The sequence below is a fragment of the Dermacentor variabilis genome, unplaced genomic scaffold (genome assembly GCF_050947875.1).
Source record: "Dermacentor variabilis isolate Ectoservices unplaced genomic scaffold, ASM5094787v1 scaffold_55, whole genome shotgun sequence".
In the NCBI taxonomy this organism is placed as follows: domain Eukaryota; kingdom Metazoa; phylum Arthropoda; class Arachnida; order Ixodida; family Ixodidae; genus Dermacentor; species Dermacentor variabilis.
In genome coordinates, this window is record NW_027460753.1 from 3,202 (window position 1) to 75,290 (window position 72,089).

General features: G+C 44.1%; 3 protein-coding genes and 2 long non-coding RNA genes across 5 annotated transcripts; 3 read left to right on the top strand and 2 right to left on the bottom strand.

Annotated features, from left to right (window-relative positions):
• Positions 1 to 16,591: 16,591 nt before the first annotated feature.
• Positions 16,592 to 30,316, top strand: LOC142569067 (uncharacterized). Its single transcript, XR_012825632.1, has 3 exons — positions 16,592 to 17,151; positions 28,523 to 28,543; positions 30,142 to 30,316. It is a non-coding gene; the product is annotated as an uncharacterized LOC142569067 (long non-coding RNA).
• LOC142569066 (uncharacterized) lies at positions 25,017 to 35,904 on the bottom strand. Its single transcript, XM_075678576.1, has 4 exons — positions 35,775 to 35,904; positions 33,937 to 34,056; positions 31,219 to 31,479; positions 25,017 to 26,940 (listed from the first exon to the last, which is right to left on the bottom strand). The coding sequence occupies exons 1-4, from the start codon at positions 35,902 to 35,904 to the stop codon at positions 26,159 to 26,161; spliced, it is 1,293 nt and encodes a 430-aa protein (XP_075534691.1). The 3' UTR covers positions 25,017 to 26,158.
• Positions 35,905 to 37,693: 1,789 nt separating this feature from the next.
• LOC142569073 (uncharacterized) lies at positions 37,694 to 39,325 on the top strand. Its single transcript, XM_075678580.1, has 3 exons — positions 37,694 to 38,036; positions 38,160 to 38,248; positions 39,275 to 39,325. Exons 1-3 carry the CDS (start codon positions 37,853 to 37,855, stop codon positions 39,323 to 39,325), a joined length of 324 nt encoding a protein of 107 aa, XP_075534695.1. The 5' UTR covers positions 37,694 to 37,852.
• Positions 39,326 to 45,925: 6,600 nt separating this feature from the next.
• Positions 45,926 to 50,755, bottom strand: LOC142569071 (uncharacterized). Its single transcript, XR_012825633.1, has 3 exons — positions 50,629 to 50,755; positions 47,801 to 47,878; positions 45,926 to 46,015 (listed from the first exon to the last, which is right to left on the bottom strand). It is a non-coding gene; the product is annotated as an uncharacterized LOC142569071 (long non-coding RNA).
• Positions 50,756 to 51,845: 1,090 nt separating this feature from the next.
• Positions 51,846 to 62,910, top strand: LOC142569068 (uncharacterized). The gene is made up of 6 exons (XM_075678577.1): positions 51,846 to 51,983; positions 54,734 to 54,811; positions 56,597 to 56,698; positions 57,493 to 57,540; positions 62,250 to 62,318; positions 62,906 to 62,910. The coding sequence occupies exons 1-6, from the start codon at positions 51,851 to 51,853 to the stop codon at positions 62,908 to 62,910; spliced, it is 435 nt and encodes a 144-aa protein (XP_075534692.1). The 5' UTR covers positions 51,846 to 51,850.
• Positions 62,911 to 72,089: the final 9,179 nt, after the last annotated feature.

Genomic DNA, 72,089 nt, shown 5'->3' on the forward strand with positions numbered 1-72,089 from the left:
ATATGCATGCAAATGGTGCTTTTGGCAGAATGCGCACGTGGATTTCTACCAAACGACGTGAAAAGCATGCCGATGCTGCTCTTTTTAGCACCCGCACATGGATTTGTGCCAAAACGCGTTTTAAGCATGCACATGCATCTTTTGGTAGACGGGACGCAGTGTTCTGCAAAGCCACACGATATGCATGCAAATGGTGCTTTTGGCAGAACGCGCACGTGGATTTCTACCAAACGACGTGAAAAGCATGCCGATGCTGCTCTTTTTAGCACCCGCACATGGATTTTTGCCAAAACGCGTTTTAAGCATGCATATGCATCTTTTGGTAGACGCGGACGCAGTTTTCTGCAAAACCACACGATATGCATGCAAATGGTGCTTTTGGCAGAACGCGCACGTGGATTTCTACCAAACGACGTGAAAAGCATGCCGATGCTGCTCTTTTTAGTACCCGCACATGGATTTGTGCCAAAACGCGTTTTAAACATGCACATGCATCTTTTGGTAGACGCGGACGCAGTTTTCCGCAAAACCACACGATATGCATGCAAATGGTGCTTTTGGCCGAACGCGCACGTGGATTTCTACCAAACGACGTGAAAAGCATGCCGATGCTGCTCTTTTTAGCACCCGCACATGGATTTGTGCCAAAACGAGTTTTAAGCATGCACATGCATCTTTTGGTAGACGCGGACGCAGTTTTCTGCAAAACCACACGATATGCATGCAAATGGCGCTTTTGGCAGAACGCGCACGTGGATTTCTACCAAACGACGTGAAAAGCATGCCGATGCTCCTCTTTTTAGCACCCGCACATGGATTTGTGCCAAAACGCGTTTTAAGCATGCACATGCATCTTTTGGTAGACGCGGACGCAGTTTTCTGCAAAACCACATGATATGCATGCAAATGGTGCTTTTGGCAGAACGCGCACGTGGATTTCTACCAAACGACGTGAAAAGCATGCCGATGCTGCTCTTTTTAGCACCCGCACATGGATTTGTGCCAAAACGCGTTTTAAGCATGCACATGCATCTTTTGGTAGACGCGGACGCAGTTTTCTGCAAAACGACACGATATGCATGCGAATGGTGCTTTTGGCAGAACGCGCACATGGATTTCTACCAAACGACGTGAAAAGCATGCCGATGCTGCTCTTTTTAGCACCCGCACATGGATTTGTGCCAAAACGCGTTTTAAGCATGCACATGCATCTTTTGGTAGACGCGGACGCAGTTTTCTGCAAAACCACACGATATGCATGCAAATGGTGCTTTTGGCCGAACGCGCACATGGATTTCTACCAAACGACGTGAAAAGCATGCCGATGCTGCTCTTTTAGCACCCGCACATGGATTTGTGCCAAAACGAGTTTTAAGCATGCACATGCATCTTTTGGTAGACGCGGACGCAGTTTTCTGCAAAACCACACGATATGCATGCAAATGGCGCTTTTGGCAGAACGCGCACGTGGATTTCTACCAACGACGTGAAAAGCATGCCGATGCTGCTCTTTTTAGCACCCGCACATGGATTTGTGCCAAAACGCGTTTTAAGCATGCACATGCATCTTTTGGTAGACGCGGACGCAGTTTTCTGCAAAACCACACGATATGCATGCAAATGGTGTTTTTGGCCGAACGCGCAGGTGGATTTCTACCAAACGACGTGAAAAGCATGCCGATGCTGCTCTTTTTAGCACCCGCACATGGATTTATGCCAAAACGAGTTTTAAGCATCCACATGCATCTTTTGGTAGACGCGGACGCAGTTTTCTGCAAAACCACACGATATGCATGCAAATGGCGCTTTTGGCAGAACGCGCACGTGGATTTCAACCAAACGACGCGAAAAGCATGCCGATGCTGCTCTTTTTAGCACCCGCACATGGATTTGTGCCGAAACGCGTTTTAAGCATGCACATGCATCTTTTGGTAGACGCGGACGCAGTTTTCTGCAAAACCACACGATATACATGCAAATGGTGCTTTTGGCAGAACGCGCACGTGGATTTCTACCAAACGACGTGAAATGCATGCCGATGCTGCTCTTTTTAGCACCCGCACATGGATTTGTGCCAAAACGCGTGTTAAGCGTGCACATGCATCTTTTGGTAGACGCGGACGCAGTTTTCTGCAAAACCACACGATATGCATGCAAATGGTGCTTTTGGAAGAACGCGCACGTGGATTTCTACCAAACGACGTGAAAAGCATGCCGATGATGCTCTTTTTAGCACCCGCACATGGATTTGTGCCAAAACGCGTTTTAAGCATGCACATGCATCTTTTGGTAGACGCGGACGCAGTTTTCTGCAAAACCACACAATATGCATGCAAATGGTGCTTTTGGCAGAATGCGCACGTGGATTTCTACCAAACGACGTGAAAAGCATGCCGATGCTGCTCTTTTTAGCACCCGCACATGGATTTGTGCCAAAACGCGTTTTAAGCATGCACATGCATCTTTTGGTAGACGGGACGCAGTGTTCTGCAAAACCACACGATATGCATGCAAATGGTGCTTTTGGCAGAACGCGCACGTGGATTTCTACCAAACGACGTGAAAAGCATGCCGATGCTGCTCTTTTTAGCACCCGCACATGGATTTGTGCCAAAACGCGTTTTAAGCATGCACATGCATCTTTTGGTGGACGCGGACGCAGTTTTCTGCAAAACCACACGATATGCATGCAAATGGTGCTTTTGGCAGAACGCGCACGTGGATTTCTACCAAACGACGTGAAAAGCATGCCGATGCTGCTCTTTTTAGCACCCGCACATGGATTTGTGCCAAAACGCGTTTTAAGCATGCACATGCATCTTTTGGTAGACGCGGACGCAGTTTTCTGCAAAACAACACAATATGCATGCAAATTGTGCTTTTGGCAGAACGCGCACGTGTATTTCTACCAAACGACGTGAAAAGCATGCCGATGCTGCTCTTTTTAGCACCCGCACATGGATTTGTGCCAAAACGCGTTTTAAGCATGCACATGCATCTTTTGGTAGACGCGGACGCAGTTTTCTGCAAAACCACACGATATGCATGCAAATGGTGCTTTTGGCAGAACGCGCACGTGGATTTCTACCAAACGATGTGAAAAGCATGCCGATGCTGCTCTTTTTAGCACCCGCGCATGGATTTGTGCCAAAACGCGTTTTAAGCATGCACATGCATCTTTTGGTAGACGCGGACGCAGTTTTCTGCAAAACCACACAATATGCATGCAAATGGTGCTTTTGGCAGAATGCGCACGTGGATTTCTACCAAACGACGTGAAAAGCATGCCGATGCTGCTCTTTTTAGCACCCGCACATGGATTTGTGCCAAAACGCGTTTTAAGCATGCACATGCATTTTTTGGTAGACGGGACGCAGTGTTCTGCAAAACCACACGATATGCATGCAAATGGTGCTTTTGGCAGAACGCGCACGTGGATTTCTACCAAACGACGTGAAAAGCATGCCGATGCTGCTCTTTTTAGCACCCGCACATGGATTTTTGCCAAAACGCGTTTTAAGCATGCATATGCATCTTTTGGTAGACGCGGACGCAGTTTTCTGCAAAACCACACTATATGCATGCAAATGGTGCTTTTGGCAGAACGCGCACGTGGATTTCTACCAAACGACGTGAAAAGCATGCCGATGCTGCTCTTTTTAGTACCCGCACATGGATTTGTGCCAAAACGCGTTTTAAACATGCACATGCATCTTTTGGTAGACGCGGACGCAGTTTTCTGCAAAACCACACGATATGCATGCAAATGGTGCTTTTGGCCGAACGCGCACGTGGATTTCTACCAAACGACGTGAAAAGCATGCCGATGCTGCTCTTTTTAGCACCCGCACATGGATTTGTGCCAAAACGAGTTTTAAGCATGCACATGCATCTTTTGGTAGACGCGGACGCAGTTTTCTGCAAAACCACACGATATGCATGCAAATGGCGCTTTTGGCAGAACGCGCACGTGGATTTCTACCAAACGACGTGAAAAGCATGCCGATGCTCCTCTTTTTAGCACCCGCACATGGATTTGTGCCAAAACGCGTTTTAAGCATGCACATGCATCTTTTGGTAGACGCGGACGCAGTTTTCTGCAAAACCACACGATATGCATGCAAATGGTGCTTTTGGCAGAACGCGCACGTGGATTTCTACCAAACGACGTGAAAAGCATGCCGATGCTGCTCTTTTTAGCACCCGCACATGGATTTGTGCCAAAACGCGTTTTAAGCATGCACATGCATCTTTTGGTAGACGCGGACGCAGTTTTCTGCAAAACGACACGATATGCATGCGAATGGTGCTTTTGGCAGAACGCGCACATGGATTTCTACCAAACGACGTGAAAAGCATGCCGATGCTGCTCTTTTTAGCACCCGCACATGGATTTGTGCCAAAACGCGTTTTAAGCATGCACATGCATCTTTTGGTAGACGCGGACGCAGTTTTCTGCAAAACCACACGATATGCATGCAAATGGTGCTTTTGGCCGAACGCGCACATGGATTTCTACCAAACGACGTGAAAAGCATGCCGATGCTGCTCTTTTAGCACCCGCACATGGATTTGTGCCAAAACGAGTTTTAAGCATGCACATGCATCTTTTGGTAGACGCGGACGCAGTTTTCTGCAAAACCACACGATATGCATGCAAATGGCGCTTTTGGCAGAACGCGCACGTGGATTTCTACCAACGACGTGAAAAGCATGCCGATGCTGCTCTTTTTAGCACCCGCACATGGATTTGTGCCAAAACGCGTTTTAAGCATGCACATGCATCTTTTGGTAGACGCGGACGCAGTTTTCTGCAAAACCACACGATATGCATGCAAATGGTGCTTTTGGCCGAACGCGCAGGTGGATTTCTACCAAACGACGTGAAAAGCATGCCGATGCTGCTCTTTTTAGCACCCGCACATGGATTTATGCCAAAACGAGTTTTAAGCATGCACATGCATCTTTTGGTAGACGCGGACGCAGTTTTCTGCAAAACCACACGATATGCATGCAAATGGCGCTTTTGGCAGAACGCGCACGTGGATTTCTACCAAACGACGTGAAAAGCATGCCGATGCTGCTCTTTTTAGCACCCGCACATGGATTTGTGCCGAAACGCGTTTTAAGCATGCACATGCATCTTTTGGTAGACGCGGACGCAGTTTTCTGCAAAACCACACGATATACATGCAAATGGTGCTTTTGGCAGAACGCGCACGTGGATTTCTACCAAACGACGTGAAAAGCATGCCGATGCTGCTCTTTTTAGCACCCGCACATGGATTTGTGCCAAAACGCGTTTTAAGCATGCACATGCATCTTTTGGTAGACGCGGACGCAGTTTTCTGCAAAACCACACGATATGCATGCGAATGGTGCTTTTGGCAGAACGCGCACGTGGATTTCTACCAAACGACGTGAAAAGCATGCCGATGCTGCTGTTTTTAGCACCCGCACATGGATTTGTGCCAAAACGCGTTTTAAGCATGCACATGCATCTTTTCGTAGACGCGGACGCAGTTTTCTGCAAAACCACACGATATGCATGCAAATGGTGCTTTTGGTAGAACGCGCACGTGGATTTCTACCAAACGACGTGAAAAGCATGCCGATGCTGCTCTTTTTAGCACCCGCACATGGATTTGTGCCAAAACGCGTTTTAAGCATGCACATGCATCTTTTGGTAGACGCGGACGCAGTTTTCTGGAAAACCACACGATATGAATGCGAATGGTGCTTTTGGCAGAACGCGCACGTGGATTTCTTCCAAACGACGTGAAAAGCATGCCGATGCTGCTCTTTTTAGCACCCGCACATGGATTTGTGCCAAAACGCGTTTTAAGCATGCACATGCATCTTTTGGTAGACGCGGACGCAGTTTTCTGCAAAACCTCACGATATGCATGCAAATGGTGCTTTTGGCAGAACGCGCACGTGGATTTCTACCAAACGACGTGAAAAACATGCCGATGCTGCTCTTTTTAGCACCCGCACATGGATTTGTGCCAAAACGCGTTTTAAGCATGCACATGCATCTTTTGGTAGACGCGGACGCAGTTTTCTGCAAAACCACACGATATGCATGCAAATGGTGCTTTTGGCAGAACGCGCACGTGGATTTCTACCAAACGACGTGAAAAGCATGCCGATGCTGCTCTTTTTAGCACCCGCACATGGATTTGTGCCAAAACGCGTTTTAAGCATGCACATGCATCTTTTGGTAGACGCGGACGCAGTTTTCTGCAAAACCACACGATATGCATGCAAATGGTGCTTTTGGCAGAACGCGCACGTGGATTTCTAGCAAACGACGTGAAAAGCATGCCGATGCTGCTCTTTTTAGCAACCGCACATGGATTTGTGCCAAAACGCGTTTTAAGCATGCTCATGCATCTTTTGGTAGACGCGGACGCAGTTTTATGCAAACCCACACGATATGCATGCAAATGGTGCCTTTGGCAGAACGCGCACGTGGATTTCTACCAAAAGACGTGAAAAGCATGCCGATGCTGCTCTTTTTAGCACCCGCACATGGATTTGTGTTAAAACGCGTGTTAAGCATGCACATGCATCTTTTGGTAGAAGCGGACGCAGTTTTCTGCAAAACCACACGATATGCATGCAAATGGTGCTTTTGGCAGAACGCGCACGTGGATTTCTACCAAACAACGTGAAAAGCATGCCGATGATGCTCTTTTTAGCACCCGCACATGGATTTGTGCCAAAACGCGTTTTAAGCATGCACATGCATCTTTTGATAGACGCGGACGCAGTTTTCTGCAAAACCACACAATATGCATGCAAATGGTGCTTTTGGCCGAATGCGCACGTGGATTTCTACCAAACGACGTGAAAAGCATGCCGATGCTGCTCTTTTTAGCACCCGCACATGGATTTGTGCCAAAACGCGTTTTAAGCATGCACATGCATCTTTTGGTAGACGCGGACGCAGTTTTCTGCAAAACCACACGATATGCATGCAAATGGTGCTTTTGGCAGAACGCGCACGTGGATTTCTACCAAACGACGTGAAAAGCATGCCGATGCTGCTCTTTTTAGCACCCGCACATGGATTTGTGCCAAAACGCGTTTTAAGCATGCACATGCACATGGTAGACGCGGACGCAGTTTTCTGAAAAACCACACGATATGCATGCAAATGTTGCTTTTGGCAGAACGCGCACGTGGATTTCTACCAAACGACGTGAAAAGCATGCCGATGCTGCTCTTTTTAGCACCCGCACATGGATTTGTGCCATAACGCGTTTTAAGCATGCACATCCATCTTTTTGTAGACGCGGACGCAGTTTTATGCAAACCCACACGATATGCATGCAAATGGTGCTTTTGGCAGAACGCGCACGTGGATTTCTACCAAACGACGTGAAAAGCATGCCGATGCTGCTCTTTTTAGCACCCGCACATGGATTTGTGCCAAAACGCGTTTTAAGCATGCACATGCATCTTTTGGTAGACGCGGACGCAGTTTTCTGCAAAACCACACGATATGCATGCAAATGGTGCTTTTGGCAGAACGCGCACGTGGATTTCTACCAAACGACGTGAAAAGCATGCCGATGCTGCTCTTTTTAGCACCCGCACATGGATTTGTGCCAAAACGCGTTTTAAGCATGCACATGCATCTTTTGGTAGACGCGGACGCAGTTTTCTGGAAAACCACACGATATGCATGCAAATGGTGCTTTTGGCAGAACGCGCACGTGGATTTCTACCAAACGACGTGAAAAGCATGCCGATGCTGCTCTTTTTAGCAGCCGCACATGTATTTGTGCCAAAACGCGTTTTAAGCTTGCACATGCATCTTTTGGTAGACGCGGACGCAGTTTTCTGGAAAACCACACGATATGCATGCGAATGGTGCTTTTGGCAGAACGCGCACGTGGATTTCTACCAAACGACGTGAAAAGCATGCCGATGTTGCTCTTTTTAGCACCCGCACATGAATTTGTGCCAAAACGCGTTTTAAGCATGCACATGCATCTTTTGGTAGACGCGGACGCAGTTTTCTGAAAAACCACACGATATGCATGCAAATGGTGCTTTTGGCAGAACGCGCGCGTGGATTTCTACCAAACGACGTGAAAAACATGCCGATGCTGCTCTTTTTAGCACCCGCACATGGATTTGTGCCAAAACGCGTTTTAAGCATGCACATGCATCTTTTGGTAGACGCGGACGCAGTTTTCTGCAAAACCACACGTCATGCATGCAAATGGTGCTTTTGGCAAAACGCGCACGTGGATTTCTACCAAACGACGTGAAAAGCATGCCGATGCTGCTCTTTTTAGCACCCGCACATGGATTTGTGCCAAAACGCGTTTTAAGCATGCACATGCATCTTTTGGTAGACGCGGACGCAGTTTTCTGCAAAACCACACGATATGCATGCAAATGGTGCTTTTGGCAGAACGCGCACGTGGATTTCTAGCAAACGACGTGAAAAGCATGCCGATGCTGCTCTTTTTAGCACCCGCACATGGATTTGTGCCAAAACGCGTTTTAAGCATGCACATGCATCTTTTGGTAGACGCGGACGCAGTTTTCTGCAAAACCACACGATATGTATGCAAATTATGCTTTTGGCAGAACGCGCACGTGGATTTCTATCAAAAGACGTGAAAAGCATGCCGATGCTGCTCTTTTTAGCACCCGCACGTGGATTTGTGCCAAAACGCGTTTTAAGCATGCACATGCATCTTTTGGTAGACGCGGACGCCGTTTTCTGCAAAACCAGACGATATGCATGCAAATGGTGCTTTTGGCAGAACGCGCACGTGGATTTCTAGCAAACGACGTGAAAAGCATGCCAATGCTGCTCTTTTTAGCACCCGCACATGGATTTGTGCCAAAACGCGTGTTAAGCATGCACATGCATCTTTTGGTAGACGCGGACGCAGTTTTCAGCAAAACCACACGATATGCATGCAAATGGTGCTTTTGGCAGAACGCGCACGTGGATTTCTACCAAACGACGTGAAAAGCATGCCGATGATGCTCTTTTTAGCACCCGCACATGGATTTGTGCCAAAACGCGTTTTAAGCATGAACATGCATCTTTTGGTAGACGCGGACGCAGTTTTATGCAAAACCACACAATATGCATGCAAATGGTGCTTTTGGCAGAACGCGCACGTGGATTTCTACCAAACGACATAAAAACCATGCCGATGCTGCTCTTTTTAGCACCCGCACATGGATTTGTGCCAAAACGCGTTTTAAGCATGCACATGCATCTTTTGGTAGACGCGGACGCAGTTTTCTGCAAAACCACACGATATGCATGCAAATGGTGCTTTTGGCAGAACGCGCACGTGTATTTCTACCAAACGACGTGAAAAGCATGCCGATGCTGCTCTTTTTAGCACCCACACATGGATTTGTGCCAAAACGCGTTTTAAGCATGCACATGCACATGGTAGACGCGGACGCAGTTTTCTGCAAAACCACACGATATGCATGCAAATGGTGCTTTTGGCAGAACGCGCACGTGGATTTCTACCAAACGACGTGAAAAGCATGCCGTTGCTGCTCTTTTTAGCACCCGCACATGGATTTGTGCCAAAACGCGTTTTAAGCATGCACATGCATCTTTTGGTAGACGCGGACGCAGTTTTCTGCAAAACCACACGATATGCATGCAAATGGTGCTTTTGGCAGAACGCGCACGTGGATTTCTACCAAACGACGTGAAAAGCATGCCGATGCTGCTCTTTTTAGCACCCGCACATGGATTTGTGCCAAAACGCGTTTTAAGCATGCACATGCATCTTTTGGTAGACGCGGACGCAGTTTTATGCAAACCCACACGATATGCATGCAAATGGTGCTTTTGGCAGAACGCGCACGTGGATTTTTACCAAACGACGTGAAAAGCATGCCGATGCTGCTCTTTTTAGCACCCGCACATGGATTTGTGCCAAAACGCGTTTTAAGCATGCACATGCATCTTTTGGTAGACGCGGACGCAGTTTTCTGCAAAACCACACGATATGCATGCAAATGGTGCTTTTGGCAGAACGCGCGCGTGGATTTCTACCAAACGACGTGAAAACATGCCGATGCTGCTCTTTTTAGCACCCGCACATAGATTTGTGCCAAAACGCGTTTTAAGCATGCACATGCATCTTTTGGTAGACGCGGACGCAGTTTTCTGCAAAACCACACGATATGCATGCAAATGGTGCTTTTGGCACAACGCGCACGTGGATTTCTACCAAACGACGTGAAAAGCATGCCGATACTGCTCTTTTTAGCACCCTCACATGGATTTGTGCCAAAACGCGTTTTAAGCATGCACATGCATCTTTTGGTAGACGCGGACGCAGTTTTCTGCAAAACCACACGATATGCATGCAAATGGTGCTTTTGGCAGAACGCGCACGTGGATTTCTACCAAGCGACGTGAAAAGCATGCCGATGCTGCTCTTTTTAGCACCCGCACATGGATTTGTGCCAAAACGCGTTTTAAGCATGCACATGTATCTTTTGGTAGACGCGGACGCAGTTTTCTGCAAAACCACACGATATGCATGCTAATGGTGCTTTTGGCAGAACGCGCACGTGGATTTCTACCAAACGACGTGAAAAGCATGCCGATGCTGCTCTTTTTAGCACCCGCACATGGATTTGTGCCAAAACGCGTTTTAAACATGCACATGCATCTTTTGGTAGACGCGGACGCCGTTTTCTGCAAAACCAGACGATATGCATGCAAATGGTGCTTTTGGCAGAACGCGCACGTGGATTTCTACCAAACGACATGAAAAGCGTGCCGATGCTGCTCTTTTTAGCACCCGCACATGGATTTGTGCCAAAACGCGTGTTAAGCATGCACATGCATCTTTTGGTAGACGCGGACGCAGTTTTCTGCAAAACCACACGATATGCATGCAAATGGTGCTTTTGGCAGAACGGGCACGTGGATTTCTACCAAACGACGTGAAAAGCATGCCGATGATGCTCTTTTTAGCACCCGCACATGGATTTGTGCCAAAACGCGTTTTAAGCATGCACATGCATCTTTTGGTAGACGCGGACGCAGTTTTCTGCAAAACCACAAAATATGCATGCAAATGGTGCTTTTGGCAGAATGCGCACGTGGATTTCTACCAAACGACGTGAAAAGCATGCCGATGCTGCTCTTTTTAGCACGCGCACATGGATTTGTGCCAAAACGCGTTTTAAGCATGCACATGCATCTTTTGGTAGACGCGGACGCAGTTTTCTGCAAAACCACACGATATGCATGCAAATGGTGCTTTTGGCAGAACGCGCACGTGGATTTCTACCAAACGACGTGAAAAGCATGCCGATGCTGCTCTTTTTAGCACCCGCACATGGATTTGCGCCAAAACGCGTTTTAAGCATGCACATGCATCTTTTGGTAGACGCGGACGCAGTTTTCAGCAAAACCACACGATATGCATGCAAATGGTGCTTTTGGCAGAACGGGCACGTGGATTTCTACCAAACGACGTGAAAAGCATGCCGATGCTGCTCTTTTTAGCACCCGCACATGGATTTGTGCCAAAACGCGTTTTAAGCACGCACATGCATCTTTTGGTAGACGCGGACGCAGTTTTTTGCAAAACCACAAGATATGCATGCAAATTGTGCTTTTGGCAGAACGCGCACGTGGATTTCTGTCAAACGACGTGAAAAGCATGCCGATGCTGCTCTTTTTAGCACCCGCACATGGATTTGTGCCAAAACGCGTTTTAAGCATGCACATGGATCTTTTGGTAGACGCGGACGCAGTTTTCTGCAAAACCACACGATATGCATCCAAATGGTGCTTTTGGCAGAACGCGCACGTGGATTTCTACCAAACGACGTGAAAAAGATGCCGATGCTGCTCTTTTTAGCACCCGCACATGGATTTGTGCCAAAACGCGTTTTAAGCATGCACATGCATCTTTTGGTAGACGCGGACGCAGTTTTCTGCAAAACCACACGATATGCATGCAAATGGTGCTTTTTGCAGAACGCGCACGTGGATTTCTACCAAACGACGTGAAAAGCATGCCGATGCTGCTCTTTTTAGCACCCGCACATGGATTTGTGCCAAAACGCGTTTTAAGCATGCACATGCATCTTTTGGTAGACGCGGACGCAATTTTCTGCAAAACCACACGATATGCATGCAAATGGTGCTTTTGGCAGAACGCGCACGTGGATTTCTACCAAACGACGTGAAAAGCATGCCGATGCTGCTCTTTTTAGCACCCGCACATAGATGTGTGCCAAAACGCGTTTTAAGCATGCACATGCATCTTTTGGTAGACGCGGACGCAGTTTTCTGCAAAACCACGCGATATGCATGCAAATGGTGTTTTTGGCAGAACGCGCACGTGGATTTCTACCAAACGACATGAAAAGCATGCCGATGCTGCTCTTTTTAGCACCAGCACATGGATTTGTGCCAAAACGCGTTTTAAGCATGCACATGCATCTTTTGGTAGACGCGGACGCAGTTTTCTGCAAAACCACACGATATGCATGCAAATGGTGCTTTTGGCAGAACGCGCACGTGTATTTCTACCAAACGACGTGAAAAGCATGCCGATGCTGCTCTTTTTAGCACCCGCACATGGATTTGTGCCAAAACGCGTTTTAAGCATGCACATGCACATGGTAGACGCGGACGCTGTTTTCTGCAAAACCACACGATATGCATGAAAATGGTGCTTTTGGCAGAACGCGCACGTGGATTTCTACCAAACGACGTGAAAAGCATGCCGATGCTGCTCTTTTTAGCACCCGCACATGGATTTGTGCCAAAACGCGTTTTAAGCATGCACATGCATCTTTTGGTAGACGCGGACGCAGTTTTATGCAAACCCACACGATATGCATGCAAATGGTGCTTTTGGCAGAACGCGCACGTGGATTTCTACCAACCAAACGACGTGAAAAGCATGCCGATGCTGCTCTTTTTAGCACCCGCACATAGATTTGTGCCAAAACGCGTTTTAAGCATGCACATGCATCTTTTGGTAGACGCGGACGCAGTTTTCTGCAAAACCACGCGATATGCATGCAAATGGTGCTTTTGGCAGAACGCGCACGTGGATTTCTACCAAACGACGTGAAAAGCATGCCGATGCTGCTCTTTTTAGCACCCGCACATGGATTTGTGCCAAAACGCGTTTTAAGCATGCACATGCATCCTTTGGTAGACGCGGACGCAGTTTTCTGCAAAACCACACGATATGCATGCAAATGGTGCTTTTGGCAGAACGCGCACGTGTATTTCTACCAAACGACGTGAAAAGCATGCCGATGCTGCTCTTTTTAGCACCCGCACATGGATTTGTGCCAAAACGCGTTTTAAGCATGCACATGCACATGGTAGACGCGGACGCTGTTTTCTGCAAAACCACACGATATGCATGAAAATGGTGCTTTTGGCAGAACGCGCACGTGGATTTCTACCAAACGACGTGAAAAGCATGCCGATGCTGCTCTTTTTAGCACCCGCACATGGATTTGTGCCAAAACGCGTTTTAAGCATGCACATGCATCTTTTGGTAGACGCGGACGCAGTTTTATGCAAACCCACACGATATGCATGCAAATGGTGCTTTTGGCAGAACGCGCACGTGGATTTCTACCAACCAAACGACGTGAAAAGCATGCCGATGCTGCTCTTTTTAGCACCCGCACATGGATTTGTGCCAAAACGCGTTTTAAGCATGCACATGCATCTTTTGGTAGACGCGGACGCAGTTTTCTGCAAAACCACACGATATGCATGCAAATGGTGCTTTTGGCAGAACGCGCACGTGGATTTCTACCAAAAGACGTGAAAAGCATGCCGATGCTGCTCTTTTTAGCACCCGCACATGGATTTGCGCCAAAACGCGTTTTAAGCATGCACATGCATCTTTTGGTAGACGCGGACGCAGTTTTCTGCAAAACCACACGATATGCATGCAAATTGTGCTTTTGGCAGAACGCGCACGTGGATTTCTACCAAACGACGTGAAAAAGATGCCGATGCTGCTCTTTTTAGCACCCGCACATGGATTTGTGCCAAAAGGCGTTTTAAGCATGCACATGCATCTTTTGGTAGACGCGGACGCAGTTTTCTGCAAAACCACACGATATGCATGCAAATGGTGCTTTTTGCAGAACGCGCACGTGGATTTCTACCAAACGACGTGAAAAGCATGCCGATGCTGCTCTTTTTAGCACCCGCACATAGATTTGTGCCAAAACGCGTTTTAAGCATGCACATGCATCTTTTGGTAGACGCGGACGCAGTTTTCTGCAAAACCACGCGATATGCATGCAAATGGTGCTTTTGGCAGAACGCGCACGTGGATTTCTACCAAACGACGTGAAAAGCATGCCGATGCTGCTCTTTTTAGCACCCGCACATGGATTTGTGCCAAAACGCGTTTTAAGCATGCACATGCATCTTTTGGTAGACGCGGACGCAGTTTTCTGCAAAACCACACGATATGCATGCAAATGGTGCTTTTGGCAGAACGCGCACGTGTATTTCTACCAAACGACGTGAAAAGCATGCCGATGCTGCTCTTTTTAGCACCCGCACATGGATTTGTGCCAAAACGCGTTTTAAGCATGCACATGCACATGGTAGACGCGGACGCTGTTTTCTGCAAAACCACACGATATGCATGAAAATGGTGCTTTTGGCAGAACGCGCACGTGGATTTCTACCAAACGACGTGAAAAGCATGCCGATGCTGCTCTTTTTAGCACCCGCACATGGATTTGTGCCAAAACGCGTTTTAAGCATGCACATGCATCTTTTGGTAGACGCGGACGCAGTTTTATGCAAACCCACACGATATGCATGCAAATGGTGCTTTTGGCAGAACGCGCACGTGGATTTCTACCAACCAAACGACGTGAAAAGCATGCCGATGCTGCTCTTTTTAGCACCCGCACATGGATTTGTGCCAAAACGCGTTTTAAGCATGCACATGCATCTTTTGGTAGACGCGGACGCAGTTTTCTGCAAAACCACACGATATGCATGCAAATGGTGCTTTTGGCAGAACGCGCACGTGGATTTCTACCAAACGACGTGAAAAGCATGCCGATGCTGCTCTTTTTAGCACCCGCACATGGATTTGCGCCAAAACGCGTTTTAAGCATGCACATGCATCTTTTGGTAGACGCGGACGCAGTTTTCTGCAAAACCACACGATATGCATGCAAATTGTGCTTTTGGCAGAACGCGCACGTGGATTTCTACCAAACGACGTGAAAAAGATGCCGATGCTGCTCTTTTTAGCACCCGCACATGGATTTGTGCCAAAAGGCGTTTTAAGCATGCACATGCATCTTTTGGTAGACGCGGACGCAGTTTTCTGCAAAACCACACGATATGCATGCAAATGGTGCTTTTTGCAGAACGCGCACGTGGATTTCTACCAAACGACGTGAAAAGCATGCCGATGCTGCTCTTTTTAGCACCCGCACATGGATTTGTGCCAAAACGCGTTTTAAGCATGCACATGCATCTTTTGGTAGACGCGGACGCCCTTTTCTGCAAAACCACACGATATGCATGCAAATGGTGCTTTTGGCAGAACGCGCACGTGGATTTCTACCAAACGACGTGAAAAGCATGCCGATGCTGCTCTTTTTAGCACCCGCACATAGATTTGTGCCAAAACGCGTTTTAAGCATGCACATGCATCTTTTGGTAGACGCGGACGCAGTTTTCTGCAAAACCACGTGATATGCATGCAAATGGTGCTTTTGGCAGAACGCGCACGTGGATTTCTACCAAACGACGTGAAAAGCATGCCGATGCTGCTCTTTTTAGCACCCGCACATGGATTTGTGCCAAAACGCGTTTTGAGCATGCACATGCATCTTTTGGTAGACGCGGACGCAGTTTCCTGAAAAACCACACGATATGCATGCAAATGGTGCTTTTGGCAGAACGCGCACGTGTATTTCTACCAAACGACGTGAAAAGCATGCCGATGCTGCTCTTTTTAGCACCCGCACATGGATTTGTGCCAAAACGCGTTTTAAGCATGCACATGCACATGGTAGACGCGGACGCTGTTTTCTGCAAAACCACACGATATGCATGAAAATTGTGCTTTTGGCAGAACGCGCACGTGGATTTCTACCAAACGACGTGAAAAGCATGCCGATGCTGCTCTTTTTAGCACCCGCACATGAATTTGTGCCAAAACGCGTTTTAAGCATGCACATGCATCTTTTGGTAGACGCGGACGCAGTTTTATGCAAACCCACACGATATGCATGCAAATGGTGCTTTTGGCAGAACGCGCACGTGGATTTCTACCAACCAAACGACGTGAAAAGCATGCCGATGCTGCTCTTTTTAGCACCCGCACATGGATTTGTGCCAAAACGCGTTTTAAGCATGCACATGCATCTTTTCAGTTTTCTGCAAAACCACACGATATGCATGCAAATTGTGCTTTTGGCCGAACGCGCACGTGGATTTCTACCAAACGACGTGAAAAGCATGCCGATGCTGCTCTTTTTAGCACCCGCACATGGATTTGTGCCAAAACGCGTTTTAAGCATGCACATCCCTATTGCAAAAACCAGCGCCTCCCAGTGCCTTTCCAGTGCGTTTTCTGCACTGGGAACGCTGTAAATGCGCTGGAAGCGACGATATTTCACTGGGTGGCACACGCTGTGACGCTGGGAGTGCTGATTTGCACTGGGTCTGTGCTGGGCCAACGCTGGCATCGCTGTATTTCACTGGTGCCAGTGCGCAGCGCACTGGATACACAAGTTGTAGGCGGCACGCTGGGACGCTGGGCGCTGGAGCCAGTGCGAAATGCGCTGGGGGCACCGAAAAAGGTCTGCAGTCGCTGGTACACTGGCACGCTGTGCGCTGGGGCGCTGGGGCCAGTCCGCTGGAGAGGCATGCACTGGTTGTTGGACGCTGGGAAGGTGGCGCACTGGGCCGCGCTTCAGCGCTGGGAGCTGCAACGGCTGCGAGGCCTGACGACATGGAACGCTTCGCGACTGTGATGTGTTGTGAACGGAGGACGACTTCGTAAGCGTGTATACATGTGCGCGAATAAATGTACGGTGAGAAAAAGATGGATAACCTCACGTTGAAAGTTCCTTCGACGATCGGGGAGATATATGCAGGTGAGCGCGTATACAGCAGTTGCTATCGGAAATCGGAGCTCTGGCTCTACGGGCGAATCTAGTTTGTTGCTACATTATCGCAGAACCATTAATGTCTATATCGAACCGCGTTCCGTATAAAAGCAGCTGCATTGTCAAAGCACGGCTGATCGATCCGTTTTGATCGAGCTGCCGTAATCACCACGCCAACTCGACTTGATGCGCGTACGCGCTCACCCTAAACACGCTCGTACGATGCGCAGAAATGACATTTTCGAGGCTATAGCGTAGCCTGTGCACGAAAGCAGATATTGTGAAACTTCGCGGATCTTGTGCCTGCCGCTGACATAGTGTTTTGTTCGCAGAAGAAGTGTATATATATTACAAAGCTTACGCTCAGCCATCGCGGATCGCGCTACCGTAAAGAATTGATATCCGATAATCACTAGAGGTGCGGTATGTTTCCTTTCCACTTATACAAGAGTCCCGAGCGCATATTTAACTACGGGCTGGTAATTCCGAGATCTGCCGGCCGGCGGGTGCAAACCACGCGAACGTTAAAACTTGGACATTTACGGCAGACCAAAGTGAAACTGCATGCTGATCGATCGAGCTAGCTTCATGGTAACTTAATCTGTGACAGATTTCTTTCTCGGCGCAGCACGGTCGCCTTCAGAAATTTTTAGGATACTAGGTCATCAGTCCTATATCGGGGAAAACAGCTACATCACGTACTCCAGCTAATGAATCAATATAATTAATTGCTCGTGAAGTCATTTGACCGTTCCCATAAACGAGCTGCTGAAAGCAGTTTTGCAATGCTGTGCCGACAGACGTTGTGAATAAGCCCAATGTGTCGCTGACTTTACAGAAAACTGTATCAGTTTTTTTTTTTAATTTTTGGGCTAACGATTTCCACTGCATTATTATTCCATAACATATGTACAGCAATATATTTGCATACCTGCACTGCATATGCCACACTGTTTAAAGGAGCTAGCTGGTATTACAAGCTGTGCTGTCATTACTTTGAAATAAAGTGGTTTTATATTAAGGGGCCTGTCAATGTGGTTCATAACTTGTTTATACTAAATCGAATCTCATGAAAACACAGGAGTCCGCACATATTCTTTAATTCTTTGGATTGTGTTGAGTTCGCTTGACGCATCCTATTACTTTTTACGTCATCACAACAATGCCTATGAAATCAACGGAAAGAAGTCGGGTACATAAACACACCAGTAAATATTGCAGAAATGTCCATAAAGCAAAACTTGCTGCATAGATAAAATAAACATTGAGCATATCTGCATTCAAATTACATTATTTTCAGCTTGCTAACTTGCATGCTGTGATTAAGGCAGTGTATCAATTGGTTAATGTAAATTTAAACTGTGAAAGAACGCATAACTTGTTGAAATAAGTTAGTCACCTTCTACAGCAGCATATGCGCTGACATTACCAATTACAAGTCAATTAAGTTCATGAAGTTCATGTATGTCAAGAAAAGGAGGCTGGGCCGTTTAGGAAGATTGAGCAGAGGATTGCCGGACCTCACAAATCCTGTATTACATCTGCAGCGTAGCTGCATGAGCTAATCTTCCAGTCAATATAGGCCTTGAGGTAGGTCAACACAGCTGATGTGAACAGGACTAACAGCTCGACCATGTTCTGCAGCAGTGGCATATATCTAAGATGTGGTATATGGGCTAGGTGGTGAATGTAATGAATGCCTGGTGGATATCGGTGCCTCACGCCATCCATATTTGAGTCCACTGATAGTTATTTCATTACTTTCATTATAGAGTAATTCATATATGAGTCTAAAATTGTCGTTTTCCTCACTTATTGCTCAGGCTGTCTCTGCAGGCTTTAGACAAATGATTGTGTGACATATTGTTTGGCTCAACAAGATAGTTAATTCATTGTATCTCATAGATACACCAGTTTCTTTCGCTGATTTTTCTACACGTTGTGTTGCAGTCACGTATTAAACACTGCATCACTGAAAGCTCATTTGGTTGTTTAAAGGTACTCTTCTTTTTCACCATAGTACTGAAATATATAATAATTTAGATGGTTTATTTTAATTGCTTGGAAACTCACCCGAGGTGGTCTTTGCTCAAAAAATTGTGAACTTCATTGATTTTTATTTGCTCAGCCATTTGTTGATTACCTACATTTTTCTTTTCGTAAGTGTTTTCTTGTAACTGAGTGGTTTTTCATTTCACTTCTTATATGTACCCACTCCCACTATGTCTCATTTCTGAGACGCCAGTATATGTAAATAGTATGCATGTACAAAATAGTATGCATACTTCAGGTTACTTAGGGAAGCACAGCACTATAGGCGATATAACAAAAGCCACTGTCACCTTCACCCATACTCCAAATCATTGCTTCAGTTTCACCAACCACAATCATAAATGTCGGCCTGAGTACCCCAAAAGTACACAGTGGGCTAGGAAGGATGCCACAGTTGGAATCTCGGCCTGGAGCTCTTTGGTGTTCATCTAAATCAGGGTCGGAGTATTTTTGCAGTTTGCGCCAGTGCACAACACCCAATAATCAAAGCTGTGAGCTCATGCTTTTATATAAACCTAATGCCTCGAGTCCCAAGTCAGCACAGCGGGTAGACACAGCACCATGTATAGTGCACAAGCTTTCAAGAGATATAGAGACAGCGGGCTTCCAGTATACATGAACTTTCGATTACTGTCAAAGAATCAGTTGTTCTAATTCGCTACTGACAAAATATCAGCTGTAGACTACTACGGTTATGCTTGTGGTTGATCTGGACCTGTAATATAAAGGTTCTAGCCATTCATCTGCGGAAGATTGTTAATCAGCTATAGTGCAGACAGTTTGCTACATTTTTCTCTGTATTCATGTCTATTTTGCAAGTTTCCTGTTACGTTACGAGTAATGCAAGACTTGTTGCAGCAGCTTGGTATTTAGGACCACTAGCATGAAGTGATCAGTGCGATGGAAACCTGTCAGCCAGGGTAGGCTGGAGTTTTGTAACAGACACAGTGCATAGAAAATACTACAGAAAGGGTAGAACACAGTTTATTATGCATATATGCTGCAGTGATTTGCCATATAGGATACAGGGTCAGTTGGTAACATTTGTATTCATGAGAAATAAATAATTGAGTGGAAAAAACTAACTGAAATATGTCAGAGGTAAGTGGAGTGACACATCATCTTCCTCGGGTAAAAATAAAAGCTACTGTATTACATTATACAGTGACTAGATATATACATGTAAAAGAACCTTCCAGAATATTTCTTGCACAGTGGTACAATATAACAGCCTTATACATTGCTAATGGTGATGCATCATTATAATACAAAACAAGTACAACCACAAGTGAGCCTGTGCTTAGCCCCTTACATACTTTCTATGCCATCGTAATCCCTTCGGCAGCACCGTGCCATTCTACCTCCCGGATTGGCTTCCTCATATTTCACCCATGGAGCCCATAGGGGCATTGCCAGCCCAGAATACCTAAGCCACACACAAGCAGTGGCCGGCTTGCAGAAAAGATGAAAAGTTATGTGTGCGTGTCTGCAACTATTCTAAAACATGACAAAATGTACTTGCCTGGACGAAGCAGTGGCCAAGTATAAAGCACCAGCTGCTGCATGCAGAGCCGAAAGACACTTTCATCTGTGACACTGACTATGGACATACGCTTCCCGGGAAAAGTACAGATGAGGCTGTCCTCACATATTTGTTGTTGTGCTTAGTACTAAAACTTTAAGAACGTTTTAGAAATCCAGTAGCTTGCTTTTCACAGACAACTGCACTGGTCGAGAGCTTCATGCACCACGTGCTATTGATTCGGTTAGCTTGTTTTGTGCATCGTCACTGACGGCCAATAGATTATGATGTGGCTGTATTTCAACTGCTATGTAATGTATGCATTGTCCACTGTATACTGCATCCTGAAGGCTCACAGAGCATGTAATTCTTGGAAGCTCGATCAGCATCATTTTGATTATAAATGCGAGATCGCGACTTTAAGAGCATTACTTTGGCGTAGATGGTGCTGAAGTGCTGCAACAGTGTGAAGTATTCAAGTATTAAATGGTTGATTATCATGAGAAGTTGTTAGAAGCATTGCCAAGTTTTTTCGCTCTCTGTTCACTAAATTTGCCTTGAATGTTATGACCAAGGCTGACAATTGATGCCAAATTTTTGCAGTGAAGCCACTGCTACGGATGGTCCACAATATTTAGCTGCTAATGATGGCAATAAATGTATTTGTGCTGTACTTTTCAAGTTCCATATTACTTTGTCACAAGGCTAGCATGCAATACCTCTTCAATATAGAACGAAAGTGCACGGAAGCACCTTAGAATAAACGAACAGTTTCTTATGCTTGTTTATTTATTGTATGCATATTATTTACTGCTGACACAATTTTTGGCAGACTGTTTGTGCCAGTGAAAATGTTACTGGCACTTAGATTTATAAAGCAATAGAATCTGTGCAGATAAAAGGGCCAGCTACAGGACATGCCACTGTATAATGTCGTCTCTTCTATTCTGGGCAGGCACCCTGTATTCTTGGCATGGATGGGCTGGCATGAAAGTATATAGGAAACTAAGGCCTGCACTACAAGCAAAACCTGAACATCCAGACAATGTACAGGCTACATAGAAATTAACTTATAACATGTTTATAAAAACAACCTTTTCCCCTTTACCACGATTTTTTCACTGTAACGTATATTGGCTGCAGACCAGCAACAAAGCACTACTGGTCCATGCTCACACACAAACTTAATGTAAAATTTTTTTATTAAATTCAAGAATAATGCTGCAAACTACTCTGCACATGACTGAAAAAAAATTGTCCGAGCTCTACGAGTCTCATCAGTCATGCACAGCTTTGCCCCAGACAATAAATAGTTATGACATCCTGGTTGACAGCGCACATAAGTGTACCATTTTGTGTAGCCTGTGAGCCATCGGAGGCTTTCAGTGACCCATTGTATGACGTGTCAAGTGAAAGGTTGGAGAACGTGCACCTAGAAGAAGCCAACTTTGCATCACTGTGTTGTCCCCCTCGTTTACATTAGTAGTGGTGGTAGTAGGCAGTGCATTCACTGCTAGCCGCGTGTTCACTTTACGTAACAAATGAAGTTTAAAGCAGAGTCCACTGAGTGCTTGTGTGCATGACACTACATCTCGTAAGTGGTTTGCAGCACTGTAGCAGATAAGAAGTGTATACAGGCAATATCTTTGCGTGGGCTTAACTGTCTGATAACCGGCGTGATTAGATTTATTTGTGCTTGACACGATACATTGCAGCGATATACAAGATATTAGACTCTTTGCACATGCACGTCGAATTACTGTGCCAGCTATTGCTGGTAACATTAATAGCCACCCTAACCTCGATTACACAGCAACATGGCAGCACCCCATGTTAACCAGACTGCCCACTTTGATCCTAATTCGAGCTCGTTACTGGCTCCCCACCCTGACTGCAACAAATAAATGATAAAATCTACCATCACTTGGTCTCATTTCACGCTGAGGACAAAGCATTAGGTATATTTGGTCATTACTATTGAGATCAGCTGTTTGTTTTGATGCTGCTAGGACTACAGAGGCAGTGCAAAGCAGTAAACGTGGTTCGATTTCAATTTAGCAGGTGCTGCCACAGGATTAGAGTTGGTGATGCATTGACGATGCAGAATGCTACGAAGGCCTAATTGTTAACTGCATCAATAATTTACTACTCCGCTCTAGTATGGTACGTACATGTTGACGGTGGCTAGTAAACGCCAACTAGATGCCGAGCAGATGGTACGACATGTGTGAACATTTATCAGGGCATTCGATCTTACTAGAACTGGCTAAGGAGGCTGTATTAAAGTGCTCAGAAAGCGTATTGATGAAGCGAAGCCCTGCTGTGGCATTCATGGGAAAGTAGCCTACAGTTACAACACAAAAACATTTGTTGCATCACTCCACTAACATTGGAGGATGTATTGAAAGGATGGCAAGCAGATGCTAAGGAGATGACGTGGCATGGATGAACACATCTTGAAGGGCGTTCAGCCTTCTTATTCGCTGAGGAGCCCTGCAGCTTCCCCAGTGCTGCAAGGAATTACTGAGATGGAGTATAGTTGAGCATTCTTTTCAAGTAGAACGCCACCAACCCGTGGTGGCGACTGAAAGCAAAGTATGTGTGAAGCGGGTCACCCGGACTGGCGGACTAGGACTGAACATGGCACAAAATAAATGCAACTGTCGTACCTCTGTTCAAAGTGAGCCTTGCCAATTATTTCACCATTGGCAACATGACACTGAGTGTGCATAATTTTTTTGTAACCCATGTGCATGTGGATCTCACTGCCTCATTAAGTTTTCACACAGAGAGAAATTGTCTTCCATGTGACACGCTTACTCATTAGTTCCTAACTATGCGCTAGTGTTCATACAATCCTTTGTGCCGAAACTCAAGACACTTCAGCCGCTGACACTCAAACGCCACGAAAGTACTCTACAAGAAACAGGCTGACCAGCGCCAAGCTATCAGCAGGATCATCACCTAAGTCGCTAAGCTGCTTCAAAAAACTGCCAGTCCTTTTCAGCTTGAACATTTACATGCTTCAAGAAATCAGAAAAGCCCGAGACAGTTAATCACAGTCAAAAATAAAATATACATTCAAGAGCTGAAAGCTGTGCAAGCTTCTTGCGTGACTTATAATGAAAGGATCTGCAACACAAAATCAAGAATTACATGAACTTCAAAATTAACCATTTAGCATTAAAAAAAAAACAGGAACATCATCAGTGACCGGAGATATTACCGACCATGACAGACAGCTTCTTACTACTCCATTGATCATAACGACCACCTGTAGCTATCAAACTACCAAAAGCTACAAAATGCTGAATTCGATGGAGACCCCTCGTGGCAATGTTATGGAACTGGTTTGAACTGAATGTTCACACCAGTGTCCTATTTTGAGCATCCGAATTCTAACACCTGATGAGCTGCTTCATAAATAGAGCTGCGCTGCCATCAAAGGGCTGTGTTTTAGCGACAAGCTAAAGCATCGTGGTGCAGACTGTCACTGAGAAATTCAGTAAAGATGTAATAATTGAAAGGCACGCATTGTGCTTGCTTGGCATGCACCCAATGCACAGCTTCTGTAGCATCAAGAGAGAAAGGACGCTTTACAATAAGTAAAGCGGGAGCCTGAAGTCTAGAACCATTGGGAGTGTTGCCAAGCACTTACGACACGCTACTACTGCTTCACAAGAAGATATCAAGCAAGCTCTGCCTTCAGTACTTCAGAAAGATAACCAAATCGGGATATGCAGATTACCTTCTCGAGTTCTTGAAATTTTGCAGGCAATGCTAGAAACCAGGGAAAGTCCAACTAGCACACCACTAAACACCAAGCACAGATGTCCAACAGAAGCATCGCGATTTTGGAGAATTTTATGCAAAAAGTGCTAAAGTACTGCATCAGTGCTAAAGAGTAGTGAACCATGAAACCCCATGCACCTGTCGCACGGCAGCGAGGGCTCTTGCTCTTAACTATGAGACTTCTGTTACCGTTAAATAAGAAAAAGAAAGTACTACAGAGTAACGAGCACTGCCACAAGTGCTCAAGAATAAAGCAGTGGGACTGCAGGAAAAGTGGCTCGAGGGCTCCAAGTACTCAACCTAACGTATCACAGGCATCTGTGACTAGAACAAGTAACTGGTGCGACTTCCTTCAGATAATGATGTTGCACCTCCCAAGTCAACCATGCAATAACTGTTTCAAGTTGCAGAAACATGGGGGAGCAAACCACATGTTGCTTCAAACAGCATAAGCTTGGGCAGAAGGGCAAAGTAAATGGCCCTTCTGTTCTGTTCGGCAATTGCAGCAGAAGGACCTTCATGCTGAACTGTTCTGCCAACTTTACTAAAAGGGAAAGCAAGATTTCACTATTTACAATTTTGGCAGCTACAAGCTAATCGCCAAGAGAGTGTCAGTAAGTAAAATTGTGGCTGCATAACATGTACGATGCCAGAGTGCATTTCAAAGCACTCTAAATTTGCGTGCTCTGCAAGGACTTCCTACTGCTACCACATGACTCTACAGCCAGCCTCATGGAAAAGCAGGGGCTCCGACTTGCTGACTACGCATGAGCTGAACTTTGCTTTGGCATTGGGAGTCGGGCCACTGCTCAAGCTGATCATTACTGTGATGTGAAGAGCAGCAATGACAGGCACATAAATTACCGGCTCGTGGCGGTCGAAGACATTCTCAGCTGTACATTACAGGTAACAGCACTTGCATTGTTTGCTGTGACTTATTTCACCACTACAGGAGCGATACAGGTGTCCATAAGCTTTGAACACGACAAGCTCTACCAAAAGCCGAAGTCGTCATGAGAGCTCAGTCATTTGGTGATAAAGAACAGAGAAGAAATAGCCCATCTGAGCATTCGATAACTTTGGAGTGTTAAAGGGACACTGAAGATAAACATGAACAATTTTGAATAATACTATATGTTTTTAGCCCTCTTTCTTCTTAAATTTTGTGGTGACTAGAACAAAAAATGAAGCTCAGAGTTCCATTGTTTTCAAGTTCATGGCATTCTTTAACATTTAGGCCAAGTAGGCTCAGTGAAAGTTCCTGAAACTTGCCATATTCATTCTGGCTCCTTTAGAACACAATGTAGTTCATTTTTACCCATAAATAATTAACTAGGCCCTAGCAGACGCCATACAAATCTATGACATCACACTGAGCTGGTGTGAGAACTTTAAGGCGGCAGTGCTACTCATTTTTCCTTTTTGTGCCTTTTTCCACTTGCCAAGCCTCTTGCAGTAAGGGTGGCATTTTTGGTATCGTATAAGGGTAATTTACTAATGAAAGTGAAATCATTTTTTCTTTTTCATGTCCCATTATATTCCATTAATAAATAAAGTGGCACACACGTCTCCAGAATGCAGTTCAATAATCCAGAAAACAGTAATATGTCTGGTGCATCACTCTGTTCTTCAGTCTCTTTCAATCATGTTAGGCATAGGGCACAAAAATGCTTTGCGTGTGTTGCTGAATTCTAGGTACACACAGCTTTTTAAAATGTTTGATGGCCTGAGAACTTTTGGTGGAGCCTTTGCTGACAGAAAACATGGCCGGATGTGCTGCGGAAAGCGTTGGTCATCCAGGAAAAGGACTTCTCGGCACAGCAGCAAGCAAGTGTGACCTGCCCTCAACAACACACGAACCATTTTCTCTATGCGGAAGAAGCCTTCTGATGTTTGCACAAATGTGCTGTCGCTTTTAGTTGGCCTTTTGTACAGTGTGCTGTGGTACATCTGTTTCTTAAATACAAGCCTCTCGTAGCACTCAATACTACTGCCACCATAGCCAGTATCATTGAGTGCTTGCATTTCGGAAGCACTGAATGTAGCATGCTTGTTCAGGCCAAGAAACGTTGCACCACCTTCTTCAACTGCATTCTGGATATGTGGGTGTCCAAGGAAACTATCACAAACTGCCCTGTCCTCTTCCGAGATATTTGCAGTGGCAATGAAGTGCTCTAGATATTGCCCCATAACCACACGCTCAACAATCTGATGGGGCAGGCCATGAGCAGCGGTCACCGACTTTACAAGATGCCCATTCCCACTCTCAAATGAAAAGGCAGAATGGGCCCACAGTGGCCCCAAATGTCGAACACTCTCTGCAAGGTGGTAGAGCTGGTGCACATTAAACGTCGCTGCTGTCACACCATATAGTGCCTCACAGCGTGCTGCAAACATTGACAGAAGGCGCTCTGAAAAGAATAAAATGGAGCAATCAGAACAGTGAATTTTTGTAATGTATAAAAAGCTTGAGGGTCTAATCACATTTGGTGCAGTTGAGCTTATATTTTGAGTGGAATTACAAGCATCTCCAAAAGGCAGCACCTTAGCGAGCATTTAAAATAAAACTTAGTTAAGGGACCAGGGAAGTCATTTAATATGGTGTCATTTTTGATGTGAAAGCATCAAATGGGCCAATGTGCGAAAAAAGCAGCGCCTGTAGCAGCGAAACATCACTTAAGTTGCCACTGGCTGCAACGCGACATCACGAGCAGGTGAAATGGTTACCTGCTGCTGTGTTAGCGCGCCAGGTGTTGTGCGAGGATTATGGCTTTGTAAGCCGGCACACAGTTTGTATCTCTCTCTCTCTCTCAACCCCACTGGGCTTAGCTGCTGCGCGCACCTGCCAGCTTTGGTGGCCTTTGCTAGTGCCTCAGTCTCTTGTCGCTTCCACCACGTACATAGCAAATAATAAATAAATAAATGCACTTCATTTCTCAGCAATATCGTCCAAATGATTCCGGTCTACAGCCAACATGCTAAAGTAGAAACTGTAGAAAAAAAAAGTAACCCGCACCAACTTAATTGAAAACTCAATAATAAATACCTCGCAGAAAAAATTAAAAGATTACTCGCAGCACGAAGCTCGAATGACTGCAGTTGGTACAAGTTGTGACATTAATTATTTTGCATTCGCAACTTGTAACAAGCGCTTAGGTGTCCTTGGATTTTTGTTGCAACTCCTCTCCACTTCCCCATAAGCAACAAGGTCCTGTGCCACTGCAAGGAAAGTGTACCACTAATGGCTCAGCAGAGACCTCAGCACAAGAGTATTGGGCAGTGTCATCAGCCTTTCTTTTTTTTTTCAAGTGAAGAAATGTGTAAATGCAAAAATTACTACGTGTTACAACACATGCACTTGTGTTTCTATATTTGTGCTGACACATCACTGTTGTGCAGAGACCTACTTTGAGGCATCCTAAGGACCACATGGCCTGCCAAAATGAAGCATTCATTAATATACGCTACTTATCACAAATGGTTTAGTAGTGTGTAATCATCATGCTCTTTCTCTGTCACAACTTTCACTTTCCTTACTCTCTTCTAGCATATTGCTTTAACATTTTAACATTGCATCAGATGCGGCTACATGGTTGATATACAAAATGTGATGATGTTAAATGGACACTAAAGATGAACACTAAATCTGTGTAGACCGACAAGGCACGCTTTCAAACTATTTTCGTTAATTGCACACTAAAAGTTGATTAAACAAGAAAAATAAGGCCAAACCTTTTTTTTTTTTAATTTCACATTGAACCCCAAGCACCAGAACATCAGTGTGATGTAACAGATCTCAAAGTGTTTTCTATTGTACATTGCATCACACTAAAAGTTCTCGAAACTTGCAAATTTCAGTCTTTGCCTCTGTTGCAATACGATGTAGCCCAATAAACTAGGCCTGAACAGACACTGAAAATCATTGACATCACGGCAAGCTGAAGTGAGAACTTAAGGTGGCGTTGCCATGTCTTTCCTTTTGCATCATGCTAGATTACCAAGTTTCCTCCTATGGTAAGAATGGCTTTTCATGTTATACAAATAAGGGTTATTTGCTAACACAGCTTAACTTACTTTCCTCTTTAGTGTCCGATACCCCCGTGGTTGCTTAGTGGCTATGGTGTCGGGTTGCTAAGAATCAAATCAAGGGATCGAATCCCAGCCACGGCTGCCACATTTCAATACAAGAACACCCATGCACTTACATTTAGGTGCACATTAAAGAACACCAGGTGGTCAAATTTATTCGAGTCCCTCATTATGGCATGCCTTGTAATCAGATCATGATTTTGGCACGTTAAATCCCATAATTTATATATTTTATCTTTAGTGTCTGTTTATCACTAATACCAAAATGCTAAATTATGCCTTTTACATTTTCTAGAAGTTGTGTGGAGAGGTGCTCCAGAGAAACGGCATAATGATGTATAATTGCAGAAAAAGTAAGAGTGCTTGTTAGTTTTAGGTATGAGCATGGCCTCAACCCAACCTAATAGTCCCCTAGAGCTACGTTTCAATGAAATGTAGAGCAAAAACTGACACCACAGACCTTTAAGTGCACTGACACCAGTTAAATTAAATGTGAGTGCACATAAGAGTGTTGCAATCTTTCTAATATATGTGCTTGGCTCACAAAATGGTGAAAATCTTTGCATGCAACAAGAATTTTCTATAGCTGGCAAAATAGATGTCGGGAAGTCTTGTGGCTTCCAGAATAGAAGCCTCTGTCCTCTAGGAGCATGTCCATATAAAACTGTGATTACAAGTTGTGCACCCTTGAGAATGTTTTTGATCTTTCCCTCATGCTATTACCCCTTTACAATTATGCAGGCAACACTTTCTTTTTACGACCTCCAGGGGGAAGGCACATTTTCCTTCCAGCTCAGCTAGAAGAAACACGTGCAAGGAAAAACATATATGCACACTCCACACGCTAAGAAAATTCGGAAGCGAAGCTTTCAAGAGCCAGCAAGGGAAAATGCCATATTATGACGATGAGACACACTGCAGATTTCAGTTATGAATGCATCCCTCAGCCACCATGGCCGACCTTGCAGAGCAAGCAGAAGTTTTATACGGCATTAAAACATGTTAAATTGCAAGATGCAACATGCTTGACCTTGTAGAAATGCACCACTATGTGATAAGCGCAGCTAATTTTGGTAAAGAATGTGTCCCATAAGTTCTATCTGGTTTACACAAGGGAAATTCTTAAGGGTGTTTTATTATGTCTTTTCAGGTATGCATCCGAGGCTTAAAGGTTAGAGCATCAGGCTTCTGTGTTGGGGGAACTAGGTTTAAACTATCCATCGGATGTGTAATTTTATATATTATTCACTCTTAGGCATGTGTCAAGGCCATGTACACAGCCAGATAGAAACACACAAACCGCAAAGTGGGTAGAATAGCCAAAGAAAGCTGGTAGAGCATGGCAGGTATTCAATCTTGTGGACCTCTCAATACACCCCTACTGCATTGCACGGCATCACAATAAATAAGGTCGTAGAGCATGAACATTTATTTTTACTTTTTGGTGCACTATTTTCATTTTCGAACCATTTTAAATCCTGCTTATCAGCAGCAGCGGCGGCCTGTTTTTATGTTTACTGCAGGATGGAGGCCTCCCCCAAGTAATCTCCAATTACCAAGTTGTGCATGTGAATTTTGTGATGTCATCATACCACACGTAATACTCCGCCGTCCTCAATTGCGCTTCCATTTCCTTGGCATCCATTCTGTGACTCTACTAGACCACCAGTTATCTGCCCTACATTAATGGTTTGTCCAGCTTCATTTTTTCCTCTTAATGTAAACTAAAATATTGGCTACCCCTGCTTGCTCTCTAATCTACACACTGTCTTCCTGTCTCTTAATGTTATGCCTAACATTTTTTGTTTCATCACTCATTATTATAACCTGCTTATTGAAAATTTTGCCAAGACAAAACTCAATCTTAATGCACCCAAGTTGAATGCACATAAGCCGTTTTACACCAAGAAACTTTCACATTTGGTGGGCCAAATAATGCAATTTACTAAAGATGCATAAGTAATTGCAAAGTAAAGACATACAGACACATATGATTACATAAGCTCTAATCTGTGCATGGACAAAGCTTGGTGTTGAAGTGCACATAGTTGCATCTATACACACCCCTTTCAGTCCATGTTTCTCATACTGTGTCACTAATCCTTTATCAGTAACTGTTGAAGTAGGCTAGCTTTCCACAATAATAAAATTTAGGAGAGGGGGCTTACATGATTTTACAAATTGCAGTGTGGAGGTGTAGATCATACATTTTAGACTGCAATAAATAATACCCAAAACAAAGGTGAGCGAAGCCAGTTGCTTTCAAGAATGAACTTCAGATTTTTGTCTATAATGTTATCTTGGGTAACAGATTCACACGTATATGTACTTGTTGCCAAAATTCCACATTTTAAGTACATTTCAACAGCATTTGCAGTACAAGTGAAAAGAACAGATGTTTACGGAGGTGAGCCTTGTTTTCTGTTTAACCTGAGTACTTCCGCAATTTCTAGTTATTAGTTATTGAATATGACTGATAAATCAACAAACAACCAATACTTACTGCGCCACTCCCAACACATAATTTCTGAACAAAGATTACAAGCAATTATAGTGAGCTATGACGTGGATACTTAACCTACATTTGTGCAGTACTTTACCTGCATGGTCTATCTGCTGAGTAGATATCTCTTCTCTAAGCAGAATATGTACAGCCTCTGACAGCTTTACGAGGTGACGCCAGTACTCATGGGGGATCAGGCCATCAAGGCATGGCAGGGCGTAGAAAAGAAGCCAGTGCTTCCATTCTGAAGCCTTCCAATGAGCCCTGTCATCGATGCGACGGGGTAGACGTGTGATGCAGTGAGGAGGTTGAATGCTTAACAAGCGGTTATTAACTTCTCTCACAGATGATGGGCTGCCTGCAGACATAAAAACGGCACAATGATTAATTATACAGAGCATTTTAAGTGACCAAGATGTCTCTCCAATACAGTAAAATTAAACCCGAAGAATGAAATCCATGGCACGTCAGTCAGAGTAACATATGCTTAAAGCATGCAAGTTACTGAAATGGCAAAAAAGAAGTACTTCCAGTCATATCTAGACTCAATTACATTGGTTTTGGTCTGATTTGTGAAGGTGTGTGCACTGGTGAGCAGAGCTCTTCATTGTTGTATTTGGTGCGTCAACTATACGAAACTTTGCAGCGTATCAGGCAGCACTTCCTTATCAATACATTTAATGTAATCTGTACGCACTTAACGTGGCATGAAGCACTAAGAGCATAGCAATGCTTCCTCCTCACAGCCACCTCATCACATTTTTTTTACATATTTTAAATAAGCATGCAGATTGCATACAGTGTACTGTGATGATGCCAAAAATTAATAAACAACCTCGTGCTACTCTCCGTGGGCTTTTCCAGTCACCTCACACATGCTACTCACCTAATACTATTCTTCTAATATGTGCCATAATACAGCAATAGTTAAAAGGGTCGCTGAAATTATTTTTGTCATAACCAAGTGATTTATACGGTGGTCACACCTTTTAAAGCAACCTCACAAATTTTGTAACAACACACAGCACCAAGAGAGGTACAAGCAATTATAGATTCAACATGTACGCTGTAGTGCAAACACATGGCGAGAGAAAAGACTGGAATATGGTACAGTGTGTGCCCCCTTTCCACTAGACTGGACACGATGCAATACCAACTAACCCATCAGTCTATACCTTTAAAGATTACTCTCCACGAAAGCTACAGCCTTCATCCTCTAAACCTATTCCACACTTGTGCTTACATTCAGCGTAAAATTGTGTGGTTAACATCATAAAGCTGCACACGTGCTGCGAGGGTTAGTGTTGTGGAGAGCTCAGAATTTAGACTACCTGAGGTTCTGTAGCATGTACTTTGGCTTTTCCAAAGCACAGCACCATTGAAACATGGTTACCATGGCTACGATTGAACCTATGACTGCCTGTTGAGCAGCTGAGTGTCATAGCCACTGTGTTATTAGGGCATTTCTGTCTTGTAACCTACTAGGCACTGTATAACATAGCTTTGCAAGCGTTCTCTACTTCTAGTCCATTTTAACATGTGTGTTGAATTATCTCTTGCTTATGGCACACAATTAACACTTTTTGTAATTGCTGACATGTCGGGAGTCTCTCGTAAAGATCAGCTATGGCGCTTGTGTGCCTTTATGGGGGACAGCTCCCAGCCTGTATCTCCTGCACAAATAGTTCGCAACTGATCCACCTTAGTGTTTGAGGCACAGGCAAGCCACAGTGCAGCAGGAACATGTAACGGTTATACCTTTCTTGCTGCACAAGACGCTGCTGTACCCAATTAGTTTCTACAAAACCTAGTCTCGTAATTGTTCCTTACAACTAACACAGGATAGTCCATCAGCCACCGGTAACTACTTTCAGCGTCTGTTGCTTTATTTATCACTCCCTCCCCTCTGTCCATATCCTTCAACAGGTCTTGACCTTCCCTCCAAAGCACACACTTGCAGAAATGTGCAAATAACAGCTGATGCTTGGTCCTAGTTCTTAGCCATGTGCATGCTGATGATTTGAGCAAATGTCTGTGTTATAGCCTTCCATGTTTTTTTTTTCTTTGTTTTTTTTTTGCTTGCAAAAGTGATAACTAAGCATTACAATATGCTAGTGTTGCATATATGCACTGCTACATTGCAGTTGTTGCAGATGCTGCTACGCAAGAAGCAATTAATATACACACTTAAGTGGCATCATCAAGCCATTCAAGCAAGATGAACAGAGATAGATGAAAAGTATACATAGCAAAGTCACTGAAATCAGCACATCTACAATCTTCATAATCTGTGTACACTAGAACATGACCCTCCCTCCCCCCCCCCCCCCCCATTAACAGTCCCTAGAAACTTCCCTACTGGATAAGAACAATTTGTATGCTGCAGTTACGTAATTCAGTATTAAAAACCATAATATGTAAAAGCACAAGCTATATTACTGCAGAAGTAACTGCTCATCGTCATTAATCATTCTATGCTACATTATCACTTAAGAATGCCACAGAACACATTTGTTTACAAATGGCACTCTTTTCGCAAATTACAATCTTTTATTCACTTTTCTATCATCATACTCATTTGTTTTCTGCCTGTCTTGATAACGTTGCTTCTCTGTTCACCATTCATACATCTGATTTATATAGTTGGTTGATTAAACCTGCTGCATTCTGCTTTGGTTTGTTTAATCATTCAACATGTCCTCTATCAAACTCCTTGCCTCACAGAAGCACCTTCTGTAAGTGTTTGCTACAGTTGAAGCCTTGCTTGAATATTGCAAGTATAAGAAGCATGAAACAAAGTTTGAAATATACATACCGACGTAATACCGTTCAGAACAGTTAGTTGTACTGAACAAGGCCTCGCTTATCTGCCTTGTGACTCCTAGCAGAACACAGTGCATGTATTCGACGCTGACTCCCTTGACAAGGTTGAAACCTGAAAAATTACATTCAAAACACACACACTTACTGATTGAAGTCACCCGACGATAATGCTCCTACCAGAAAGAAACCAGGCAAGTGCCCTGCACCATAGGTCTCAGCCTGATATCAGGTGTTAGGCTGTATACAGAGTACTACCTCCCTGCTGCCTGCACTATGATAAATATGGAGCAGGGAAGAGCTACCTGCTTAAAGAGCTCCTAAACAACCATGAGCTCGAAAATTGAGTTACATAGTGGCTGATGAGCACTAGTCCATTATGAACATCATCAGCCTATTTTTTTGTCCACTGCAAGACGAAGGATCTCCTATTACCCCTGTCTCGCACTAGCTGATTCAAACTTGCACCTGCAAATTTTTTAATTTCATCATATCACCTCATTTTCTGCCATCGTTGACAGCGCTTCCCTTCCCATAGCACCCATTCTGTAACTCTAGTGTTCACTGGTGATCTACACTACGCATTACTTGGTCTGCCCAACTCCATCTTTTTCTCTTAATGTTAGCTATGATATTGGAAACCCCCTTTGCTCTCTGATTCACACCGCTCTCTCCCTGTCTCTTAACATTTCGCCCAACATTTATTGTTCCATTGCTCTTTGTGCAGACGGTAACTTGTTCTCGAGCTTCTTGGTTGACCTACAAGTTTCTGCCCCATATGTTAGCACCGGTAGAATGCTATGATTGTACCCTTTTCTTTTCAACAACAGTGTTAAGCTCCTAGTCAGGATTTGGTAATGCCTGTCGTAAGCACTCTGACCCATTTTTATTCTTTTGTAAGCTTCGTTCTCATGGTAAGAGTCTCCTGTGAGTAATTGACCTAGGTAAACATACTCCCGTACAAACTCTAGAGGCTGACGAGCGATCATGAATTCTTGTTTTCTTGCCAGGCTATTAAACACTGCATTTTTCTTCTGCATACAAAACTTTAACCACACTCTTGCACTTGCTCAGTTAAGGTCCTCAATCATTTGTTGCAATTGATCTCCACTGTTGCTGGAATATGAACACGTGGCGGCAAGAATACTTTTAAAGTGGCGCAGTAATAGCAAAGCTACAGGCGTTTGAACAATGAAAATGCAACTACTACTGTTTCTTGCTCTCTTTTGCTACTCTCCCCATTTGCACTATCTGCCCCTTGTCACATACTCACCAACACTACGCAGTCTAGTGAAAGCTACATCTCGAATCTGCAGGCCAGAAAAAAAGGGTCCTCCATTGTCCACCCCTAATCATCATCAGCGTGAAACTTACTGAATAGAAGCTTCATAAAAGGTTCGGTTGAGCACAGTGGGCAAGCATCCCTCCATTCTCAGAATACACAGTCAGCTCTTGCCAAGTTGGCACTGTCGTTCCTCGACTACTGACCAATCAAGAGTTTTTAGCCCTGCCGACACCACCTGGAGCACCCTGTTGATGCGTGGTGGTGATGCACAAAGGCAGCAGCGGATAGGGCAGGAGAGCAGTACAGGATTGTTTTTTGAATTAGTGGCGTTTCCTGCAGCACATAGGGCTGCAGCATTCACTGGTGGTTATGGTCACAGCATTCTCCAAGCGACGAGCATATTTGTTTAAAAGTGTAAAAAAATGTTAGACGTTTATGGGCTCTTTAAGGCTTCATAAGCTGGTTTCCCTTCCTTCTTAAGACTGTTACAGCTGGTTGTTTAACACACCACCACATAAAAGCATAAAAGAATGCCGCTGCATGCTTACCTTTAAGGCTCATTAAAGCTGATGGGCCCTTGAAACCATTCACTGTGTTTTCTGTGATGTATGCAATATGCATGTCTCTGATTACTTGACTATGTGTCCTTTCCTCAGCCGGTTGGTCAATGTAGCGCATGCCACCTGAAAATAATGAAATGGAAAGCTTGCTTGTACACTTTTACAAAGGCACTGCACTACATAAACTATATATGGTGACAACCAAAATATTAACAAGTTTTGCCCACAAAACCACACTGTGCCTGCAGGCTATGCATCCACAATCCAAAATGTAGTTGCAGAGAGACACCACACTTTCCAATTATGAAAATGTACCTGACATTGCTACGTTATCTGGTGCAAACTACAAATTTAAAGGAACTTGTACGTACATGCACACAGTTTATGACAAAAACTGTTATGATGTAGAGTTCAGAAGTTAGAGAGGGCAGGGCATTACTACTAATTTAAGTGACTGTGACTTAACAGTAGGGAATGATGACATTTGTTATTTTTTAAACCATACAATTGTATTTGTTTATAGTAAAATGTTAAAAAGAATCACTTCATTGCTTTTCAACTTCTTGATTTTTATGAGCCTGCTGCTGTGGGTTTTCTTCACCACCCTGTGTTTTCTTGTTTTCTACAATCGTAACATTGGCGACTGCGCCAGCTATGGCGGCAGCCTCAACCAAGTGACACCTGATTGCGAGTCTTTGCAAAGCATGCTGGTGTGCTTGCCACCAATACAGTCACAGTACTTCAAGATGCACCAGAGTGCAACTGTTTTCAGCAACAACATAATGCAATTTGCCTTTAGCGGCTACATGAAGCCGCAGCATCGTAAGGCTTATGTAAGCTGCTTATGTAATGCAGGTGTGTGAACACAAACATTATCACAAAGACTCTTGGCAGCTGTCCATATTTATTTGTTGCAAACTTGTTCATATAGGGTTGCCAACTGTCGATGAGTGGACAAAGTTGGAATGGAAGGGAAGCGCCATTCTATTATTAAGCAGAAAAAATCAAAGTTGGGACATTTGGTTATCGAAACTGGATCAAGTCACAACTTGGGACATTTACTCAGAAATAGAGACTGTCTCGCTGAATTCAGGACGGTTGGCTACAGAATACTTGCTTCTACCATAACAAGAAACCATCACCTCTAACAAGCTCATAACAGTATGTCCTTAATGTAAAAAGAAAAAAGAAAGTAGTACTGTTGTCTTTTTTCTTTTCGTGTTAAAAATTAGGTTGGTATGATCTTGTTACCTGCATGGATAAAAAAACTGCAAAAATGTGGTAACAGGGACGACAGATGCTTGTCCTCATCGAAAAATTAGAGCGAAATCGAAAAATTATGATAACAAATTTTTCCACGGCGTTTTCCACATCATTACTACCTTTATTCTACGCTACTACTTCATGATTAGAGCCGGTAAGCTTTCCATTGCACTAAAAAAGTGGTTACCATGAAAATTAGTTGTGCAGTCGCTTTAACGATTAGGCCGGGCACTGAAAAACATTTTCGTAGATGTAAATTAATGACACCTGCTTAAGCCTTTTGTAAACGAGTATATATAATGATATAAACAAGCCGTTTATTTGTAGCGCAGCATACAGACGCACTTTCGTCCCCGTGTGGTGTACTCATCGGTCGTGGACGAAGCACGAGAATAAAACTGATGAAAAAAAAAACTTAAATTTCGGTGGCTACGCTTGTCACTTTATACGAGAAATAAACATCTGCAACACCCACCTTACCATCGTAAAGAGCAAAATCATTAACATCGGGGAAAAAAAAAACTCGTTACTGGCGCCATCTAAACTTATCTACCACCATGGGCGGCCGTGTCCTTTAGACTAGGTCTGTATGTATGGTAGGGCTTTGTAATAGACGCTGTAGTGAGACATTTTGCATAGGTGATCTGTGATTTTACAAGTAGCTGTTTTATTATGTCTATATTACATTTATAGTAAACTATAATTATATCCGCGGGAACCATTGTTGGTGCTGATAGTTTGTCGGTCGTGAACGAGCATTCCTCGTGTGTCTCGAAACTCCGCCTGCACGACGATCGGAGACAATGTTTGCATGTGTACAGTACACAGAAGATAAGGAGCGGGCAGCGCTGCCTGTGGCTCTTATAAGAGATTTCGAGCCACAAAGCACAACTGATTTCAAAAAGGACGACGTTGTCATGGCGTATTGGGCGGACGAAGATGGAAGAGGCGAGAACTTTTACCCGGCCAACGTCACTGCACTCGCGGGTAAGCCGACGCGTCGCCGCCGCAGGCCATTTGCACCTAGAGTAGGGGTCTAAAGACGTGGCCCACCATGCTGTTCTTATAGTTTGCCTTCTTTCATTTGAGTTCTGTTTTAATCATTGTCAGACACCCTTGAGGACCTTCTGTGCAAATTGAAGAACTCGCGACACTCATTTCCCAGAGTGATATTGGGAAAGCTGCACAAAGGCAACTTGGTAAGATTTTTTTTCAATTATATTTTACAATGTGCTGTGTGAACGCGTACATTAGTTTTGGTTGGTTATGCCAGTGGTAAAACAACACCTAATGGAATATATATATATATGACTTGAGTGCATCTTGCACATTAAGCTTTTTCGGTTTTTAGCTATATTTGATTCATGTGTGGTTCATTGTACCATCCTCACTATTGCATGGTTTGCCTCTTCGCAGATGTGAATGCTGTGGTAAAAGAAATACCCCTGCACTGCAGTGTGGTACAGTCACAGTGCATAGTTGCAGATAGTGATTGCTCAGGTCATGCTTGCTGGCCAGTCTTTGCACAAACAGTTTAGTAACAAGGCTATGATTTTGGCTGCTACCTGGCTCCTTGGGAATGTGCATGAGACCTCTCTACCACACATGCACATGCATTGTGTGGCAGAAAGGTCTTTGTTTCTTTCTCTTCAAAGTTTGGTTACACATGAATATTGCAATTATCAGGTTGAGGCACCGAAGAATGTGCACACATTGTACTCCTCCTATCTTATTCACGCTGCATATACCTTAAGGGCTTCTATGTCATTTGTGCGGAATTCCTGGTAACTACATCCCACTAGTCTTTCTTCCTGGTTGGCTGGCTGCCTGGTCTTGGTCTGTCAGGTCGCACATGTTGCATAATGGGGTTGATGGGTCACCGTATCTGCTCTTGTGAGGTTGACAGTGACCAAGTGACCACCTGAGCTTCAGTGTTTCACTGAAGATATGCTGTGCACCCACTCTCTTTGCATGATTGGCACAGTTGTAGTCTTGTTTTTTTTCACACATACTTTGGGGACCATATGGGAATGAAATAGGCCCTTAGTTTTCTATATCATCAACCTACTGGGTTTCTTACGAGCGTTACTTTGCTCCTCAGTTAAAGCTTACATAGCAAAACAGGTGCAGCTGCTGTAGTTTATTGCTGAGTTATCAAAGTTCAGTTCAGCAGTAAAATAAATACTGCACTGCAGCACGATCTTGTGGTACTTTGTGTTGTTCAGGAGAACTTTTCAAGGGATGAAAGATTGGTGTATCGTGCTGTGGCCCGCTAGTATAATTATACACTGAAAACGTTCAAAAGCACTGCTTTGGACCACAAATAATTTGCTAGTGAGGTGTGCACCTGCGCATATTATTGTTCATGATTATTATTATTATTACTGTTATAATAATAATTATTACTATTAGCACCCACAATTAGCTGCAAAATTGAGAGCAGAAGTGCAGCTTGGCAGACCATTACTGCTTACTTTAAGCATACCATTTGCATCAAGCCATCGCTTTAGCCTTCTTAGTGAAACTTGAGTATTTATTGTGATGTACTCTTGGCGTCAAATAAGACGTGAAGATTGGAGCGCATGGCCAAACCATAATGGAAGGCGTAGTGCGCACCATCCAGTCATCACCATTGACAGGAGTGCAGATCCTGTTGACAGCACTGCACAAGGATGCTCTCTCTGTGCTGCAATATTTTCGTTTGTGTTCTGGTTCTCTTTTACTTGAATGCAAGAAAACAAAAATAAAAAGCAATGGAAGCTGGAATATTGCAGTATAGGGCGAGCATTATCACAGTGCAACGTAACTGTATGTCCTATCGGTGTCAATTGAAATGTGAACAGCAGCGTCATCTTTTCTTGCTTTCAAATGAAAGAGAACCAAAACAGAAACATAAATATTGCATCATAGGTGGAGCATCATTGTGCAGTGCGGTCAAACTGGATGTGTATGCGTGTCACTGGTGCTGACTGGATGGTACACAATATACCTTCAATTATGCTTTGGTTACGCGCTTCACTGTTTGCGTTTCATTTGATGATAGTATGTTCATAGGGGGTTCTAGCTTCCTTTTCTGCATTCAGTGGCTTGTGCAGTTGTCTACTTGTGCTATTAATTTGTTCTTATTTAGTTTTCCTAAGTGTTGCAATGCTGTTGGTGATAACGCCCTGAATATAAGGCCCCAGATTTTATACATTTGTAAAAATGCTGCATAATTGTGAGGCATATAGCGCGTTAAAAAGACAAGGACAAAAGTGAGACGTGATACACACAGGCGCTTTTTAACGCGCTATATGCCTCACGATGTCTTACCAACAAGCCCAAATCACTGCTTTACTGCATAATTGTATGATACGTAATTGCAAAAACATGGCTTTGGAGGCCATGATGTGGTGCTTTATTGACCTTGTAGAGTGTAGCAGTAGAACTGTTTCAAAATGTGCAGCTGCTACCTTAATGATGGCAAGTGCTTTTGCAATGCATAGAAAGAGGCCTGGATGAAATCAAAAGTTAAGTGACATCTAGCCTGGTCAGGGCAATGTTTAAGTCAAACCCAAACATAACAAAAGGGGAAGAGGAAATAAAAGCTGGCCAGCTATGATTAGTGCCACACTGAAAACCTTATTGCACTACATGTGCCATTTTCTTATTTATTTATCCACCTAAAAGCGCAGTTAATTTCCCTCGTGATTTCTTCAGCTTTACCATCTCTATGGGGCTGCTAAAAAAAAGTCAGTTCCCCTGTTTCCTCTCATTCAACCACACACACTTTTGTTGCAGTGGTCAGTGTTGGCTGCTGGGAGAGTCTCTGCAGATATGAAGATAAGAAATAGATCCCGATGCCTGCATAAATGTTCTTGAGGAGATGTGTTGAGTTTTATCTTGCATGCCTTTTTTATGGTTAAGGCTGATAAGGGCTCTCCAAGAGAGAAGAGAGGAAAAGGAAGCGAGAAGCTGCCAGGAAGGAACTTGGCAACATACTTAAGGCATTCAAGCAGTCGGAGAACTCGGAACTGGTAAGCAATATTTATTTGAGCCCAGCTACCCATTATTGCTGTCAACATTCAAACCTGATGGCGATGCTGAAACAATATTTTGGTTAAAGCTTAAAGTAGCAGTTTACCTTGCTGCTTCATTATCATGTCTGTGATGTAATGAACGGGCTGTGATTGTGCCTTTTACTTTGTTATTAATAGTCTTTTCTTTCTGCACATTTTCATTCAATATACAGGTCTCTGTAATTTGGCCTTCTGGCAGCACAACATGGCATTATTTTCAACTGGACACGACTAGCATACACGAGACTGCACACATAAAAAAAGAGTAGTATGCAATATTTAATGTTACTTTCACCTGCTCATCACTAAACCATACAAGGGATTGTTAAAACTAGAAATATTCACTAAATGCCACTTGCATTAGCATGTGCAAATAAAGAATTGTATGTGGTGTGCAGAGGTAATGGCAACACCTTTGTGGGAAAATAAGAATAAAAATATGCATCACTTGCAATGCACAAATGGTGCCAAAGTACGTCATAAGATAAACTGTTGCCTTGATTTCCTTGGCTAGTACAAAATCCTACTTGGTGCTTTATAGGTGGTCATGCATGGAAAACTTGCATTATCATAATCAAGACAACCTGCCATTGCAAGATGTCATTATTACCATAATTTTACCTGACTGGTATATACTGGTATTTTTAGTGTGTGGCTTCCTTTGTGACCTCAGAAGTGACACACTGCATTGAAAAGTAATTGCAGTAAAACAAGTTGTGAGGCTAGTTGGTGCATAGCTGTAAAAAAATGAAGCACCAACGGTAACTGCACACTAAGAAGGAAAGGTAAGACAGGACAAGGCGCTTCCTGTCTTTTTGTTCCTTATTAGTGTGCCGCTACCGTTGGCGCTTCATTTTTTGAAAAGTAATGCCACAACATGTGGATGGGTGAGATTTTACGCACCGTCTGCCTGCAATGTGTGGAAGATGTCCTATCGCGGGTGTCACGCGGTGCACCTGGAGCTTGAAGGCAAGGGGGCAGATTTCATCCGTGAGCATCGTGCCAGATCCTTGACAGTGACAGCAGAACTCATCCGCATCAAAGCTATCGAGTTCACTCGAGAATCCGGACTGTCCAAGGAACAATTCAAAGGCTCCATTTATTGGGTTCGTCGCTTCACGCGACGCAAGGAATTCGCACTTCGACGGTGCACATCCATCTGCCAGAAGATGCGGAGGCATATGAGGACAAGCTGGTGGAATTCCAGCAGTATGTTATCTGTCTCTGGCAGCAGCATAGGGACAGATCGGCAACGCTGATGAAACGCCAGTGCGGTTCGACATGCCGTCGTCCACCACAATGTGCAAACACGGCGCGAAGGAAGTCAAGCTTCTTTCAACGAGGAATGAGCATTCGCGCTTCACGGTGATGCTCGTGTGTGATGCAGACGGCAGAAAGCTGCCCCCATACATAATCTTCAAGAGGAAGACGCTCCCGAAAGAGGTTTTCCCACGGGATGTTGTCATTTGTGTGAGCGAAAAGGGCTATATGGACGAGGCCCTCATGATCAATTGGATCAAGACCCTCTGGAATCGGCGACCCGGTGCACTCCTGTGGTGTCCGAGCATGCTCGTCTTGGTTGCCTTTCGAAAGCACTTGATCACAGGTGTGAAGCAGGCACTCCGCGACGGGAGGACAGAGTTCGCCGTCCTTCCGGGAGGTATGACATCAGCACTTCAGCCAATGGACGTCGTGCTTAACATGCCCTTTAAAGACCGTGTTCGTGAACAGTATAATCAGTAGATGGCCGGCGCCAACGCGACGACCCCAACCAGCCGGCTCTCGCCACTGTGGCCACATGAGTGTTGCAGGCTTGGCGCTCGCTGCCCGACGATACGGTGGTGCGGGCATTGAAGAGGTGTTGCATTAGCAACTCCTTGGATGGCACCAAGGAAGACATGTTGTGGGTCGCAGCCAGTGAGAAGCAGTCTTCAGACGAGAGTTCAGACAGCTCGAATGAATAAGCAGATGACTGGTCTGACGGCGCCAGTAAATAAACGAAGTCTTGTGCCTTATAGTTTTTATGTTGACTTCTTCGCTTCAATGCAAGGGGGTCGACCAATATTTCGCCCTAACCTATATTCCACATAATACGGTAATCAGCCTCCCTGAGAATTGATTTTAGCAAGGTGCTTGGCTAATATGGCAATTTAAGGCAGTCCGAGCACTATAATTCCCCTGCAACAGATCTCCGCGCTCGCACCAGCCTTCAACACATACGAGCTATTCCGCATTATCTACGCATACTCAAGCTGCACGCAGCTTGAGTATGCGAAGGCACGCAGACTCAAGCTTGCGTGCAATGTGTGGTTGGCAACTTCAGACATAAGTATAAGAAATTAGTCTTTCTTGGGTGCTGGTTATTGCACAGCACACATATCTAACCAATCAGTACACAAATTAGCCAATCAAAGCGGAAATTTAGGCAAGTTTGTGAGAATGCATATTTGACTTCAAGCGCAAAAAAACAGGGCGCGGGGAAGAAAGGAAGAACAGACGGGATGAGCACTTGTCCTATGTGGTTTTCCTTTCTTCTGTCCCTATTTATTTGCACTTGAAGTATGCACATACTTTAGACACACTTATAACAAACTGCAGGATGCACACAAATGTGGTCATTATATCGAATATTTAAATATTCTGAAAGATGTATGTCTTTGCTTATTGCAAATTGTCAATTATGCCAGTGGACTGTAAAGCAAAATGAGAAGAAATGTGTTCACAGCAATGCATGCAGTGCAGCATTATATTTACTGTTAATAGCACATTTCTATTGCAGTACTGTAAAATGTCCAATCTTATTAAATTTGAAAGGCAGTGCAACTTCCCAATGCAACTTAGGAGTACTTCAGCAGATCAGTTTACAGAAAGATAATAAAAAGAACATTGCCTAAGCAACATACCCACAAAATAAATTATATATGTAGGAATTACTTTAATATGGCAACAGACTTCAACTTGTAGTACTTTTTGATATTCCTGTTCCCAATACACTAGGTAAATGAATGTGGTAAATCAGTTCTGGGGAAGCCTGCAAGTTTATAGAGCATGACTCTGCAGAAAGAATTTCCACTATCATGCAAATTCTTTTCGAGGGAACTGCAAGCGTCACGTCATTGTTAGGCCAGAGAAGGTTCTTGTCCAGCTGAATAACTGATTGACACATGCTAGAAACTGCCAAATGGAACAAACATGGGCAAGTTATGGTCGCAGCATTTTATGTGCTTTAAATATATTTCAATGACGATTTGAGCAATGCACAGGGTCATCCATTCTTAGCACGCACACAGCGTAGCATGGCCGTGCGCCACGGAGCGCCAGCACGAACGGCTTAGCCGCCCATCGAAGCAAAGCGACGCAGGTGCACAGGGGCTTGGAGGTAGGGCTTCATGTCCTGTGTAGTATGCTAAAGCATGGTAAGCTCCCTCGCTTCAGCAGACGACGCAATGCCCCACCTCCAAGCCCCTGTGCACATGCTCCACTTAGTTTTGATGCGCGGCCAAGTGGTGCACGCTGACGCTTTGCGCAGCACAGCCACGCTGCGCCGTGTTCATACCAAGAGTGGACGACCCTGTACATTTTACAATGATTATAATTAGGGTTCTGTACGTTTGGTGTAAGATGAAATGAAGAGAGAAGTATGGCATACTTTCTGGAGAACAAGAACTGAAAGCAAGGAATACTGATTATGGACAGTGTTGTGCTGGTTCAACATAGTGTGAAATTTGTCAGCAGTCTCCAAAAGATAGTGTTTTGATTTAAAATGGCCTTCTTTCCTAGTCAGAGGTGCAAAAGGGCTAGTTGTATAACCCCAGTTCACAGCTGACAAACAAAAATATAGTGCAGACCATTTAACATTTCATAAACAAAATGTATACACATATGCCATGGAATGAAACTTCACAAATACCATAAGAAGTGTGTAAAGACACACTCGTAATGAGTATTACAAGGGTTCACTTGCCTTCCACTGAACCCTCCGCCAACACTTCGTATGACTGCGGTGGACCACCTAAAACAAAAATATAGCAGTATGAGAAACATTCTACTGTACCTCCTGCATGATTTTTATCTGGACGAAAAAGAACAAAACAAAGCAAATCCTGCAAAAAAAGTCTTAAAGACTTCTACTAGGGGTGCTTGAAGCATTACAAAGGATGCTGCCAGAGGAACTATCATCTGTAATTGACTTAATTAAGTAAATATTCACAAATCACTCTAACACCCTTGGAAGTCATCATTACATTAGTTATTTGCAGCAATGCACACATTTCTGTACAATCAGCCAAACAATTGACAACAAGCGAGTGCTGCGCGATGATAACTGCTTTGTTCCAAACTCACGTGGAGCTTTCGCATAGGCATGGAAAGGTTAAACATTTTGTGCAAGTATATGAAATGCTGCAAATTCACTTACTGGCATGCAGCTGTCACCAAACATTTGTGGCAGTAGGCTAAAACTTTGCAAGTTGGTCCAGTGTTTTGTAATGGACAATGTAGAAAAAGCAAGGAGACGAATGACTATAACTACAGGGGTAGCATCCACTTCAGAGAACAGCCCAGCAGACAAATGTTGTGATGGCACCAATTAAGTGTGCGTGCACCTACACTAGATTTTTCTTTGCACTGCAGCAAAAAGCATGGATCATTAAAATGGCAAGCATTCACCCGATGTTGTTATCTGACTGATTGTACTTAGTAAGTCCAGTAAAAAGATGCTGGCTCTCCCATAACCGAGAGTAGATGTAAGCATGAACCAGCTACCGGCAAATCAGATGGGTTGGAGTAATTACGACGATTACTCACAGCCATCTGAGGCGTGCCGGTCACTGTCGGCCTGGTCACTCAGCACGTTGCCAGCTCTTGCAGGAGGCGGCACAAAACTTGTGCCACGGAAATCATAGAACACTAGCCATGAAAAGAGCACAAGCAACCCTGTTTCAGCGCAAAAGATGACATTCAGGTGTATGGTGCACTGTATCTGCCTTTTTGAACATCGCTATTCGAAATGATAAATTAAACTTCAGTGTACAAGAAGTTACAGCTTGATAGAGTGGTATTGTGAACAAACATTAGGAAGAAATCAGAAGCAATATTTTTAAAGGGCAGTAATTAGCATATGTAATGTGGTCCTGTACAAAGGGTTGGGGACCAGAGACCGTGAGTTTAGACTGGGGCGAAACTGAGTTTCGACTGAAGCGAATTCTATCATTGTTTTGTTTCTCGAAACAGTGCGTTGGTTGTGCATTTAACTCGACCCCATCATTGAATGCCAGTGAGCCATTGCAATGTTGTTGGCTCTTGAAAAGCGCGCCACTGTTCCAGCAGTTTATTTTCCTTTTGTTTTTTCCTCGCTGTGCGTGACACCACCTAGGGACAACGCAGAGAAACTAATAGTTACAAACTGTAGTATTCTGCAAGCAGATGACAAACGAGTGAAGTAGACTTCCGGGGAGTTCACCACTTGCAGATTGGCTTCTCTCTCCGCCCCGTTCTCGCAAATTCTGCGTACTGCCACTTTGTGACGTTGCAGCGACCAAACAGAATGCGTATTGAACAAAGATCTTCGATCGCGCACTATATGTTCTCGTTTCATTCTTGCCCCATTCTCGTCTCCTTCTCATCTTGAGTGCCCGGATAACAGCTCGATTTTGGCTCAAGGTCTCTTGAAGGTCGCGGACAACGGGAGCTAACAGCATTTTATGCTTTAAAAAATGTCTACAAGGAAGCTGTTCCAAAGTGGTCAAGACAAACCCCTCATACCTTTTCCAAGGCAATGTAATAGCTAGGTGCACCTGTACATATCAACAATGAAGACAATACAGCAATTAATTCTAGGACCTGTGTGTTGCATGAATAAGATAAATACACTGCCAACAACATGCAACATTTTGTTCCATCTTGTGCGTATGTTAGACTAACATGTTCCCATGCGTCGAAGTTAAATAGTATGTCTCGCTGAATATCTGTCACATGAAGCCACACAGATGTAAATCACTTGCAATCAACTAAGAGGTCAAAAGTTTCCTGAAGTTATCATGCAAAAAAGTAAATTTTATGAAGTTATTTAGGTTAAATAAAAAGCAAATTTTTTAACATATTCTTAACAATTACAGCTTAAAGGGCCCCTCACCAAGTCCAATCGATAATTTTCTTTGTGCACTGCAAGTAGCAGGGCATCACCTAGGGAAGGGCTCACTGCCAACGTAAGCACTCTCTCCTTCTGCTATGTCTGATGCCCACAGGTGACTTTTGTTACCAGCCAACTCCCTCACTGGAGCCAAGGGACCTTGTCCCATTTACGTCACAAGCACTGCCTCCGTTTTTTTCCCCTTCCACTTTTCGCTGTGTGGCATACTACCAGTGGCAGCATTGTGCTAGGCAAAATACCAAGGTCATAAGCCATAATTGGTGACGTTGCAGGCAGTGCATCTTACATAGAGGCATTTGTGCATGTAACCTTGACTCTGTGGCTGGAAGCAGAGCTCACGTGAAAAAAAGGGCATGCAAGCTTTTCTGTGACGTTTATGCTGTTACACCGTGTAGCTTTCAATATTTTGCAGACACAGTTTCCACAGAGTGATCTATGCGTCACACATGTCTGTTCAAAATGCCTAAACCTGGTGAGGGGCCCTTTAAAGAATGCCACGTCTGGAACAGGAAAACCAAGTGAGAGAGAGCTGATGAGCAAACCTGGGGATACATCTGGCACCAAGATTTCATGAACAACCTCTTTTGCGATTGTGGCTGTCTTGGCAGTGGGAGCAATTTCTGCATGAAAAGCAATTACTGTTATAAAACACCAGCTAAGAAAATAGCATTAAAAACAAGGAAAAGCCAGACATTCTTTTGCCAATGGCTGCAAATAATGCACAACATGGTGCAGCAAAATCCTTATATGTGCTCGTGCCTGTGGACATAGCTGTGGCTAAGATGCATACGTGGCTCCTGTGCCACTCATGGTGCTTACAATAATGAAGAACAGAAGCTCCCACCTTCCAAAGCTGTATGCTCCGAACACAGATAATGAGCCCCGCAGTCATGCATTCAGTGTACACAGTATATTTTTGATAAGCCTTACATAACCTGCAATGTTGATTTAGCTGCTACATGCACATATACCACAATATTGCAAGAAGTGAGGTAATATTTGGCCAGGAACTGACAGCATGTCAGGTATAAATGATCTGCCATGAACTCAGTTTGGAAAATCAGATGCACACTATGAGCCTACCACAACTTAAAAGAGTACTGGTACAATACTTTTGCATCCTGTTTTCCATGCTTCATTAGATAACTGCTGAACTGAGAAACATAGTATGGCAAAAGAATTCCCTAAATGCACAAAGAATTGCTAATTATATCCTCTTCCAATGCTACGATCAGTTGGCCTAAGGTTTTTTTACAAGGGTTTCTCTACATGCCACGCATGTCATAGGCAATGCTCACATGGTATCACAAGCTGCTGACATACAAATGAGCCTGATGATACAGTGTTCACAAGCCACAAAATAACCGTGTTGCCGCAAGCTGGAAGCACACCACGTGGCCTATTCTTTCCACTTGTTCACATTCAACATGTAATAATAAAAGCTTGGCCCTCTACTGTCTCTTAGAATGTGCAGTGCCCTTTGCCCTCCTCCCCTTCAGTAACTTATTCCTCGTCGTCTAAAGCTTTCTCGCCTTGAAAAGCTTTCACAACTCTATAACATTGTGCTTTTACCACTGCACCAAACAACTCATCAGTGATAACACGTGCACATAACCACAATTTGCACATGTAGTGAAGCTAGGAGGAATGAAAGAATTGGAAGAGAACACCATAGGATAAAATTGCAGCCAAAAAAAGTTGACTCAACAAGTGATCTTGTCAAGACAGTTTTTACTGTCTTTCACTGCCGCACTAACTGCACTCTTCTGAAAATAAAATGAGTGTGATAGTAGCTGCACTGTTGCACAATGGCTATTAAATGTACAAGCCAGCATAAGCTACCCAAGTTGCATAAGCATGTTGCAAAGAAGTAATCACACGGCAGTTACCAAAGCCCCCAAACACATGTACAGGCACCGACAAAAGTGGTAAACTCCACACAACGGGAGCCGCAGCAACGGCAAACTGCATCGCAACGCCATCTACAGGCAGCACCTGGGATCAAGACAGCCAATCGGTGCCCTTTATTATCTGCAGGCATGTCGCTTGACTCGTTTCAATGTTTCGTGCTTCAGCTCGCCAAAATACCGAGCAACGCCGCTGCAGTATACCACTTTTGTAGGCGCCTTTATGTTGATTAAAACCTACCATAAGCCAAGCTTACAATGCCAAGTCTGCTGAGCGCAGGGTCATGCGGTAGGCCAAGAGAAAGAAAGTGAAGGGTATGGATCCAAGAATAATTGGTTTACAAAGGCCAGCTATGCAATGTGACATTTCCTCCTAGTTTATTTCCTTTCTCTGTGTAGAGGAGCCCTTGCAAACGAATGGTATGCAAATAAGCTGTACTCTATATGGTACCAATCTAAATTAATTGCATTAAAAGGTGGTATAATTCATGATTTATTGCATGTTTGAGAAACTGAGGCCTTATTATAGAGTTGCAGCTTTAAGAATAATTTTTAATAATTGTGTCAGTGCACCTTGAAGACAAAACATAGATGCTTCTGTATTATACTTGGCTCATAGATACGCACCCATTTATTGATTACCTATATGACACTCTACAGTGCATGCCTATGTAGCTGCACGTATGTTTCTTACTTGGTTTGTGTCTATTCACACTTCTTTTGATCCCCAGCTTTTACTGCTTTCATTGAATACTGAAACATGTTATCGCTGTTGCGTGGCACTTGTTAGGCATTCTCAGCTTCTGTGTTAAAAAATAATGAGCTTAAGGAGCTCACTTCAAAAAGTCATGCTACACGAACATGAGTTAAAATTGTATAAGCGCACTGAAATTGAGGACTAGCAATTGCACAGACAAGCACTAACTTTAAGGCTTTATTGGCTGGCTGCAGCAGGCATAATAAAATGCACTTTGTAAACTAGAGATCGTGTTGTGCATCATACTGCACTTTCATGCGGAAAGTTCTAGGTAGGCCATATGGAACACTGCCTAAAAGACAAACTGAGAAACCAAAGCAACAACATAAGAAAGCATGCGGTGGTTGGTTGGCTCTGTTGCAAGACATGTGGCAGTGAGCCATTGTTTAACAAAGGCTTTGATGTGCCGAGACACAGAGATGGACTCACTAGGCTGGTCATTGAAGTAGCCCGAACAGCAAGCCTAATTATAAATGCGTGAACATGCCTTCGCTTGCTTTGTCAAGAACTGTTTTTTCTCAACGCGATTTTGTGTTGGCATTGCATTTTTGTTTGCAAGTCAGCATGCTTTGAATGCCTGTATGTGCATCTGTTTCCAATAAAGTGACTCTTGAAGTCTGTGTTTGTGTGTCCACTAATTTGTTCTCGGTCATTTCCCATACCAGCAAACGTCAACACTCATCACAAACACGAGCTTGCAACTTACCAATCTTGTTGAGGAGGGCATCCGTCAGCCTTCTAGACCTCTCTCGCTCCTCTTCCAACAGCCGAGCAAGCTCCTCTTTCTCAGCTTCTATATTTTGTAGTTCTTTTTCGAGGTCCTCAATTCTTGCTTCCATCTTCTTCCACTCAATTTCATGGAAAGCTCTTTTATCTTTCTTGCTTTTAGTGTGATTTTCAACAGATTCTTTGCTCTCATCTTCAAAGTCTTGAAACTGCAATAATACATGACACCATGAACCTTGGGAGAATGACGAGACTTCTCAAGAGCAAACTATGAATAATACTTGAACTGCGCTATGAACAATACAATAACGATACGAACTATGAAGAAGTCACTTAGTTGCATGCGTATGCAAGCCAATAATTTACTACCAGAAATCAGAACCAGATATCACCAAGTTATCTCTGATTATCAGTGTTTACCAAAATCAAAGGAAATATGTGCTGCAATAAAAATCCATAAATGTGTATCAGCCAATCGACAGTGCACTTCTGGCAAACCAGGCAACACCTGTACTGGTATTAAATGAGACAGGCCAACATGAGCCAGCCATAAAGGTGCGTAAAATCTCACCCATCCACATGTTGTGGCATTACTTTTCAAAAAATGAAGCGCCAACGGTAGCGGCACACTAATAAGGAACAAAAAGACAGGAAGCGCCTTGTCCTGTCTTACCTTTCCTTCTTAGTGTGCAGTTACCGTTGGTGCTTCATTTTTTGAAAAGTAATGCCACAACATGTGGATGGGTGAGATTTTACGCACCTTTATGGCTGGCTCATGTTGGCCTGTCTCATTTAATACCAGTACAGGTGTTGCCTGGTTTGCCAGAAGTGCACTGTCGATTGGCTGATACACATTTATGGATTTTTATTGCAGCACATATTTCCTTTGATTTTGGTAAACACTGATAATCAGAGATAACTTGGTGATATCTGGTTCTGATTTCTGGTAGTAAATTATTGGCTTGCATACGCATGCAACTAAGTGACTTCTTCATAGTTCGTATCGTTATTGTATTGTTCATAGCGCAGTTCAAGTATTATTCATAGTTTGCTCTTGAGAAGTCTCGTCATTCTCCCAAGGTTCATGGTGTCATGTATTATTGCAGTTTCAAGACTTTGAAGATGAGAGCAAAGAATCTGTTGAAAATCACACTAAAAGCAAGAAAGATAAAAGAGCTTTCCATGAAATTGAGTGGAAGAAGATGGAAGCAAGAATTGAGGACCTCGAAAAAGAACTACAAAATATAGAAGCTGAGAAAGAGGAGCTTGCTCGGCTGTTGGAAGAGGAGCGAGAGAGGTCTAGAAGGCTGACGGATGCCCTCCTCAACAAGATTGGTAAGTTGCAAGCTCGTGTTTGTGATGAGTGTTGACGTTTGCTGGTATGGGAAATGACCGAGAACAAATTAGTGGACACACAAACACAGACTTCAAGAGTCACTTTATTGGAAACAGATGCACATACAGGCATTCAAAGCATGCTGACTTGCAAACAAAAATGCAATGCCAACACAAAATCGCGTTGAGAAAAAACAGTTCTTGACAAAGCAAGCGAAGGCATGTTCACGCATTTATAATTAGGCTTGCTGTTCGGGCTACTTCAATGACCAGCCTAGTGAGTCCATCTCTGTGTCTCGGCACATCAAAGCCTTTGTTAAACAATGGCTCACTGCCACATGTCTTGCAACAGAGCCAACCAACCACCGCATGCTTTCTTATGTTGTTGCTTTGGTTTCTCAGTTTGTCTTTTAGGCAGTGTTCCATATGGCCTACCTAGAACTTTCCGCATGAAAGTGCAGTATGATGCACAACACGATCTCTAGTTTACAAAGTGCATTTTATTATGCCTGCTGCAGCCAGCCAATAAAGCCTTAAAGTTAGTGCTTGTCTGTGCAATTGCTAGTCCTCAATTTCAGTGCGCTTATACAATTTTAACTCATGTTCGTGTAGCATGACTTTTTGAAGTGAGCTCCTTAAGCTCATTATTTTTTAACACAGAAGCTGAGAATGCCTAACAAGTGCCACGCAACAGCGATAACATGTTTCAGTATTCAATGAAAGCAGTAAAAGCTGGGGATCAAAAGAAGAGTGAATAGACACAAACCAAGTAAGAAACATACGTGCAGCTACATAGGCATGCACTGTAGAGTGTCATATAGGTAATCAATAAATGGGTGCGTATCTATGAGCCAAGTATAATACAGAAGCATCTATGTTTTGTCTTCAAGGTGCACTGACACAATTATTAAAAATTATTCTTAAAGCTGCAACTCTATAATAAGGCCTCAGTTTCTCAAACATGCAATAAATCATGAATTATACCACCTTTTAATGCAATTAATTTAGATTGGTACCATATAGAGTACAGCTTATTTGCATACCATTCGTTTGCAAGGGCTCCTCTACACAGAGAAAGGAAATAAACTAGGAGGAAATGTCACATTGCATAGCTGGCCTTTGTAAACCAATTATTCTTGGATCCATACCCTTCACTTTCTTTCTCTTGGCCTACCGCATGACCCTGCGCTCAGCAGACTTGGCATTGTAAGCTTGGCTTATGGTAGGTTTTAATCAACATAAAGGCGCCTACAAAAGTGGTATACTGCAGCGGCGTTGCTCGGTATTTTGGCGAGCTGAAGCACGAAACATTGAAACGAGTCAAGCGACATGCCTGCAGATAATAAAGGGCACCGATTGGCTGTCTTGATCCCAGGTGCTGCCTGTAGATGGCGTTGCGATGCAGTTTGCCGTTGCTGCGGCTCCCGTTGTGTGGAGTTTACCACTTTTGTCGGTGCCTGTACATGTGTTTGGGGGCTTTGGTAACTGCCGTGTGATTACTTCTTTGCAACATGCTTATGCAACTTGGGTAGCTTATGCTGGCTTGTACATTTAATAGCCATTGTGCAACAGTGCAGCTACTATCACACTCATTTTATTTTCAGAAGAGTGCAGTTAGTGCGGCAGTGAAAGACAGTAAAAACTGTCTTGACAAGATCACTTGTTGAGTCAACTTTTTTTGGCTGCAATTTTATCCTATGGTGTTCTCTTCCAATTCTTTCATTCCTCCTAGCTTCACTACATGTGCAAATTGTGGTTATGTGCACGTGTTATCACTGATGAGTTGTTTGGTGCAGTGGTAAAAGCACAATGTTATAGAGTTGTGAAAGCTTTTCAAGGCGAGAAAGCTTTAGACGACGAGGAATAAGTTACTGAAGGGGAGGAGGGCAAAGGGCACTGCACATTCTAAGAGACAGTAGAGGGCCAAGCTTTTATTATTACATGTTGAATGTGAACAAGTGGAAAGAATAGGCCACGTGGTGTGCTTCCAGCTTGCGGCAACACGGTTATTTTGTGGCTTGTGAACACTGTATCATCAGGCTCATTTGTATGTCAGCAGCTTGTGATACCATGTGAGCATTGCCTATGACATGCGTGACATGTAGAGAAACCCTTGTAAAAAAACCTTAGGCCAACTGATCGTAGCATTGGAAGAGGATATAATTAGCAATTCTTTGTGCATTTAGGGAATTCTTTTGCCATACTATGTTTCTCAGTTCAGCAGTTATCTAATGAAGCATGGAAAACAGGATGCAAAAGTATTGTACCAGTACTCTTTTAAGTTGTGGTAGGCTCATAGTGTGCATCTGATTTTCCAAACTGAGTTCATGGCAGATCATTTATACCTGACATGCTGTCAGTTCCTGGCCAAATATTACCTCACTTCTTGCAATATTGTGGTATATGTGCATGTAGCAGCTAAATCAACATTGCAGGTTATGTAAGGCTTATCAAAAATATACTGTGTACACTGAATGCATGACTGCGGGGCTCATTATCTGTGTTCGGAGCATACAGCTTTGGAAGGTGGGAGCTTCTGTTCTTCATTATTGTAAGCACCATGAGTGGCACAGGAGCCACGTATGCATCTTAGCCACAGCTATGTCCACAGGCACGAGCACATATAAGGATTTTGCTGCACCATGTTGTGCATTATTTGCAGCCATTGGCAAAAGAATGTCTGGCTTTTCCTTGTTTTTAATGCTATTTTCTTAGCTGGTGTTTTATAACAGTAATTGCTTTTCATGCAGAAATTGCTCCCACTGCCAAGACAGCCACAATCGCAAAAGAGGTTGTTCATGAAATCTTGGTGCCAGATGTATCCCCAGGTTTGCTCATCAGCTCTCTCTCACTTGGTTTTCCTGTTCCAGACGTGGCATTCTTTAAAGGGCCCCTCACCAGGTTTAGGCATTTTGAACAGACATGTGTGACGCATAGATCACTCTGTGGAAACTGTGTCTGCAAAATATTGAAAGCTACACGGTGTAACAGCATAAACGTCACAGAAAAGCTTGCATGCCCTTTTTTTCACGTGAGCTCTGCTTCCAGCCACAGAGTCAAGGTTACATGCACAAATGCCTCTATGTAAGATGCACTGCCTGCAACGTCACCAATTATGGCTTATGACCTTGGTATTTTGCCTAGCACAATGCTGCCACTGGTAGTATGCCACACAGCGAAAAGTGGAAGGGGAAAAAAACGGAGGCAGTGCTTGTGACGTAAATGGGACAAGGTCCCTTGGCTCCAGTGAGGGAGTTGGCTGGTAACAAAAGTCACCTGTGGGCATCAGACATAGCAGAAGGAGAGAGTGCTTACGTTGGCAGTGAGCCCTTCCCTAGGTGATGCCCTGCTACTTGCAGTGCACAAAGAAAATTATCGATTGGACTTGGTGAGGGGCCCTTTAAGCTGTAATTGTTAAGAATATGTTAAAAAATTTGCTTTTTATTTAACCTAAATAACTTCATAAAATTTACTTTTTTGCATGATAACTTCAGGAAACTTTTGACCTCTTAGTTGATTGCAAGTGATTTACATCTGTGTGGCTTCATGTGACAGATATTCAGCGAGACATACTATTTAACTTCGACGCATGGGAACATGTTAGTCTAACATACGCACAAGATGGAACAAAATGTTGCATGTTGTTGGCAGTGTATTTATCTTATTCATGCAACACACAGGTCCTAGAATTAATTGCTATATTGTCTTCATTGTTGATATGTACAGGTGCACCTAGCTATTACATTGCCTTGGAAAAGGTATGAGGGGTTTGTCTTGACCACTTTGGAACAGCTTCCTTGTAGACATTTTTTAAAGCATAAAATGCTGTTAGCTCCCGTTGTCCGCGACCTTCAAGAGACCTTGAGCCAAAATCGAGCTGTTATCCGGGCACTCAAGATGAGAAGGAGGCGAGAATGGGGCAAGAATGAAACGAGAACATATAGTGCGCGATCGAAGATCTTTGTTCAATACGCATTCTGTTTGGTCGCTGCAACGTCACAAAGTGGCAGTACGCAGAATTTGCGAGAACGGGGCGGAGAGAGAAGCCAATCTGCAAGTGGTGAACTCCCCGGAAGTCTACTTCACTCGTTTGTCATCTGCTTGCAGAATACTACAGTTTGTAACTATTAGTTTCTCTGCGTTGTCCCTAGGTGGTGTCACGCACAGCGAGGAAAAAACAAAAGGAAAATAAACTGCTGGAACAGTGGCGCGCTTTTCAAGAGCCAACAACATTGCAATGGCTCACTGGCATTCAATGATGGGGTCGAGTTAAATGCACAACCAACGCACTGTTTCGAGAAACAAAACAATGATAGAATTCGCTTCAGTCGAAACTCAGTTTCGCCCCAGTCTAAACTCACGGTCTCTGGTCCCCAACCCTTTGTACAGGACCACATTACATATGCTAATTACTGCCCTTTAAAAATATTGCTTCTGATTTCTTCCTAATGTTTGTTCACAATACCACTCTATCAAGCTGTAACTTCTTGTACACTGAAGTTTAATTTATCATTTCGAATAGCGATGTTCAAAAAGGCAGATACAGTGCACCATACACCTGAATGTCATCTTTTGCGCTGAAACAGGGTTGCTTGTGCTCTTTTCATGGCTAGTGTTCTATGATTTCCGTGGCACAAGTTTTGTGCCGCCTCCTGCAAGAGCTGGCAACGTGCTGAGTGACCAGGCCGACAGTGACCGGCACGCCTCAGATGGCTGTGAGTAATCGTCGTAATTACTCCAACCCATCTGATTTGCCGGTAGCTGGTTCATGCTTACATCTACTCTCGGTTATGGGAGAGCCAGCATCTTTTTACTGGACTTACTAAGTACAATCAGTCAGATAACAACATCGGGTGAATGCTTGCCATTTTAATGATCCATGCTTTTTGCTGCAGTGCAAAGAAAAATCTAGTGTAGGTGCACGCACACTTAATTGGTGCCATCACAACATTTGTCTGCTGGGCTGTTCTCTGAAGTGGATGCTACCCCTGTAGTTATAGTCATTCGTCTCCTTGCTTTTTCTACATTGTCCATTACAAAACACTGGACCAACTTGCAAAGTTTTAGCCTACTGCCACAAATGTTTGGTGACAGCTGCATGCCAGTAAGTGAATTTGCAGCATTTCATATACTTGCACAAAATGTTTAACCTTTCCATGCCTATGCGAAAGCTCCACGTGAGTTTGGAACAAAGCAGTTATCATCGCGCAGCACTCGCTTGTTGTCAATTGTTTGGCTGATTGTACAGAAATGTGTGCATTGCTGCAAATAACTAATGTAATGATGACTTCCAAGGGTGTTAGAGTGATTTGTGAATATTTACTTAATTAAGTCAATTACAGATGATAGTTCCTCTGGCAGCATCCTTTGTAATGCTTCAAGCACCCCTAGTAGAAGTCTTTAAGACTTTTTTTGCAGGATTTGCTTTGTTTTGTTCTTTTTCGTCCAGATAAAAATCATGCAGGAGGTACAGTAGAATGTTTCTCATACTGCTATATTTTTGTTTTAGGTGGTCCACCGCAGTCATACGAAGTGTTGGCGGAGGGTTCAGTGGAAGGCAAGTGAACCCTTGTAATACTCATTACGAGTGTGTCTTTACACACTTCTTATGGTATTTGTGAAGTTTCATTCCATGGCATATGTGTATACATTTTGTTTATGAAATGTTAAATGGTCTGCACTATATTTTTGTTTGTCAGCTGTGAACTGGGGTTATACAACTAGCCCTTTTGCACCTCTGACTAGGAAAGAAGGCCATTTTAAATCAAAACACTATCTTTTGGAGACTGCTGACAAATTTCACACTATGTTGAACCAGCACAACACTGTCCATAATCAGTATTCCTTGCTTTCAGTTCTTGTTCTCCAGAAAGTATGCCATACTTCTCTCTTCATTTCATCTTACACCAAACGTACAGAACCCTAATTATAATCATTGTAAAATGTACAGGGTCGTCCACTCTTGGTATGAACACGGCGCAGCGTGGCTGTGCTGCGCAAAGCGTCAGCGTGCACCACTTGGCCGCGCATCAAAACTAAGTGGAGCATGTGCACAGGGGCTTGGAGGTGGGGCATTGCGTCGTCTGCTGAAGCGAGGGAGCTTACCATGCTTTAGCATACTACACAGGACATGAAGCCCTACCTCCAAGCCCCTGTGCACCTGCGTCGCTTTGCTTCGATGGGCGGCTAAGCCGTTCGTGCTGGCGCTCCGTGGCGCACGGCCATGCTACGCTGTGTGCGTGCTAAGAATGGATGACCCTGTGCATTGCTCAAATCGTCATTGAAATATATTTAAAGCACATAAAATGCTGCGACCATAACTTGCCCATGTTTGTTCCATTTGGCAGTTTCTAGCATGTGTCAATCAGTTATTCAGCTGGACAAGAACCTTCTCTGGCCTAACAATGACGTGACGCTTGCAGTTCCCTCGAAAAGAATTTGCATGATAGTGGAAATTCTTTCTGCAGAGTCATGCTCTATAAACTTGCAGGCTTCCCCAGAACTGATTTACCACATTCATTTACCTAGTGTATTGGGAACAGGAATATCAAAAAGTACTACAAGTTGAAGTCTGTTGCCATATTAAAGTAATTCCTACATATATAATTTATTTTGTGGGTATGTTGCTTAGGCAATGTTCTTTTTATTATCTTTCTGTAAACTGATCTGCTGAAGTACTCCTAAGTTGCATTGGGAAGTTGCACTGCCTTTCAAATTTAATAAGATTGGACATTTTACAGTACTGCAATAGAAATGTGCTATTAACAGTAAATATAATGCTGCACTGCATGCATTGCTGTGAACACATTTCTTCTCATTTTGCTTTACAGTCCACTGGCATAATTGACAATTTGCAATAAGCAAAGACATACATCTTTCAGAATATTTAAATATTCGATATAATGACCACATTTGTGTGCATCCTGCAGTTTGTTATAAGTGTGTCTAAAGTATGTGCATACTTCAAGTGCAAATAAATAGGGACAGAAGAAAGGAAAACCACATAGGACAAGTGCTCATCCCGTCTGTTCTTCCTTTCTTCCCCGCGCCCTGTTTTTTTGCGCTTGAAGTCAAATATGCATTCTCACAAACTTGCCTAAATTTCCGCTTTGATTGGCTAATTTGTGTACTGATTGGTTAGATATGTGTGCTGTGCAATAACCAGCACCCAAGAAAGACTAATTTCTTATACTTATGTCTGAAGTTGCCAACCACACATTGCACGCAAGCTTGAGTCTGCGTGCCTTCGCATACTCAAGCTGCGTGCAGCTTGAGTATGCGTAGATAATGCGGAATAGCTCGTATGTGTTGAAGGCTGGTGCGAGCGCGGAGATCTGTTGCAGGGGAATTATAGTGCTCGGACTGCCTTAAATTGCCATATTAGCCAAGCACCTTGCTAAAATCAATTCTCAGGGAGGCTGATTACCGTATTATGTGGAATATAGGTTAGGGCGAAATATTGGTCGACCCCCTTGCATTGAAGCGAAGAAGTCAACATAAAAACTATAAGGCACAAGACTTCGTTTATTTACTGGCGCCGTCAGACCAGTCATCTGCTTATTCATTCGAGCTGTCTGAACTCTCGTCTGAAGACTGCTTCTCACTGGCTACGACCCACAACATGTCTTCCTTGGTGCCATCCAAGGAGTTGCTAATGCAACACCTCTTCAATGCCCGCACCACCGTATCGTCGGGCAGCGAGCGCCAAGCCTGCAACACTCATGTGGCCACAGTGGCGAGAGCCGGCTGGTTGGGGTCGTCGCGTTGGCGCCGGCCATCTACTGATTATACTGTTCACGAACACGGTCTTTAAAGGGCATGTTAAGCACGACGTCCATTGGCTGAAGTGCTGATGTCATACCTCCCGGAAGGACGGCGAACTCTGTCCTCCCGTCGCGGAGTGCCTGCTTCACACCTGTGATCAAGTGCTTTCGAAAGGCAACCAAGACGAGCATGCTCGGACACCACAGGAGTGCACCGGGTCGCCGATTCCAGAGGGTCTTGATCCAATTGATCATGAGGGCCTCGTCCATATAGCCCTTTTCGCTCACGCAAATGACAACATCCCGTGGGAAAACCTCTTTCGGGAGCGTCTTCCTCTTGAAGATTATGTATGGGGGCAGCTTTCTGCCGTCTGCATCACACACGAGCATCACCGTGAAGCGCGAATGCTCATTCCTCGTTGAAAGAAGCTTGACTTCCTTCGCGCCGTGTTTGCACATTGTGGTGGACGACGGCATGTCGAACCGCACTGCCGTTTCATCAGCGTTGCCGATCTGTCCCTATGCTGCTGCCAGAGACAGATAACATACTGCTGGAATTCCACCAGCTTGTCCTCATATGCCTCCGCATCTTCTGGCAGATGGATGTGCACCGTCGAAGTGCGAATTCCTTGCGTCGCGTGAAGCGACGAACCCAATAAATGGAGCCTTTGAATTGTTCCTTGGACAGTCCGGATTCTCGAGTGAACTCGATAGCTTTGATGCGGATGAGTTCTGCTGTCACTGTCAAGGATCTGGCACGATGCTCACGGATGAAATCTGCCCCCTTGCCTTCAAGCTCCAGGTGCACCGCGTGACACCCGCGATAGGACATCTTCCACACATTGCAGGCAGACAGCTTGACTTTCTGCGTTCACCAGTACTGGATGCTTTTTTCCAAAATGCCAAAGTGCCGCTGGGCGGACATGCTCCCATGCATTTCAGCATATTCGATCACTTTCTTTTAATATGCTGTGGTGATCTGACGTCAAGTACTAGTACTTATTTTGTGGGTTGTCGGCAAATTAGCTATGCTAGGAACGATTGCCGCACAAAAAGGGAAGATGGTGTCGATCCAATTGCATAGGCCGCGTCAACGTTGGGCCTCATCGGTCACCATGGAGGCGATAAAAATGTGGATGCTGGAAAGTCTGCGCTTCTACATGTTTCCAGATGACTATTCAGGTTGTGCCAAGGGCCGGTATATATATATATAAGTCAAGGGGTGACCTTTGAGTAATATTTTTTTTGGAAAAAACGTCGACTTATATTTCGCACTATACGGTAATGTTCATGTGAGGAAGTGCTTTTTCTTTCTTCTTCGCATGGACTTTACATCCCTAAATTTAAAACAGTTACTTTGATAAATATTTAAGAATTTTGAAGCACTGTCGATAGCAATATGAAATGATGCCTGCTGAGACATGTATGTGAGAGCAGGCGCTGGCTCACGTTTATTGTAGATGCAAACCGCCATTCCTTGTGAGGCGTGGCAGGCACAAGGCACGTAGACTCGAGTTTGTGTGCATCGGCAAATAAGGCTGCCTTTTCTGTACTCCCGCTGTGTTTGTTCCATTATCGCCTTGATGAAGCATTCAAATTTGATAAGTATCTAGAATTCAGTATGATTCTCAATGTAAAAAAAAATGTAGCTGTATTAAGTTGTCACTGCATCCAAATTTGCCCTACAAACTGCTGCCCTCAAGGTTCTAAACAAATTTCATGAATTTTTGATAAGTTTTCTGAAATGCATTATTCACAGCAAAGTATGTCTGCCTCATCTAGAAACTCCACAAAAGTAGTGTGTCGCTACACTCATGCACTTTTTATAAACAAAATGTTATGGTTTAAAGAGAACTTTATATATATGCTACACCCCCAGTTATCCTTGACAATTACTTTTATGACTTCATTGCAGTAGTGAAAAGTAGTTGTGTATGTGTTGTTGATAGTATAACGGGGAAATTGTCATCCACCCGACTGTAGTATGAAGCTACAAAGGAAATGCGTACGAGCTTCTCTAAACAGAGCTTTGCAGTTGAAAAATTCGTCCTTGTCCGGGATTTTCTTCAACTGCAAAGCTTTCTTTCTGAGAAACTCGTATGGGTTTCCTTTATAGCTTCATGCTACAGTCAGGTCGATGACATAGCAGATCACGGTCAAGCATGCACAAACAAGGACAAAGTGAGGAGTAGAAAACACAAGCGCTTGTGTTGTCTACCCCTCACTTTGTCCTTGTTTGTGCGTGCCTCACCGTGATCTGCTATGTGCAACCAGCTAGCCCTAAAGTCGTTGCTCTTGACATTGACATTTCTTCATCTTGTAGACTTTCCTCCAACTTGCAGGCTTCCCTAGAACTACTTTGCCGCACTCATTTACATGGTGCTTTGTGAAGTTCATTAAAGATGTGTTCAGACAATTGCATGATGTTTTGCTGGCATAGTTATGCAAAAAGTACAAATTGCTTATGAAACTAGAAATTGTGATGCAATATTGTGATTTTCAGGTGCCAGTTTCAGCCATGCACTGGAAGATGAGCTTCTGGACCTGGGGAGGACAGACCAGGCTGATACTGGTATGTGGAATAACTTGCTTAAACTGTGTTTGAATGATCGTTATGGTAGAAAATTCAACATATCTCATCTAGGAGGAGGAGAAAGTTATTTTGTTTTTTACCAGCTGCTTCAAACTTTGCCAGTTTTCTGCAGATGCATCCTTTGAGCCGCAGTTAACATAAAAATGGTTTCACCTGCATTACTAAATTACTCTTCCACAATACCAAAAAGGCCCTCGGTTACTTCCAGAAGACGGCTTAATTTTGATAGGACAGAAAATGTGCAAAAGAGAAGGTGAGCGATGATGCCTTAAAGTTCCTGCACCAGAGTGTCTGCTAAGCCCAATGGTTAATTGTTTGTGGGTAAAAATCGGCTACATTGTGTTTTAAAGGAGCCAAGCATTGAAAATGGCAAGCTTGTGGCACTTAGGCAACGAAGCCCAAATATGAAAAACAAGAATGTATGCTTCGAAATTAATGATGTCACACTGACATTCTGCCAGTCTGGAGGCAGCATGAAATCCGAAAACTAGAACTTTGACCTTAATTTTTCAACTAATATTCCACCTATTGCATAATTAGTGTCCCATTAATGCATGTTTATCTAGGGTAACCTGTTTGCTGCTTTAATTGTGCTTCACATTTGCTTCAATATTGCTGACTTTTTCTTGTGGGACATTCAGTGACAATATTATTTGCCTCTTCAGATGACAGTTCTCTTGCTGCATCAAGCTCGGCACCGCAAGAGCCCAAGCTGTTTGAAGTGGTAGATGGGAATGTAAGTTTGACTTGGACACTTCCTTTATGCTGTGCTTTGGTTTTTTATATTTGTTTCATATTTTTAATAATTGCCTAGTAGTAAGTGCTATGGCATTGTTATTTGTTTTATGTATGAGGAGCAATGCATGTCACCTTTTTCGAGTTAGTACTTTCTAAGCTTTGCTTAGATGTACATTTGTGCCTGATGCTCACTGTGGTTATATTTCTATTTTTTACTGACATTTTTGTTCATTGTGTTTTAGCTGGCCAGTTGTCTTGTGTAAGCACTCTGCATGTTTCTCAAGGTGCATTGAACAGCAAATTCATGCACACTGAGCAAATTTTCTTGCAAAGTAAACATGAAACTAACGCACTTACATTTGTTACTGGTCTAGTCAGTTCATACTGTATTACGGACCATAAGAACTATGGCCAGTTAGCGCAAATCGACATAAAAATAAGGGGAGGAAGAGGCAAGGTAAGCGCTAACTCTCAAGTGTTTATTGGGGACACAGGTACATTAAATGTATACCAAGAACCTGCGAACATGCATTTACAAGCACGCTTTACAGCACCCACATAATATTTTTTTCAATAAACTGACTCTCCAAGAGAAAGAAAGTAACTGATGTGTTGCTGATACATGAAGCCCCAAGTTTCCTGATGTGAAAACCTTCTGTTAATTCACCTACAGCTGCATCCTTACTTCGACCTATAATCCTGATCTGGTCTAGCCATGGCTCACACTGATGTGCTTGGCAGCGGGCAGGCAAATGCGTCCTGTCTAAATTTACTCTTCAAAGACAGCTCGTGTTCCCATGCAGGCTCGTTTACGTAGCGCCAGTCTGGCAGACGTTGCTCTTACTGCAAGGTAGTGGTATTCTGTACAGCAGGAGCTTGATGTGGGTGAGCTGGTGTAACATTTGAAGAAAAACAGCTCTAGAGAGATGAGGACGAAAAGAAGAACATTTACAATGGACAGGCACTAAACTTCCAACTGAATACATGTTCTTTTCGTCTTTTCGTCGGTCTTTGAAGAGTAAATTTAGGCAGGACGCATTTGCCTGCCCGCTGCCAAGCACATCAGTGTGAGCCATGGCTAGACCAGATCAGGATTATAGGTCGAAGTAAGGATGCAGCTGTAGGTGAATTAACAGAAGCTTTTCACATCAGGAAACTTGGGGCTTCGTGTATCAGCAACACATCAGTTACTTCTTTGTCTTGGACAGTCAGTTTATTGAAAAAATATTATGTGGGTGCTGTAAAGCGTGCTTGTAAATGCATGTTCGTAGGTTCTTGGTATACATTTAATGTACCTGTGTCCCCAATAAACACTTGAAAGTTAGCGCTTACCTTGCCTCTTCCTCCCCTTATATTTATGTCGATTTGCGCTAACTGGCAATAGTTCTTATGGTCCATGATACAAAGTAACTCACAGCTGATATTAATTTTTTTCTAGCACTTAAAATTAATATAGAAACTATGCACAGCACACTTGCCATATTGTTATCAAAACTACCATACAGAAATCATGATTAGTAGTGCAACAACCTGAAAACGTGTTTAGAAAACATTTTTTATTGGGACCCTTCACGGTGGCTCATGGCTAATGGGGGTGTTCTGCTCTTGATCATGAGGCTGCAGGTTCTGTACCTGAGTAGTGGCAGCTGCATTCTGAGGAAGATATCTAAATGCAAATAGAAGCGTTTGCTAACATAGGAGAACCGCAGGTGATAAGAATTCATTTCGCCCTCACTGCAGCATTCCTCATCACTCATAGTGTTGCTTTGGAACAATAAAAGCCCGCAACTTAAATTTTTGCCAATAAGCAAAAATAATTAAGTCTGTCAATGAGAGATTATCACCCTGCTGTGTTTTCCCTTGTTATTGCCAGACTGAAAAATTTTACAATGTGCTTTGTTTTCATACTTTTTCATGCTTGTAGGTACACCTTGGGCCAGGCTTAACTATGCCTGAAAACAAACTGTCATTCATTATGAAGGCTGGCCACGAGATGAAAGTGGCCAGGGAAATGGCGCGTTTTTTTTTGGACGGTCAGTGAGCTGAAGATTCGCTCATTGACCGGCCATTCTAGCTGGAAAAATTCTGACACCGGAAAGCAGCAGGCGACGCCTGATAAGGTGACTGCCATAATGAGCAAGTAACACTGCACAAATTCATGCCCCCTTTTAGTGTCTGCAGTATCTATGAACGTGTGCTTTACAATAGCTGGAACAGTTATATACGGTTTGCATACTGGTTATATGATGGTTTTATTAGCAAATGCAACCATGCTTTCGCAGCCAAAGAGTGTGCTTGCACAGTGTATTACAAAAGTGTGTTTTTTGCAGAAGCTTGCAGAATTTGCAAACTGCTACGTACATTTTCTGAATTATGTCCAATGGTTGAGCTCACTGCTGGTATTGCATAAGCGACAATACGGGTTCGAACATCTTTGCATGCATAATGTGACGGTTTGGTGAAAGTAGCCTTATATAGGGACATTAATTTGTTGCATAATTCCTTTTACAAAGGCTGTTTGCATGTAGACTTCAATACAGTTACTTGATCGTCATGTGTGTTTTAAATGTAATCTGGTGCATACATTTTTCAGATGTAGTGGAAAAGCTGATCGCAGAAACTCCCAGCGACATCCACGGAGGCAAGCGGCGGGCGCAAGCTCGGAAAGCGATCCGTGATTTGTTTGCAGAGAGCGCTCGAATAGGCCAGCGCTCAAAAACTGTGGCTTGAAGCGGCCTATTTTAATCTTTTTATCAAATAAATAACTTCCTCAGAAATTGATGTCATTTCTCATACATTGTCATGATGCGGGTGCAAGCCATGTGCCTTTGCTAAAATGCCATGGCTGAGCACACCAACGTCCCAGTGTGCTGGCGTCCCAGTGTGCGGGCGTCCCAGTGTGGCGGCGTCCCAGTGTGCCGGCGTCCCAGTGTGCTGGCGTCCCAGTGCGCTGGCATCCCAGTGCGCTGGCATCCCAGTGTGCCAGTGTCCCAGTGTGCTGGCGTCCCAGTGTGCCGGCATCCCAGTGCGCTGGCATCCCAGTACCCCAGTGTGCCAGTGTCCCAGCATGCCAGCATTTACTGGGCCCATAATCAGGCGCACTGGGTCCCAGTGCACTGGAATTAGCAATAGGGATGGATCTTTTGGTAGACGCGGACGTTGTTTTCTGCAAAACCACACGATATGCATGCAAATGGTGCTTCTGGCAGAACGCGCACGTGGATTTCTACCAAACGACGTAAAAAACTTGCCGATGCTGCTCTTTTTAGCACCCGTACATGGATTTGTGCCAAAACGCGTTTTAAGAATGCGCATGCATCTTTTCGTAGACGCGGACGTTGTTTTCTGCAAAACCACACGATATGCATGCAAATGGTGCTTTTGGCAGAACGCGCACGTGGATTTCTACCAAACGACGTGAAGAGCATGCCGATGCTGCTCTTTTAAGCACCCGCACATGGATTTGTGCCAAAACGCGTTTTAAGCATGCACATGCATCTTTTGGTAGACGCGGACGTTGTTTTCTGCAAAACCCCACGATATGCATGCAAATGGTGCTTTTGGCAGAACGCGCTTGGATTTCTACCAAACGATGTGAAAAGCATGCCGAAGCTGCTCTTTTTAGCACCCTTACGTGCATTTGTGCCAAAACGCGTTTTAAGCATGCACATGCATCTTTTGGTAGACGCGGTCGTTGTTTTCTGCAAAACCACACGATATGCATGCAAATGGTGCTTTTGGCAGAACGCGCACGTGGATTTCTACCAAACGACGTGAAAAGCATGCCAATGCTGCTCTTTTTAGCACCGGCACGTGGATTTATGCCAAAACGCGTTTTAAGCATGCGCATGGATCTTTTGGTAGACGCGGACGTTGTTTTCTGCAAAACCACACGATATGCATGCAAATGGTGCTTTTGGCAGAACGCGCACGCTGATTTCTACCAAACGAGGTGAAAAGCATGCCGATGCTGCTCTTTTAAGCACCCGCACATGGATTTGCGCCAAAACGCGTTTTAAGCATGCACATGCATCTTTTGGTAGACGCGGACGTTGTTTTCTGCAAAACCACACGATATGCATGCAAATGGTGCTTTTGGCAGAACGCGCACGTGGATTTCTACCAAACGACGTGAAAAGCATGCCGATGCTGCTCTTTTGGGCACCCGCACATGGATGTGTGCCAAAACGCGTTTTAAGCATGCACATGCATCTTTTGGTAGACGCGGACGTTCTTTTCTGCAAAACCACACCATATGCATGCAAATGGTGCTTTTGGCAGAACGCGCGCGTGGATTTCTACCAAACGACGTGAAAAGCATGCCGAAGCTGCTATTTTTAGCACCCGCACATGGATTTGTGCCAAAACGCGTTTTAAGCATGCACATGCATCTTTTGGTAGACACGGACGTTGTTTTCTGCAAAACCACACGATATGCATGCAAATGGTGCTTTTGGCAGAACGCGCGCGTGGATTTCTACCCAACGACGTGAAAAGCATGCCGATGCTGCTCTTTTTTGCACCCGCACATGGATTTGTGCCAAAAGGCGTTTTAAGCATGCACATGCATCTTTTGGTAGACGCGGACGTTGTTTTCTGCAAAACCACACGATATGCATGCAAATGGTGCTTTTGGCAGAACGCGCGCGTGGATTTCTACCAAACGACGTGAAAAGCATGCCGAAGCTGCTCTTTTTAGCACCCGCACATGGATTTGTGCCAAAACGCGTTTTAAGCATGCACATGAATCTTTTGTTAGACACGGACGTTGTTTTCTGCAAAACCACACGATATGCATGCAAATGGAGCTTTTGGCAGAACGCGCGCGTGGATTTCTACCAAACGACGTGAAAAGCATGCCGATGCTGCTCTTTTTAGCACCCGCACATGGATTTGTGCCAAAACGCGTTTTAAGCATGCACATGCATCTTTTGCTAGAAGCGGACGTTGTTTTCTGCAAAACCACACGATATGCATGCAAATGGTGCTTTTGGCAGAACGCGCACGTGGATTTCTACCAAACGACGTGAAAAGCATGCCAATGCTGCTCTTTTTAGCACCGGCACGTGGATTTGTGCCAAAACGCGTTTTAAGCATGCGCATGGATCTTTTGGTAGACGCGGACGTTGTTTTTCTGCAAAACCACACGATATGCATGCAAATGGTGCTTTTGGCAGAACGCGCACGTTGATTTCTACCAAACGACGTGAAAAGCATGCCGATGCTGCTCTTTTAAGCACCCGCACATGGATTTGTGCCAAAACGCATTTTAAGCATGCACATGCATCTTTTGGTAGACGCGGACGTTGTTTTCTGCAAAACCACACGATATGCATGCAAATGGTGCTTTTGGCAGAACGCGCGCGTGGATTTCTACCAAACGACGTGAAAAGCATGCCGAAGCTGCTCTTTTTAGCACCCGCACAGGGATTTGTGCCAAAGCGCGTTTTAAGCATGCGCATGGATCTTTTGGTAGATGCGGACGTTGTTTCTGCAAAACCACACGATATGCATGCAAATGGTGCTTTTGGCAGAACGCGCACGTGGATTTCTACCAAACGACGTAAAAAACATGCCGATGCTGCTCTTTTTAGCACCCGTACATGGATTTGTGCCAAAACGCGTTTTAAGCATGCACATGCATCTTTTGGTAGACGCGGACGTTGTTTTCTGCAAAACCACACGATATGCATGCAAATGGTGCTTTTGGCAGAACGCGCACGTGGATTTCTACCAAACGACGTGAAAAGCATGCCGATACTGCTCTTTTGGGCACCCGCACATGGATGTGTGCCAAAACGCGTTTTAAGCATGCACATGCATCTTTTGGTAGACGCGGACGTTCTTTTCTGCAAAACCACACGATATGCATGCAAATGGTGCTTTTGGAAGAACGCGCGCGTGGATTTCTACCAAACGACGTGAAAAGCATGCCGAAGCTGCTCTTTTTAGCACCCGCACATGGATTTGTGCCAAAACGCGTTTTAAGCATGCACATGCATCTTTTGGTAGACACGGACGTTGTTTTCTGCAAAACCACACGATATGCATGCAAATGGTGCTTTTGGCAGAACGCGCGCGTGGATTTCTACCAAACGACGTGAAAAGCATGCCGAAGCTGCTATTTTTAGCACCCGCACATGGATTTGTGCCAAAAGGCGTTTTAAGCATGCACATGCATCTTTTGGTAGACGCGGACGTTGTTTTCTGCAAAACCACACGATATGCATGCAAATGGTGCTTTTGGCAGAACGCGCGCGTGGATTTCTACCAAACGACGTGAAAAGCATGCCGAAGCTGCTCTTTTTAGCACCGCACATGGATTTGTGCCAAAACGCGTTTTAAGCATGCACATGAATCTTTTGTTAGACACGGACGTTGTTTTCTGCAAAACCACACGATATGCATGCAAATGGAGCTTTTGGCAGAACGCGCGCGTGGATTTCTACCAAACGACGTGAAAAGCATGCCGATGCTGCTCTTTTTAGCACCCGCACATGGATTTGTGCCAAAACGCGTTTTAAGCATGCACATGCATCTTTTGCTAGAAGCGGACGTTCTTTTCTGCAAAACCACACGATATGCATGCAAATGGTGCTTTTGGCAGAACGAGCGCGTGGATTTCTACCAAACGACGTGAAAAGCATGCCGATGCTGCTCTTTTTAGCACCCGCACATGGATTTGTGCCAAAAGGCGTTTTAAGCATGCACATGCATCTTTTGGTAGACGCAGACGTTGTTTTCTGTAAAAACACACGATATGCATGCAAATGGTGCTTTTGGCAGAACGCGCACGTGGATTTCTACCAAACGACGTGAAAAGCATGCCGATGCTGCTCTTTTTAGCACCCGCACGTGGATTTGTGCCAAAACGCGTTTTAAGCATGCGCATGCATATTTTGGTAGACGCGGACGTTGTTTTCTGCAAGACCACACGATATGCATGCAAATGGTGCTTTTCGCAGAACGCGCACGTGGATTTCTACCAAACGACGTGAAAAGCATGCCGATGCTGCTCTTTTTAGCACCCGTACATGGATTTGTGCCAAAACGCGTTTTAAGCATGCACATGCATCTTTTGGTAGACGCGGACGTTGTTTTCTGCAAAACCACACGATATGCATGCAAATGGTGCTTTTGGCAGAACGCGCACGTGGATTTCTACCAAACGACGTGAAAAGCATGCCGATACTGCTCTTTTGGGCACCCGCACATGGATGTGTGCCAAAACGCGTTTTAAGCATGCACATGCATCTTTTGGTAGACGCGGACGTTCTTTTCTGCAAAACCACACGATATGCATGCAAATGGTGCTTTTGGAAGAACGCGCGCGTGGATTTCTACCAAACGACGTGAAAAGCATGCCGAAGCTGCTCTTTTTAGCACCCGCACATGGATTTGTGCCAAAACGCGTTTTAAGCATGCACATGCATCTTTTGGTAGACACGGACGTTGTTTTCTGCAAAACCACACGATATGCATGCAAATGGTGCTTTTGGCAGAACGCGCGCGTGGATTTCTACCAAACGACGTGAAAAGCATGCCGAAGCTGCTATTTTTAGCACCCGCACATGGATTTGTGCCAAAAGGCGTTTTAAGCATGCACATGCATCTTTTGGTAGACGCGGACGTTGTTTTCTGCAAAACCACACGATATGCATGCAAATGGTGCTTTTGGCAGAACGCGCGCGTGGATTTCTACCAAACGACGTGAAAAGCATGCCGAAGCTGCTCTTTTTAGCACCCGCACATGGATTTGTGCCAAAACGCGTTTTAAGCATGCACATGAATCTTTTGTTAGACACGGACGTTGTTTTCTGCAAAACCACACGATATGCATGCAAATGGAGCTTTTGGCAGAACGCGCGCGTGGATTTCTACCAAACGACGTGAAAAGCATGCCGATGCTGCTCTTTTTAGCACCCGCACATGGATTTGTGCCAAAACGCGTTTTAAGCATGCACATGCATCTTTTGCTAGAAGCGGACGTTCTTTTCTGCAAAACCACACGATATGCATGCAAATGGTGCTTTTGGCAGAACGAGCGCGTGGATTTCTACCAAACGACGTGAAAAGCATGCCGATGCTGCTCTTTTTAGCACCCGCACATGGATTTGTGCCAAAAGGCGTTTTAAGCATGCACATGCATCTTTTGGTAGACGCAGACGTTGTTTTCTGTAAAAACACACGATATGCATGCAAATGGTGCTTTTGGCAGAACGCGCACGTGGATTTCTACCAAACGACGTGAAAAGCATGCCGATGCTGCTCTTTTTAGCACCCGCACGTGGATTTGTGCCAAAACGCGTTTTAAGCATGCGCATGCATATTTTGGTAGACGCGGACGTTGTTTTCTGCAAGACCACACGATATGCATGCAAATGGTGCTTTTGGCAGAACGCGCACGTGGATTTCTACCAAACGACGTGAAAAGCATGCCGATACTGCTCTTTTTAGCACCCGCACATGGATTTGTGCCAAAACGCGTTTTAAGCATGCACATGCACCTTTTGCTAGAAGCGGACGTTGTTTTCTGCAAAACCACACGATATGCATGCAAATGGTGCTTTTGGCAGAACGCGCACGTGGATTTCTACCAAACGACGTGAAAAGCATGCCGATGCTGCTCTTTTAGCACCCGCACATGGATTTGTGCCAAAACGCGTTTTAAGCATGCACATGCATCTTTTGGTAGACGCGGACGTTCTTTTCTGCAAAACCACACGATATGCATACAAATGGGGCTTTTGGCAGAACGCGCACATGGATTTCTACCAAACGACGTGAAAAGCATGCCGAAGCTGCTCTTTTTAGCACCCGCACATGGATTTGTGCCAAAAGGCGTTTTGAGCATGCACATGCATCTTTTGGTAGACGCAGACGTTGTTTTCTGTAAAACCACACGATATGCATGCAAATGGTGCTTTTGGCAGAACGCGCACGTGGATTTCTACCAAACGACGTGAAAAGCATGCCGATGCTGCTCTTTTTAGCACCCGCACGTGGATTTGT

Coding starts and splice junctions, on each gene's coding strand:
- LOC142569066 (XM_075678576.1), bottom strand. CDS start 35,904: ATGCGCTACATTGACCAACCGGCTGAGGAAAGGACACATAGTCAAGTA. Junction 31,480..33,936: donor TTCTGAACGGTATTACGTCG/GTATGTATATTT, acceptor TTATGTCTGCAG/GCAGCCCATCATCTGTGAGA. Junction 26,941..31,218: donor TCAGCAGATAGACCATGCAG/GTAAAGTACTGC, acceptor TATTCTTTTCAG/AGCGCCTTCTGTCAATGTTT.
- LOC142569073 (XM_075678580.1), top strand. CDS start 37,853: ATGTTTGCATGTGTACAGTACACAGAAGATAAGGAGCGGGCAGCGCTG. Junction 38,037..38,159: donor CAACGTCACTGCACTCGCGG/GTAAGCCGACGC, acceptor AATCATTGTCAG/ACACCCTTGAGGACCTTCTG. Junction 38,249..39,274: donor AGCTGCACAAAGGCAACTTG/GTAAGATTTTTT, acceptor TGTGTTGTTCAG/GAGAACTTTTCAAGGGATGA.
- LOC142569068 (XM_075678577.1), top strand. CDS start 51,851: ATGGAAGCAAGAATTGAGGACCTCGAAAAAGAACTACAAAATATAGAA. Junction 51,984..54,733: donor TGCCCTCCTCAACAAGATTG/GTAAGTTGCAAG, acceptor CTTTTCATGCAG/AAATTGCTCCCACTGCCAAG. Junction 56,699..57,492: donor CCGGCACGCCTCAGATGGCT/GTGAGTAATCGT, acceptor TTTTTGTTTTAG/GTGGTCCACCGCAGTCATAC.